This window comes from Cynocephalus volans, chromosome 10, assembly GCF_027409185.1.
Source record: "Cynocephalus volans isolate mCynVol1 chromosome 10, mCynVol1.pri, whole genome shotgun sequence".
Lineage (NCBI taxonomy): Eukaryota > Metazoa > Chordata > Mammalia > Dermoptera > Cynocephalidae > Cynocephalus > Cynocephalus volans.
In genome coordinates this window covers 75,785,159-75,857,247 of record NC_084469.1, presented here as the reverse complement: position 1 = coordinate 75,857,247, position 72,089 = coordinate 75,785,159, and the positions used below count along the sequence as shown (strand labels likewise).

At 45.0% G+C, this 72,089-nt stretch overlaps 1 protein-coding gene across 1 annotated transcript; it reads right to left on the bottom strand.

Moving 5' to 3' along the window:
• Positions 1-11,958: 11,958 nt before the first annotated feature.
• LOC134387046 (liver carboxylesterase 1-like) lies at positions 11,959-42,019 on the bottom strand. Its single transcript, XM_063109267.1, has 14 exons — positions 41,948-42,019; positions 38,038-38,242; positions 35,253-35,397; positions 33,902-34,035; positions 31,440-31,593; positions 29,754-29,858; positions 26,780-26,884; positions 23,943-23,981; positions 19,690-19,830; positions 17,945-18,025; positions 17,535-17,682; positions 13,745-13,876; positions 12,615-12,687; positions 11,959-12,318 (listed from the first exon to the last, which is right to left on the bottom strand). The coding sequence occupies exons 1-14, from the start codon at positions 41,997-41,999 to the stop codon at positions 12,135-12,137; spliced, it is 1,698 nt and encodes a 565-aa protein (XP_062965337.1). The 5' UTR covers positions 42,000-42,019; the 3' UTR covers positions 11,959-12,134.
• Positions 42,020-72,089: the final 30,070 nt, after the last annotated feature.

The following is a 72,089-nucleotide window of genomic DNA, read 5'->3' as shown; positions in this document are numbered from 1 at the left end:
AGGAACTAGATAATACAAAGAATGAAAAACCCTGTTCTCAAGGAACTCTCAGTCTGATAGGGAGACAGAAGGTATGCTGATAAGGGAACATTTATTGAACACCTATTGCGTATTCATTTAAAGCTCTCTAGTGGTTCCCCATTGCTTTTAAGGTAAACCCAAGCTCCTCAGCCTCCCTCTCCTCACCTCACCGACCTCTCTGCTCCAATCATCCTACACTAGCTGCAGTTCCCCAAGAACACTCCATCCCCATGGATCTCACTCCTGGCCTTTCCTGCTCTCCCTGAATGTGGCTCACTGCTATCTGTCTCTCAAGGTGTCACCCGTAAAAAAAGTCTTTGCTAACCTATTCCCTCACTGTACTTACCACAATTTATTGAAATGATTTTTCAGGGGACCAGCAACTTTTGGGATAAGAGGTGGCAACTGATTACTTATATTTATATGCCCAGCACCTAGACGAGTGGATGGTTGCATTTACAGACGTACATGAGACAAGGCCATCTCATTACCTGGCAGAGAAATCATGCACAGAGCCACATCTGGGGATATCAAGGAGGGCTCCCCATAACAGGTGAACTGACTCTTGAGGGAAATTCCACATTATGAAAATAGCGAAAGTGACAGCACAGAAGCATGAAGCAGTTCAGGGAATACATGAGCCTGTAGAAATTTGCAGGTCCTAGTGGGGGGTGCTGAAGAAGAAAGTAAAATCCAGAATACGAGGGGCCTCCTATGCTGAGATAAGGAGATGAAATTTTTCCAGAAGCCAGTAGGGAGCCATTGAAGAGCTTTAGATTGCAGAGTGATGTGATCAACTTGTGTGTTAGATAGTGTATCAGTCAGCAATTGCTGTGTAACAAACCACCCCCAAACTTAAAACAACCACAACATATTTAACTCATAAATGTGTGGGCCACCGAGGAAGTTCTGCTGATCTAGACTAGGCTCACTCATGTGTCTGTAGCTGGTGGGTCAGCTGGGACATTTGCACACAATATGATGGAGGGCTGGACTAATTATTCACGACTGAATGGGATTCTAGTAATGTGCCAGTACTACTGTGAACAGAGTGACACAGAGGAGTGGACTGTGACATAATGAAAATATAGATTTGGTTTCTGCCTCCCCAGACCCCCTTCCTGGCACACAGCTGCTAAAACCCTTGGAATCTCCAAAGTGATAAGTGCCTTTTCATATGCTAATGAGATAACTGGTAGCTGGGGGCTCCTGGAGAGCCTCAGGGTGGGGGCTGGTTGCCAGGGGACCCACCATGAACTTTTAGCTGCACCCACAGACCTCCAGGGAGGGGAGAAGGCCTGAAGGTTGAGCAGATCATCAATAGCCAAGGGTTCAATCAAGCATGCCTACGTAAGGAAGCCTCCGTAGAAACCCAAGAGGACTGGGTTTGGAGAGTTTCCAGGGTGCTGAACACATGGAGGTGGCGGGAGGGTGGAGCTCCCCAGAGAGGGCATGGAAGCACTGTGCCTCTCCCACACACCCTGCTCTATGCATCTCTTCTATCTGGTTGTTCAACTGAATCCTCTGTAATATGCTTCACAATAAACTGGGAAACAAAAATAACTCCCTGAGTTCTGTGAGCCATTCTAACAAAGGATTGAACCTGAGGAGGGGGTCCTGGGAATCCTTGGTTTATAGCTGGTTGGTGAGAAAGACAGGTTACTTCAGTATGGTTTCCAGGTGGCCTTGGACCAATCCATTTCCCCCCACCCCTTTTTCCATGTATAGCTCTCCAGGAGGACTGTAGAATGTGCCAGGAATGTAGCACCTTGAGAGAGGGAGGACAGGCAGCAAGGAGCCTGGCTGTATTCCAGTTCCCGCTGACCCCCACCACCAGGATGACCTGCAACAATCTAGCCCTAGAGTATAAATCCCAGGCGGCTTCCTGCTGGGGTCCCTCCACAGTGTTGCAATGGGACACATGCGGATAAGTCTCCATCCACCCTGGCAGCTTTCCTGAGCCTTGGGGGACTGGCTCACAATGGATCCTAGGCTTCTGTTGTCCCTTGATGCCTATCTGTAAGTAATCACCTTGCTTCATGTAACTTGTTGCGGGTGGGGGCTGTTCTGTCTCACCAGGCTCAGGCCAGTTGGTAACCAGTGCACAGCGAACCTGCTTCCCAGTTACAACCTGAGCCATGCGATGGCATCTGACATGGGGGTCAGTCTTGTTGGACAGAGCCCTCAACCTGTGGGATCTGATGCTATGTTCAGGTAGATAGTGTTGGAATTGAACTGAATTGTAGGACACCCAGTTGGTGTCTGCTGGAGAACTGAAGTGTGAGGAAAAAGCCCACACGTCTAGTGTCAGAAGTGAGGTATTGAGATGAGTGTGAGTACAGAGAGGAAAACCAGTTGGTTCTTTTCTCATTTGGGAGTTTTAGACCAGACCAGGTGACAGGCAAACGACAGGCTCTTTGCAGAAAAAAGCTCAGAGGGTGGAGTTTTCTGAGCACTTCCGAACTGGAAGGAACTGGATTCCTTCTGTCTTGGAAACTGAGGAGGTTCCCTGAGCCAGGCATTTACTCTCAGTTTGGAGGAATGAGATTTGGGAAGCTCCCACACGAACAGCCCCTTCATCATTAGGACTCTATAGGCTGAAAGAGCCGAGACACCAGTCTGAATGCTGTCCCTGGGTGTGTCAGCACAGGCATAGTCACCACTTGGGGATGTTGCTGGGAGCCTTGGCCTGGGGTTGTCCTGGCTCTGTCCCTGAAGTGGGTGTGGCTATACTGACACATCCCACAAGAGGGCAGCAGGGGATCACCAGCCAAACGGGAGCCTTCACCAGAATCAGGCTATTGATATTAGAGATCAGAACAGGCTCAGACAAAGATTTTCTTTTTTATTTATTTATTTACTTTAATTTTATTTTGTCTATATGCAATGTGGTTGATTATTGTGGCCCATTACAAAGACAAAGATTTTCAAACAGTGTCCTGGGTAGGAAGGCAGGATTGCCTGGCACGTAAGAACTCAGCCTGTAGATCCAGACTGCCCCGGGTCATATCTCAGCTCTGTTGTCAGCGGTGGTTTCACGGCATAAGTGGTGCAGTCACGGGCCCCTGCTGTCAGAAAGGCCCTGTGGTTGTTTTAATGCTGTGCTCTTATTGTCTTAAAATTCCTAATCATGTTTAAAATGAGGGGTCCCACGTTTTTATTTTGTACAGCAAATTATGTAATTGGTTCTGTTTGTCACTTACTAGCTGAGTTGTCCTGGGCCTTGTGTTGATTTTCATGGGGTTGATATTAAGTATTTACCTCACAGCGTTTCTGTGAAGATTATTTGAAGTAATATAAAAAGCACCTTATAATGAAAACACATAGTAAACACTCAATAACTTTTAGCTACTATCATTATTATTTTAGGGTTCAAAGGTATAGTCAACAGATCTCCAAAGGCAGATGTCCACTTCTTCATGTAAAGATCCATCTGGCTGGCCATCTGTCAGTCAATCCATCTAGTCCCATTGCCAAGCACTACATAAGAGAGCACAAAAACAAATTGGACGTTGTTCCCTACTCCAAGGAGCCCACAGTCTAACAGGAAAGCCTCCGGTCACTAGCTAACTTGCCTTTGTTTTTATTCCTGGTGTCATTGTACAGATGAACACAAATGAGCTTATGGCCACAGGACTGAATTGCTACAGTTACCAGGATCTAAAAACAGAGACCTGTGACTGACTTTGCTAGGTCACACCTGCTGGATGACCTTGGATGGGACATTCCTCCCTGTCCCAAAGTTTTATGGAATGTGGAATTTAAGAGTTATGAACGAGGATATTTGGCAGAAGAAATTTCTAAGCAGCAAAGCATTCAGGCTGCTACATGGATACTTGTAACACCCTACACTGAGATATGGTAGAAAAGGCATAATGTAAAGCCAGAATTTATAATTAAAAGGGAAGCAGAGGATAAATAATTAGAAAACTCTCAGCCTGGCCTCATAAAGAGTGAAAAGATATCTTTGGGAGAGGAAACCCAGGGTATAGCCCAGCAACTCTTTGCTAAGGAGATCAGACAGAAAGAAGGAATCATCAAGAGAATGGAAGCAAGACCTTGAAGGCATCTCAGAGCTCTTCGAGGCTGCCTGTCCCATCACAGGCCCAGAGGCCTAGGGAGACAGAGCGGTTTTGAGGAATAGGGGCCAAGACACCCTCCATGGCTCGCTACCCAGGGCCACCTTAGGATGCTGCTCCAGCCATGGCTAAATCAGCCCCAGGTGCTGCTGGACCCACCGCTTTGGAAGACACAAGCTGGAAACCTTGGAATATGTGCCCTATGCTGGTCCCACAATTGTATCTTGGAAGTAGATAATTTGTTTTATTTCACAGATGAGATTTTGGACTTTGAGCTGACACAAGTTAAGACTTTGGGGATGGAATGAATGCATTTAAATGTGAGAAAGACATGAATTTGGGGAGCCAGGGTAGAATGCTATGGGTTCAATGTGTCCCCCAAAAGTTCATGTGCTGGAAGCTTAATCCCTGTTGTAACAATATTATGAGGGTGTGAAATTCAATTATGGTATTTCAGAGGTGGGGCCTTTGAGAGGTGATTGGATCATGAGGACTCTGTCCTCAATGAAGAGATTAATCTATTCATGGATTAATGGGTTAATGGTTGGTTTACTAGGTTATCATGGATGTGGAGTGGTGGCTTTCTAAGGAGAAAACATGAAAGGGCTCTTGCCATTCTTGTCATGGTTACTGCAGCAATCTGCAGAGACTCCTTACTGAGAAGGCCCTCATCAGATGTGTTGCCTGGACCCTGGACTTCCTAGCCTCCGAAACTGTAAGAAATACATTTTATTGTTTATAAATTATCCAGTTTCAGGTATTCTGTTATAAGTGACAGAAGTGGACTAATACAGATGGTGAGAGGAAGGCAGTGCTTAAGGGAAGATGTGGCATTGCTGGAGTTCCTAAGAATAGAAGTCCGTATATTTCCTTCAACCTCCCAAGCCACATCTAGGAGGGCACCGTGGACACCCAGAGAGATTTTAGAAGCATCTGAAAGCAGAGGAGACCTGAATCTCCACTGTGGAGAAAACTCAGAAAGAACCCAAAGCTCCAATCAAACAGTTTCTTAAGGTTTCCAGACGGACAGATTTAAGTCACGGCTGCCACATATAGTTGTGCAGGTTGGGTACTGCACAAGTCTAGGGTTACTATTCGCATTCCCCAGTGCAGAATCTTCTGCACACCCAGTGCAGACTTGATTGTCCTGTCTGAGACAGCCTCAGAGAGCTCTCTGAGCTTCAGTGTGGTGAAGAAACAGCATTTTTTTCCTTTTGGTCTGGAATGAGGGGGTGACACTGTAAGGCAGGGTCAATAAACTACTGCCCACAGGCCAAATCTAACCCACTGACTGTTTATGTAGATAAAGTTTTATTGAAACACAGTCACATTCATTTGTTTACAGTTGTAAACAAATTTACAATTTACTATGTAAATGTACAAATGTACAATTTACCGTGGTTGCTTTCTTGCAAAATAGACAGAGTTGAGCTGTTGCAACAGAGACCATATGGCCCACAAACCTGGAAGTATTTACCATCTGGCCCTTTACAGAAAAAGTTTGCCTTCCCCTACCAAGCCCAGACCTGTATCTAAGGACCAGATGGGGATATACAAACCTCAGGAGATACCAATGTGGCCAGACAATAATACTGAGAACCTGTGGTTTCCTCCCCCACCAACACCGCAATGAATCAACACTAGTAAGACCCTCTAACTTAGACACAAACCCAAGAAAGTGGGTGAAAGATCCTCAGATATCACCAGCACAATGAGGGCTTAAAATGCATATTAAGTTTAATTATTTAAAAAAAATAAAGTTACCATTTTGCACAGCTGTGTGAACTGGGATGTCATTTCTCATAAACAGCCATGTTTCTTATTCTGGGTTAACTGTCCCCCCTCTGTTAGTTACTCACCTTCTGTACTGACCAGGTGAAGGGTGCCAGTTTCAGAAGGCTGCCATTCCTCCAGTGCCCTTTTGAAGATGTTGCTTGTACCATGGGCCTGGTCGCCCTTGAGTCCAGGGCAGGCACCCAGGCCAAGAAGGACTAGTAGGCAGGAGTCATACCCTGATTAGTGATGATCTGTACTGAAGAGTGGCAGAGACAACTCATTAGACCTTCTCTCTCAGGAAGTTTCTACTAAAACCGAGCAGGGAAAGCCAGAGGTCAGGAGAGGGCACAGAGTTGAGTGCGAGGTAACAGCGAGCAGACGCCTGGTGTAAACAGACCCATAGGGGACTGGCAGTAGCTGTGGAAGCAGAGGCTGGGAGGAGCTGAGCGGCCACAGATGGGATCTCCAGGTCAGAGATGGGGCGCGCCACGTGCGCCACTGCAGGGGAACTGACATAATGACCCAGTTGCTGCAGCTTCCTGGGGTCCATCTTCTGGACAACATTGCTGTCTCCAGAAGGCCTGGTCAATTAACTGCTTTTCTTCTTGCTTCTCGCATTCTTATCACAAGCCCCTGATCACCAGAGAAATCCAGGGTGGACCTACATTTTTGCAATCTCCAGGAGCCTGGCAAGCAATCCCTTTACTCGCTCACTCATGCACTAGGCCATCCTTTGTTCATTCAGCACACGGTATGTGGGGCCCTGGAGATACACCAGGCCATAGAAAGGGTCCCTGCCTCAGGAACTCACTGACCAGGTCGGTGGTTCCCAACCGTGGCTGCACACCAGCTTCGCATAGGGAAACAAACAAACAAACAAACAAAAAACCCCAATGCTCAGGTTCCTCCCTGGGCCAAAGGAATTAACAGCACTAGTTAAAAGCTGCCCAGGTGATTCTAATGGACAGAGCCAGGAGGGGGGACCTCTAATCCAAGGGGTTTCTTTCAGCCTCTGCTGGTTTTTGCTTTCTAAATCCTTCCTTCATTTTCTCATCTTCTCTTTCAAGTGTTTCCTTTTCTTTCTTTCTTTACCTGCTTGGCCTGTCTCTATTTTAAGTCTCAACTTAGTTTAGAAGAGGCACCAGCTCATGCCAATATTTTCCCCAAATTTGGTTAGTCATCATTCCAAGGGGACTTGATGGAACTTTCAAAGCTTCAGGCCTCTCACAGCTGCCCTAATGGGGGAATGTGTCTGTGTCAGACCCTGCAGCTGTGCAGGAAGGGCCTCGGCAGTGGGGTGGCCAAGAGGGAAAGTGCCATTCCTGCATGGAATGGGTCAGTCTGGGGGGTGGGCAGGTAGTGTGGTTGAAAGAACCCCAACACAGGGGCGAGAACCCCAGCACAACTCACTTTTGCTCCCGTGAATTTATTAATGACTTCTGGGTGACTTTGAGCCAGTTCCTTCCCCTCTCTGGGCCTCACTTTGTTCATATCTAGAGACAGCCCAGTGCTCTTCCTGGTGCCCTTCTAGCTTCAGTATGGTCACAGACACTGTCAGTGCCCTGCCTGTGTCTCCTTTATGCTTGCTGTCTCTGCCCGCCCCTCCACCCCTGCAGCTAGCTTCTCTCTACAAGCACCTGGGATATCTGCCTGAGGTCTCCCTCCATGAGACAGGTCACACTGCTGAGGAGGAGCAGCCCTCATCCAGTGACAGGTGGGAGCTGGTCTGCACATATTCCAGCTTCCTCGCTCCTCTGCCATTGGTTTTATACCATCTCCTATTAGTCCCCAGTGGGACCGAACCCCAATTGTCCACTAGGAAACCTGCTTACAGGACACCCCATATGAGCTGCCTTCCCTTCCTTGTCTCTCTTCTCCACCCCTTTCCCAGTGCTTCTGGGATCACCTCCCAAGAAAACAAGTGTAATCAAATCCTTGTCCCAGGCCTGCTCTCGGGGATACCAAGCCCAAAACCTCTTGCCGGGCCTCTGTGATTCTGTTATGAGGTTCACACACATTGAGGATTGTGTCTTCTTGGTGAGTTGACCCCTTTGTCATTACATAATGCCCCTTCTTTTTCCCTCGTAATATTCCTCCCTCTGATTTAATGCAGCCACCAACATTCCTTCTGAGTGTTTGTATGGTGTTTCTTCTTCCTTCCTTTTACTTTTAACCTATGTCCTTATATTTAAAGTGTATTTCCACCTAAAGCTTGGTTTGGATATCGAGACTGATAATGTCATATGCACACACCAAGAAAGTATGACAAGTTTTATTACATACATAATTGAGTTCTCTCGGAGAGCGGGGCAGGCCTCTCAAGCAGGTCCAAGTGGCTCAGGGTATTTATGGTGGTTAGGGCATGGGACCGTGGTAAGCTTTCTCCTGGTTCGAATCTGCCACAGGTACCAAAGCTTTTCCAGATGGATGAAAGGGAATGAGGGAGGCAAAGCCTCCTCATTATACAGCATCTAGTTGGGTTTTGTCTATTCAACTTGACAACTTCTTTTAATGGGTGTGTTTAAATCATTTTTATTTAATGTTATTATTGATATGGCTGGATCATTTTAGCAGTACTTTTCTGTTTGTTCATGTGCTCTTCGTTCCTTTTTCCTGTCTGCTTGCTTTGGGATTGAGTCTTTTTTATGATTCCATTTTATCTCTACTATTGGATTATTATTCATAGTTTTCTTAAAAAATCTTTAAGGGTTGTCCTGGGAATACAATATGCATCTCGGGGCTGACCGGTTAGCTCAGTCAGAGTGTGGTGCTGATAACACCAAGGCCCAGGGTTCAATCCCTATACTGCCCAGCCACCCAAAACAAACAAGAACAAAAACAAAACGCATCAAATCAAATCAAATCTATATATCTTTGATTAATCACATTGTAATTTCAAACAATATACAGATGCTCCTCCACTTACAATGGGGTTACATCCTGATAAACTCATCATAAGTTGAAAATAAGAAGTTAAAGATGCATTTAACATACTTAACCTACTGTGAGCATCATAGCTTAGCCTAGCCTACCTTAAACATGCTCAGAAACTTGCATTACTCTACAGTTGAGCAAAATAATCCAGCACCACGGCCATTTTATAATAAAATGTTGAATATTTCATGTAATTTGTTGACTGTTTTACTGAAAGTGAAAAACAGAATGGTCGTATGGGTAACTCAAAGTATGGTTTGTACTGAATGTGTATTGCTTTCACACCATTGTAAAGTTGAAAAATTGTAAATTGACCCATCATAAGTTGAAGTTTTCTGTAATATCAATTACAGGAAGTAGAACCTTACAACAGTGCACTCTAAATTCCTATCTCTCATCTTTTGTGCTATTTTAGTCATATATTTTCCTCTTACAAATGCTCTAAACTCACAGTTCATTGGTACTAGTTTTGCTTTAGATGGTGATTTAAAATAAGAAAAAAATATCTAACATTTATGTTTACTTTAAATTCTTTCAATTGTTTTCCTGAGAGATCTTCTTATCTTTATTTTTGAAAAATGTTTTTGTTGGATATAGAGTTCTGGGTTGAAAGTTTTTTCTGTCAGCCCTTCAAAGATGTCACTCCCTCATTTTCTGGCTTGCATAATTTCCAGTGAGAAGTCTGCCGTGATTCTTGGTTTCTCTGCATGTTCTCCCCCACCCCACCCTGCACCCCCAGGTGCCTTCACTATTTTGATGTCTAGACATGGATGTTGCTGTTATTGTTTAATTCTTTTTGGGGTTCTCTGAGTTTCTTTAATCTGTGCTTTGATGTCTTTCATTATTTTTGGAAAATTATCAGCCATTACGTTTTGAAATACTTTTTCTGCCTGTTCTTTTTCTCTTCTCCTTCTAGGATTCCAGATATACATATGTTGGACCATTAGATATTATCCCTCAGCTCTTGGATCCTCTAGTTGTTTTTCTGTTTTTGTTTTTGTTTTTCCCCACTCCTTTTTCCTTTTTTTCCCTTTCCACTGAAGTTGGGTAATCTTTATTGACCTACCTTCAAGTTCACACATTTGTTTTTTTTCAGCTGTGTCAAATCTACTGATGAACCAATTGGTGGAGGAATTCTTCATTTCTGTTTCCGTTTTTTAAATTGTTCTAACATTTCCATTTGCTTCTTAACGTAAGTTTTCCATATAGTTATTTCAAATTCCTAGTCTGTTAGTTCTAACACTCAAGTTGTCTCTGAATCTGGTTCTTTGATTGCTTTGTCTCTTTTTAATGGGTTGTGTTTTTTTCTTGCCTTTTTTGTGTGTTTGCAATTTTGGATTCAATGTTTGACATCATATGTAGGAAAGTAGAAACTGAAATAAATAGTATTTATGACTGGAAATGCGCATGCCTTTTCTTCTACTGGGCTGATCGTGTGTGTGCATGTGTATGTGTGTGTGTGTGTGTGTGTTTTGGGTGAGTGAATCAATCTGGTCAGGAGGTGAGCAGGCCTGGGTTTTGTAGTTGCTATTGTTATCTTAAGTGCTCCACCTACCTCAAATTCTTCTAGTGTTACGTTTTGCCTATGTGAGGGCTAGTTTTCTGTAGGGTTTTCTTAAAGTCTTGTTCCACCCTCAGCTGTAGTCCTGCCCCATGCACTTGCCCTTCAAAGAGGGTCTCTCTCCACACTTTCATCCTCCCCCAGCAGTAGATTTCTGGTACTTGATACTCCATACTTGATAACTTTGTGGTGGTAGCCAGGAGTTGTTTCTCTTGTCCTGGTTTGGCCTCAACCTTAGGCGGGCTGTGTGTTCCTCATTTTTGAAGATGGGGCTTTGCCAGTGATCTTGTCCTTCCCAGTAGTGAAAGACCTTTAATGATCTGGACCCAGGATGGTTTCCTGTCCCTCTCCCACCAGTAAAGAGTTTTACAATTTTCCTTTTCCTCATCCTCAATAAGTCCTCACCAGTGTCCTGAGATAGACAAAGTTTGTTTCTCTTTCCCCAGTGGCTGAAGAAACTTTTTTCTTAGGGGAGAAGGGTCTGAGCAGGGCTTCATGCCTACACTCCTGGAGGCAGTTTTCTCCAGTCTTACTCCTTGCCCTCAGTCTTTCTCATGAGCACCTGAAAGAAGTCCAAGAAGAAGAGACTGTGTTGTGTGTAAACTCCCCCTGGGTCTGTGGTTCCCTGGGATTTTATAGTCTCACACTAGCCCATGCTTGGCCTTCGGCACTTGATTAAACTTCTTAGAGTAATTCTACTAACCAGGGGGTGGTAAGCCAATGTTCTCATTCCACCTCTCTCCAAAGTACCTGTGTTCCCTTAGATTTCAGGGTAATCATTTGCCTTGCAACTTCAGCCCTGTGGTACAGAGAGAGTTATGATTTTGAGGATAATCCAGCTCTTTCTTGCAGTAGGAAGGCACCTCTGCTGGGAATGCCTTGGCCTAGAGCTAGACAAGCAGAATCCAGCAGGCTGGACCCGGAAGGTACTAAGGGGGACTCTGGACCTTCTGCATAAGGGTGGGAGTGGCACTCTCAGAGATTTCTACATCCTAGCAGAATCCAGAAATCACCCCTGAGATTGTGAGAGAGACAGTTTTAGGATGACAATTTGTGGACTTACTCCACAGTGGTCACTGCCTGGACCTGAAGTGGTCCAGGCTACAGAAGGGGTTCAGAACAGTCACTGGAAGAGATGGCCTCATGGAGGGGCCTGGAAGGCTACTGTATGTGTTGAGGAAGGTGTTGCACCCCTGTGGAAGGGTCAGTAATGGCCATGCAACAGTGCCACAGAGTCAACATGGCACCCCTCTCTCTTCCCCTGCTCCAAGTACATTTTCAACCTGTGTTGCCTCCTTCTCCACAGCTATCTCCAAATCAAGGAGAGAAATCCTGCACTCTGGCTATCCCAAATTCTATTGTCAGAAGTTGTTGGGGGTCCAGGGACATGCAGAAGGTCCAGAGTCCCCATTAGCACCTCCCAGGTCTAGCCTGCTGGATTCTGCTTGTCTAGCTCTAGGCCAAGGTATCCAGAGGAGAGGTGCTTTCCTGCTGGTGGCACCTCTCTCTTCACCCTTTCCCTAAGGAGGATGAATTAATCTCCAACCCAAGACACGTACACAGATTTGGTCTCCAGAAAAACATTTATTCCCAAAATTAAAACCACGAGTGCAAAAATCCCTCCTCCTTGGCCTCTGCCCACCCTCACCAGACAATTCTCCAGCCTCCATGATAAGATGCCTCTTCGGCCTATGAACACCTTCTGTAGAATCTCCCTCCCTCTCTTAGCTCCTACAGCCTCACAGGCTGGCTGGGCCTCCCATTCACAGCTCAGTATGTTCTGTCTGGCGTGGCTTCTCCACTGCCTCCCTGGACAGGAGCTCGGTCCAGAAAGCCACTTCCTTATCCTTCAGCTTCTGGGCTGCCTGGGTGGTGGCGCCAATCTGTAGGTACCCTTCCTTCTGGTCGTACTCTGGCCAATGGGGCAGCCCCTCCCCATTGGGGTTCCTGAGAACAGAATCAAATAGAAATTCCCCAAAGCTGCTGTGTGGTCCCAACAACCCTCTAGGATTTGCAGGGATCCCTTGGCTTATCTCTGCCTAGAGACTTGTACACTGCCCGAGAAGGGGAGCTCGCCATCTCCTGGGGCAGCCTGTCCATTTTTAGAGAGCTCTCATGGTGAAGTGCTACGGTCACAGAATTGGGAGTCTGATCTCAGACTTTGGGAGCTAACCCCTCCCAATAGGTATTCCCTGCTCCCCCCACCCCCGCCAACCCTGCTCCACCTTTGCCAGCAGCCTTACCCATTCCGAGCAAAGTTGGCCCAGAATTTCATCACCATCTTGCTGAGTTTGATCTCCTCTTCTGAGGCACCCTCTGTGGGGAAGAAGAAGAAAGCCTTTGCTACTCAGAGTGTGGTTCATGGACCAGCAGCATCAGCACCACTTGGAAGCTTGTCAGAAATGCAGTGTCTTGGCCCTTCCTCCATATCTATTGCATCAACATCCGCATTTTAAGAAGATCTTGCTTAATTTGCATGCACTTGAAGTTCAAGAATGACTGACCTAGGACTCAGCAATGGGCCCGCAGTCAATCCACAAGCTGGCTGCTTTTGTCTCTGTGCCCACCCTGCCTCCTTTAGGGTCACCATGCCACACCCCAGGGTTCCCTCTACAGCAATTCCTCCTCCCAGGGTTGCTGTCTCTCAGGTCTCTTCTCAATCTCTTACACCCACCCACATCTTCAGAGGGTCTGAAAATAACACAGCTGCACAGTCCTAAGGGAGTCACCAGCTCGGAGATGCCCAGAGGCACTGGTGTGTTGGGCAGTGTGAGGTGGGTCCCAAGTTATCTCTGCTGAGAATTAAGGTAATGATGACATTTGTGAAAAATTTTCTTTAAAATAGTGTATTATTAAATATATTAAATTTAAAGATATATGTTTTCAATAGATAGACAGAAGGACAAAGATACACATTAGACCAGATTCAAGGTTAACACCAATTCTGACCTTACCCTCACTCTTATTCTGATATGCTCTGGTGAGTGAGAAACAGAATGGAAGCATTCTCACCTTGCAGGAGGACCTTGCAGGTGACCCTCCCCCCACCTGTCTTATAATGTCACAGGCTGGGATCCTGAGAGTGACTATGGCTGAGGGCACATGAATACACAGCCTCCTTCATGCATGTTATGGCTGAGGGCACATGAATACACAGCCTCCTTCATGCATGTTATGGCTGAGGGCACATGAATACACAGCCTCCTTCATGCTCACGGGAAGAGTTGGAAGCTGCCCAATGTAGTTGCACGCTGTTATAGTAAACTGGGAAACTGAGACCAGGAGAGAAGGGGAAACTTGCTGAAGACCACCAAACCAAGACTGGAACCCAGATCCCCTAACCCGAAGCTCATAGGCATCAAAGAACATTTACCTTTTAAAAACGGGGCCCCAAAGACAGAGAAGAGCTCGTCCCCATGGTCTCCTATCACTGTCTTGGGTTTCATTGCTGATGAGAAGCTTGGGCGATACAGAAACTCATACATGTAGGTGGGGGCCCCGGCATCTGAGAAGACATGATTCATGCACAGCTCATGTTACCAGGCACACACTTGGATGGTATCAAGGTCTCCGGCCCTGCAGGAAACCCTGGTTATCGGTACAGTGCGGCCGTGCAGCAACCCCCTTGTTAAGAGCACATAGAGAAATAGAGTTTCAGGAAAGCTCAGTGACTTGCTTAGGGCTACATAGCTGGTTGAGTTGGAACTGGGATTTGAGCCAAATATTCATATATATAAATAAATGAATACTGAATGAATGACTATTGAAACCCTGCGTCAATCCATTTAAAATAACTATCATTACAGGGACACCGGGTCAGTGCACATCAACCCCTTTGCCTCCTGATGCATCCACACACAAGAAAACCTACATACACCCTGGATGTATTTCACTGATAACAGACTAGTGTTCGCTCACTTGGAGAATATCAACATTCTGAGAGGCGTCTTCCATTCAGCCTAGTTTTGAGCATTTCCAGTGTTTCCCATCCATTCTGAGAAGAGTAAGGCAAATCCGAGTTGCGCGTCTGAAAGCAAGAATGTTGAAATACAAACGTATGCAGAGAGGGAACAATCTGTCTTCTGTGTCTCAGGAAGTCACAGAACTCAGCGCTTCATATTTCACTGTCACGTCACATTTTTGCTTCCTGCTTGGCCCGGGGAGTGTTAAGGCATCAAGGCAGGGGTGGAAAAGAAAAGAGATCGTGGAAGGGGAACTTGCTTCTCTCCTAACCTCTCTCTTCCTCTCTTCTGCCCACCTCGCTTATCCCTGAGGCCCTCCTGTCCAGTCCCCAAGACGATGCCAATTTTTCTGTTGATTGGGTCATCGAAGCTGCCAATTCCTGCTCCTTCAGGGCTAACTCATGGGCCACCCAGCCTGGGGAGCTCAGCTCTTTGCATTGGTCATAACCCCACAGAGGAGAGATTCTGAGAAGGGAAGGGCCAGACCCCAAGTCAGGCTGGTGGGGAAACTTTACAACTTTTCCCCCTTAGGCATAGTAAAAAATTTGAAAAGTGCAGAAAAAAGAAAATGAACAAAACATTACTCATAATTCCAGTGGTCAGAGAAAGTCTCTTTCAATATTTTAGCACATATCCCTTTTATGTATATAAAATTGGGATAATATTATATATGTTCATTTAGAACATAGTGTAATAATTTCTTCAGATTATTAAATATTCATCCCCAAAGGATATAAATATATGTTATTGCAACATGAGCATGTAGAATAATCGCCTCCCTCTGCTTCTATCACTGCACCCTTGTGTAGCAAGAAGTGTTGTTTGGAACAAGCAATCCTTCTGCGGCTTTGTAATCCACTTGTTAGACAGCTGTGTCAAGGTCAAGCAGAACTTGCTGAAAGGAGGGTTTAACCTTGCCTCTGCCACTCAGACGTTTTAGAAAGGAACTCAGAACCCAACCATAGGAAAGACCTTTCGTGAATGAGATAACTTCTTTTAGGCAGCATGATGCCCAAAGGAGTTTTTTTTTTTTTTTTTTTTAACGTTTTGCCTAAAACCGCTGAGATTTAAAAAATTTCTATAATTACCATGAAAGTCCTCAAAGGAAAGTAGAGCACATGTTCGAGTAATGACAATTACGAACAAGAGGCAGAGACAAGAAGAGAGTTAGTAATCGGATAGATGCAAATTAAAACATAGTGTGATTTTTATCTTTGGTGGAGGGAGGGCTCATGAAATTAGCAGTATTATTTTTATTTTTTAATCTTAATATTCCAAGTGAGAGAGAGTTAAGAAATCCACACACTCTTATGCACTGTTGCAATATGTATCAAGAGCTTTAAAATGTTCCTATGGTCTAGCCTAACTTCACTTTTAAAAAACAATCTTAAGAAAATGATTAGAGATATGGTTAAAGATTTATGCACATAAAGCGGAGCATAATGTTATTTCTGCCTATTGGATATTTAGGCTGGCTGCTCATATTTTGGTGCTATAGTCTTTTATTAACAGTCTTTTACTGACATTAAGAAAATTCCCACATATAGTGTTCTATGAACAAAATCATAATATAAAATTGATTTTTAAATTGCATGTAAGATATAGAAAAATTATAAGAAGAAAATACAGAAAAAAATTGTAGTAGATACCTCTGGGTGGAGGAAATATAAGTGATATCTGGTTTCTCCTTTATGTGTTCCCATATTTTCAAAACTTCCTACAATTGTAACATATACATTTTATAATCATTAAAGTTCTTTTTATCAAAAAGAGTGAGATAAATACAAACAATGAAACTTGATAAAACCTGTGTATTCCTGGCAAATAGTCCCTGAACTCAAAGTCATGAAATATCAGATAAAAAAGCAAGTACAGTATGGCCGGGACCAGCAGAAGATGCAGAAGGGGACACTATAGAGGAGACGTGTTAGCGGTAGGGAAAACCAAGTACACGAAAGAACAGATTCAAGCCCAGGCAATGCCTGCCTAAAGGGTTTCATCAGGACCCTCAGGCAGAGGAAGCAGTCTTGAGCACCGGTACGTTACAGTACTGAGGGGTGCTTGGTCACACAGTAGGCCAGCTATAGCTAGTTTTTATCGTGCTTATAAAGTCCTGAATTTTAAAACTCTTTTAGCACAGTTAGAGAGAGATCTGGACGAAAAAACCATTTCCTGGCTTGCAGAACAGGCAAATGAGGGCTGATAGAGAAAGAAAGGTTCTCTGAGGCCCCCCAAATGGCACCCAGAACAGGACCCCTCTAGGTGAGCTCATCATCCCTAACCTCACATCCGACCCACACAACCTTGGGTCAATGCTGGAAGATCCCATGGTGGATCCCATCCCGGCTGTCAGCTTGTGCCTCCCAGTACACAGTGAAATGGACAAAGCTGGACACTGACATTCTCCAGACCACGTCCCCCACACCTCCTACTGCTTCCTCCTTTTGGTCTTCTTGGTCCTGGACAAACCTCTAGATCCTGTGCTTGACTTCCACTCTTCCTCCAGCTCCGTTAGTTAACAAACTAACCTGCAGCTAATTCTGACCTTGGAAACCTTCCAAGACCCATCTTTCAATATTTGCCTTTTAGCCCCACGTACCACCATGACCTCAGGTAAGAAGCCCCTGTTAGGAGATGCTGTTGGTGCCTCACTCACATCCCCTATTTCTGAACATACCAGCCTGACTTCCACCTCCAGCATCTGTATCTCTTTGCCTGAGGTCTTTGGCCACCAGAGACTACTCTGCCCATGCATGCAGCAGGTAAAAGTGCCAGGGATTAACAACCCTTGGGAGCAACCTTCAACCAACGACTTGTGGGAGTTGGTGGATCAATACCCCAGCTCCCTTGCTCAAACGGGATAACCCTGAGCTGTGTCTTCTGCTTGTTCTCAGCTCCAGTTGCCCACAATGGACATGCATCATGAACTGGCTTCCATCTCTTTCCTGTGTCACTTCCGCACCTCACTATTGGTGCTTTCTGGGATCACCTCCCAAGTAAATAACTTGCATTTGGATCTTTTTCTCAGAGTCTGCTACAGGCAGAAACCAAAATGTAACCTCACTCCATGACATATGGGATCAACCTCTGAGGCGTGACCCTTGGGAGTTTCCACATCTGTCTATGCTGGGAGGTAGGCAGGTCAGACACTGAAGCAGGTGGGGGTCAGTGTTCCTCTGCTGTCCAACCTCTGGGAATTACCTCTGTGGGAACGGGCCACATTCACAGATGGGACACCAAATACCACATCTCCAAGCAAGTCCAGGAACAGGTCTTTCTTTTTGACGGGGTCATCTGTCCCTCCTAAATACTTCTCAGTGGCCACCGGAGTCAGTTCCTCAGAGATGTTCTGAAATGGATCAAGATAGGGACGACCACCCCCTGTGAGTGAAACAGCTTCTCCAGCCAGTAAGGACAGCTTGCGTTAATGGTGACCCTCTTGAGCCCTGTGCAACTGTCCCCGAGAGTGGTGAAATGGAAAAGATAGAAGAATGGGGGCAGGACCCTCAAGTCCAAGTCTCCATTCTGCCATTTAATTAGTCTGTAATTTGGGACAAGCCTCTGCCCCTCTTTGGGTCTCAGCCAAGTCCCATGATTCCCTAGACTCTTACAAAAATGGGGTAGAATTTCCACAAGAGTGACGTGGCCGTCTGCTGGTCCAGTTTGCTTTCAGGGAGTGGAAAGTTCATCATCTGTTAAAAAAAAAAAATGGTTAAGCATTTGTGAATCTTCAGGAATTCGCAGGAAGAACCAAACTGACCAACCAACCAAACCAATGCAGTCTGAAGGGCCTCTAATTTTGTCAGGCCTTGAAGGGCATGGTTCTTTGATAAACTCAGCAAAATCAATGGATCAAATGGACATATATCCAGAAACTCAAAGATTGCAAAGGGGATAAAAAAAAGTTGAGTAGAAGCAGTGCCACGTTTTTGTGTGTGAGTGTGTGTGTGCATGTGCATGTGTCATGCTAGAATCCACACAATGGTCAATGAGGCAGAGGGGGAAGGTTTAAGTCAGGCTGGTGTTGAAGCAGAGGACTCTGGGGCAAACAAGACAGACCTCAGAAATATCCCCACCTTTTATAGATGATTTAGGAAGCTCCAAATCCTGCCATCATGGCTTTGGTCCTTTGGCATAACGTCTGATAACCTTCTGAAGTGAGAACTGCAGAACTCTTGACACATGATTTGTTGAAACCTCTGTAGTCAGAGACTTGGCCAAACTCTAGCATGGCTTCTAGCCGATCAAGGCCATGTCCCTAAAGTGACCCCAGCCACCCTTAAAATGCCTGTCTGAGAAAGCTCGATCCTGCCAGGAGAACATACCGTCTGCTCCAGTCAAAACCTTGTGATAGGCAGACCAGGCCCTGAACTCCCTCTTAGAGCAGTTACTTTAGAAAGCTTGCAGCTTTACATCCTTTCTCTTCCCTTTGAGATGTCAGTCTACCACCCACAGCTGTTCCTCAAGCACCTGAGAGCCCTTTCCCTGAAACACAAACATTCAAGGAGATGACTCTCGATCTCCCTCCCAGTCCTACGGAGGTTCAAGTCCCAACCGCAGTGGGGCCCACTTCAGCTTACAACGCCACTTCCAATCCTAAAGCTGACAACGGTTTGCTTCTCCTCCACATGAGCAAGGATTGACAAATCCAGGTGGTCCAGCCACATGGACTAAGTGCCTTCCCATACACAGCCAGCCTCTAAAACACCTCCAGCATTCTGTTTCAGGGATTTGAGTCCAGTTCAAGTTGGATTCTTTCCCTGCCGCAGTAATATTACTGAATAAAACCTGTCCTACTGCTTTAACTAGTGTTGGCTTTCTGTACCTTTGACGGGAAGGAAAGCCCTTCTTTACCTTCAGAAGTTCATTTTAACTCAGAAAGAAGCAGCTTTCTCTGGATCTTTCTGGTGAGGTGACTAAGGGCATGTGTGGAGATTTAGGGGGAAACCATGAGTCCAAGTCCAAGGTGAGAAGCTGCTGCGGCCCTAGGCTTAATAACTCTCCTTAACTCCCGACCTCCTCCCCCTGTCTAGGCCTCCTCTGTATTCCCATCTGCACAATTATTATCTCTAAACACAATGATTATCTTTAAAGGCCCTCCCAGCATGGGCATTTCAGGATTCTCTAATGGGAAGACAATTAAAGGGTATTTGGGGAGAGGTGTTCCCCAGGCCATGCCCCCTAGGTAACAGCTGGGCTATCCCAGAGAAGGTTTCCATGGAAATGTCAGCTCCTGCTGAAGGGGACAGCTGCCCTGGACTCAGAGGGGGGCGTGGAGAAGGAAGAGCTCCTGCTACCAGAGAGGGAGGGGCGGCAAGTGGGGGGAGGGGCGAGTCTAAGGCCTGCACGTTCTCACCATTGGAAGAAGCCAACCGAACTCTTGCTTGTTGATGCCGATGATGTAGGGGACAGTGTTGAATTTCTTTTCAGCCTGAATCTCTTCAGGTGTCTTGGGCAGCAGCACACCATCAATCACAGTGGGCATGAAGGAATAGACCTGCAGAAGAGGGCAGAGACTTGTCTGTGCTTCCCCTCCCCAGGGAGCACCACGTCCCCCTCTCTGCCTGTCTGAGGCCACGGCCAGCACCATAGACCTGTGTGGCCATGGGCGGTGCTGCAGAAGCTCAAGGTCCTAACAAAGGGGACTAAGGCTGTGTGACCCAAGAGGGCAGAACTTCAACCAGGGATGGCAGTGGTAAGGTGGCGGGGAGAGGGGGACTAATCTTCACTCAAATTAACATATATGTGTATGTTTACTTGTCAATATAAATATCTATCACTTATATGGAATATATAATTCCACTTCAAGCACGTGTACATCTCTCTATAGTCAATTCGCGTTATTCACAGTTTTACAGAGTTGCTGCGAACACTGAATTAGCGAACACTGAGCCAGGGCTCCAAAGGGCAATGCAGGTTAGGATCCTGCGAGCTTCTGGTCACAACACCTCATCAGCCTTGTCTTAGGTGTGGGTTTCCCCTTAAAGACATTTTATGTCATATGTATTTCTTACAAAGAACTAGTTATATGTAGTAGTTATTTATAATAAAACACCAGCTGGGAAGGGCTTAACATCTCCTGACCCCGGGTAATGTGACTGTAAATTCTTTTGGCATTCAGCCTCAAAGCAGTGCTCTGCAATATGCTCCCCCCCCCATCTTTCATTAGCTCATGAATCCAAAAATTTAACTGCTTCTCCATCTTCCACAGCTTCATCACACACTGTAGATGATACTTTCGCAGTTTCCAGAATGGCTTCGTGTCTGGATTGGGAAGTTTCTAGATCCTTTTTCTGGATGTACTGTCTTGTTGACTCATGAACACTGAACTCATGGCCAACAGCCCTGTAACTCATGCCTGGACGAAGCATTCCTAACGCACGTATTTTCTCTGTAAGGCACATGGCAGCCTTCTCACACTTAGGAACAATAAATGGCACTTCAGCACTACTCTTGAGAGCCATTTTAAACAGTGAAATTGCTAACAAAAAGTACAAAAATGCAAAAACCATGGCATTAACTAGACTGTGAGAAGGACATTTGTTAGTATGAGACATGAAACAAGACAGAGCATTGCCTCATCTGATCTCAGATGGGAACACGCACATCATATGACTCAAACTTTTCCCACCTCTGCGCATGTCTGCAAATGACCATAAAAGTGCACGAGTATTGATTTGGGGGTCACAAATAAATTTAGTAAGTAGGTGAATTCAGAAATACAGAATCAATGATTAATGAGGAACAGCTCTATTTATTAATTTAAACATGAGCTCTTATTGATAAATGGTTTATTTTGAGGAGGTATTGAGCCCCGAATCACTCATGATGACTAAACTGAGACTTGATTCCCTTTCAGGAATACCATGAATAAAAGAATCAGGGATGGCCTAATATTATATTGATAAATGTCTTAATTTTACCTTTGATGAAAAATATTTATGTGGTCCCAGATTAAGTGGAGCCTGACACAAGTGTCACCCTCTGGGAAGCTGGTTCTGGGTATCGTTACATTTCATATTTAGTCACAATGGTGTAGTTATGAAGAGCATGCATTTTGGAGCCAGGATGTCTGGATGTGAATCCTGGCTCTGCTACTTCCTAGCCGGTAACTTGGGAAAGTGACTTCCCCTGTTTGTGCCTTTGTTTTCTTAGTTTGTTTTAGGGATTTAATGACTGAACCCATGCAAATGCTCAGCACAGTGCCTGGTACCTGGAAAGGACTCAGTAAATGTTAGATATTATTCATTAGCAGAGTTATTACAGATACCCACGTAGACATCAGCCTAATGCACCATATTTCCAGCTCCATGCTCCATGGGCTATATTTCCCTCCCTGGATAGCAAAAGGAACTGGACAATTCCTACACTTTGAGACCCTGTAGCTTCCGGGTCTGTTTTTGCTCCACAAAGACAAATAAATGACAGGCCACTTCTGGCTGCCTGCAGAAGTTCTGTAAAGTGAACCAGACCCAGCAGGACAGGGCCCAGCTCCTAATCCAACATGGCGACAATAGAGAACAGGATCTGGGTGCAACTGCTGCTGCCTTAGAAAGGCTGCGCCATTCAGGAAGCAGCAAGAGGAACAATTTATCTGGAAGGAAGATCCAGGGCAGGCCACGTGCAGGAGTTGCTGACAAGGGTGGTCGATTCTGGAGAATGTACTGACAGGTGAAGAAAGGGGTGAGAATTTCCAAACAGTGGGGATGCCATGTGCAAAGGGACAGAGGTGTCATGGTGCAGGGCTAATCCCAGGAACTTCAGGGTTCTGGGCTTGGAGGAATGCAGGGTCTAGAGAGAGAATCAGATGGTAGAGAACATATCTGCATCATATCTGGCACACAGCAGCCACTCAGATGTCACATAAGAAAGGTCAGGCCTTTAAGAAGGGTGGGGGAGATGACATGCTCTGACTGTGTTTAGGAGGGTAAGTCTAGCAGGACATGAGGCATGGGAGATGGGAGGGAAGGTGGAGGGAGAAGATAGTAAATGTCCAGAGGGAGACAATGAGGGCCCGAGTGGGGGCAGCATCCATGTGGGGAAGACCGACATCAGCAGCACTGAGGAGGACATTATTGCCGCTGTCGCTCGGTGGCTGCCAGTGTCATGAAGCTGCAGCAGGTGATGAAGTTGTGCAGGCCGTGCGCTTTAACTCGGTTGGGTCGGGAAACTCAGGGGCATCCTTCACTCCTGTCTTTTTCTCATGCCTCACAGCCCATCCATCAGCAAATCCTGTCAGCTATTCCTTCAAAATATCCACACTCCAAACACTTCTCACCACCCCTGCTGCTACGGTCTTAGCCTAAGCTGCCAGAAACCCTTGCCAGGATCATTGCAGCAAAGTGATCTTCCTGTATCAGCCCTGTGCCTTCCCTACAGTCAATTTTCAAGATAGCAGTCAAAGAGACCTTTGTAAAGTTGAAGATCATGACACTCCTCTTTTCAAAACCCTCCGAAGGCTTCAGAATCCAAGTCCTTCAAATGACCACCTCCCACCTCCCATTAGCTCGTTAGCCTCAAGCCTGTTCTGCCCCTCACTTCCTCCATTCTAGCCACATGAGCTGCCTGCCCCAGGGCCTTTGCAGCTGCCATTCCCTCTGCCCGGAATATGCTTCCTCCAGCTTTCCTGACAGCTGGCTTCCTCCCCTCCTCCAGAGTTTGGTTCACATGCCACCTTTTGGTCGAGCCATTCCCTGACCCTGATCCTGACTCTGAACCTGCTATCTAAGTTCAAACCACTGGCAACTCTATCCCCATTTCTTTTTCTCTGTAATGCTGAGCATCACCAAACATGCTAAATATTTTATTTTATTTTATTTTATTTTGATTGTACTCTTCACCCACTGAAATGAGAGGTTCCAAGTGGGCAGGGAACCTTGTCTGTTTCACTGCCATATCCCCAGCTCTTAGGTCAGGTCCTGGCACATAGTAAGTGCTTATTAAATCTTTTCCGAATGGCTGGTGACTCTCATTTAATCCTCACAAGACCTTTTCAGGGAGGTGCTGTGATCTCCAGGGAGGGAGCAGAGAGGACAGGATTGTAAGATGCTGCACAGGTGATGTCACCAAACCCTGGCACCCCTGTGGAGGTGGGAGTGGAGGAAGAAATGGGGAGGACACTGCTGGAGTTCCTTGGGTGCCGGGAAGAGGATGGTGTCCTCAGACCTGAAAGTCTAGGCTCCCGCCCTGCACAGCTAATCAACCCTGTGCCTTCCCAGAAGAACGGTACTCCTCAGTAAAGGCTCCTGAAGAAATCCTGATCTACTTATCTCTGTTTCCTGACAGTGAAAGGGTCTAGTCCAGCCTCTACCCACAGGGCCATTTTGGGGAACAGGAAATAGAAATAAGAAGCGGGTAGGCTGGGCCCAGGGGACTCAGAGTTGCTGGCTGGGAGCACTGGACTGGGAGTCAGGGGAACAGGTTCAAGGTCTGCCTATGGTCCTCCTGGCTGTGTTACCCAGGCAAGTCACTGCCCCTCTCTGGGTGTCAGCAATATACACATAAGGAGTTACCAGGATTCCCCAAGGGAGGATTCTTTCATTCATCGTTCATTGGAGCTTAAAGGTATTAAGACTCAAAACCTATAGTCAAGAAACCAAAGGTCCTTACCTCTCTGGGATCTCCATGTAAATCGAGAGCAAAAAAGTTCTGTTAAGACAAAGGCAGAGGATGTGGGTGAGAAGGCTTCCTGGCAGGAAAGCTGATCTTTGTGAGCTCTGTCCCAGAGGTGTCAGGTTCTCCCTCCCGGTGCCACCCCGGCCACCACTAGAGGAAGTGGGCATGACACTGGCTCTGCCGGGCTTGAGCACAGGGTGTAGGTGGGATGGGAGAGGGGCAGCCACTAGCAAGGGAAGGACAGGCCCTGGGGACACTGAGCCAGGACGTCTCTGCCATCCGCTGTTTGTGCCTGCCCCATCCTCCACCCATCGCCCCTTCTTGTTCCTGGTGACAACACCCCAACATTCCCTTAGGAGACCCCACTCTTCCCCATTCTCACTCAATGAATTCATGTATCTATATGTGACCGGGGTGCTCCATCTCCGTGAACACAGATATTAGTTCAGAGATGGGCCCATACGCATGTCAGTCCAACAGAGTTTATCCTAAAACTTTTACAAGAATTATTGAGAAAGAGGGTTTCTAAGCAGATAAGATGTAAGTGCACAGTGGTGTTGTCTTTAGTGTTCTCAGGGGCAAACGTGCCTTACAGGGAAGTCAACACAGAGAAGTTGAAAAGCTGAGGGACAGAGACAGGTACATTCTCAATAATATCATATGAGCATCTGGATCCAGCCACGCCTGAAGCCATCAACTCCTGGATTTTTCAGTTACCTGAAGATTCTGTTACAACACATTGCTCTTTCTACTCAAGGCAACTTGAGATGAGTTTTCTCATCTTGTGTTAGAAAGTTCTGACTCCTACAGGCTCAGTGAAACTCATCCCACCCCATGCTTCTCTTTGGTGTGTGTTCACCAAGACCGCAGTGACTGCAATGTGACGCTATAGCTAACAGGTCTGACCTGTATGCACGAAGTGACCAGGAAGAGTCTCTCCTTCATGGGTTGTAGCCCCACCACCCAGGGGTGTTTGCGTGTTTGTGTGTGTGTGTGTGTTATGAATGTGTCTGTATGTGTGTATATGTGTATGTGTGTATGAGTGTGTGTGTATGTGTGTGTATGAAAGTATGTGTGTATGATCATGTATGTGCATGTGTGTGTGTGTATGAAAGTGTGTGTATGAGTGTGTGTGTGTATGTGTGCGTGTGTGAGTGTGTGTTTGTGTGTATGAGAGTGTGTGTGTATGTGTGCATGTGTGAGTGTGTGTGTATGAGAGTGTGTGTGTGTATGTATGTATGTGTGCGTGTGTGTGTGTATGAGAGTGTGTGTGTGTATGTATGTATGTGTGCGTGTCTGAGTGTGTGTTTGTGTGTATGAGAGTGTGTGTGTGTATGTGTGTGTGTATGAGAGTGTGTGTGTCAGGGGGGCAGTGGATAATCATGGAAGCACTTCCACAAAATTTCAGAAAATCTCAGAAGGATGTCCTGGGTTCTTAGGTCGTCTGGGTTTTCCCAAAGTCACCAACTCTTCCCTTACAAGCAGGGTCCTCTTGTGCCACATGGAAAACTGCTGAAATATTTGCCTCTCTCTAGGCTTCAGAAAAGTTGTGTTTTAATTCCTTGAACATGTTGGTCACCTTATTTGAGTCTGATGAACCAAGCCTCCAGGCCACATTGGACTCAACCCATGTCAATACAGGCAGAGGCAGAGTCCAGTGCTAGAGGCCAACCCCTCGGCTCCCAGGTGATCAGGTCCAGATAGAGAATCCAGGGGCTCTGGCTACTCCTCAGCTCACATTCACACCCTTCCCCACAAAGGGAATGGTTCCCATTGGCCCTAGTCACTGTATTCTCTGGGTCTTTATCCTGAGCTTCCCTGTGATGACACAGCCATCCATCAATCCTCAAATGTCACTTTCTCTGTGAAGCATCCCTGCTGGCTATAAAGAACGCTTCCCCTCGCTGTACACCCACCATACTTAACCCACTAAGTATACGGGTGTGTTTCCCCTTGGATGGTTCCTTGTGAACAGAGAAGATGTCCAATTCATGTCTGTATCACCTCCCCTGACCTCCGCCATATGTTTAGCATGGATGGGTGGATACACGGGTGGATGAAGTCGGTCAGTACACAGAGTGTGGGTGAGTTGGGTAGATATACGGACAGATGGATGATAACTAGCATATAGGGGAGGGCTAGATCATTGTTTTGTGGAAATGGATGATAGAGTGAAAATATATGGTGTCTGGATGATGCATAGACAATGGATGGATTGAAAATAGGTGAGTGAAAAGTTACGGATGAACTGATACTAGATTGATGAAAGGATATCAATGAATTGGGTGGATTAGTGGATGGATAGACGGATAATAAAATGGAAGGGTGGATGGATGGACAGATGACACATGAACAAATGGTAGATAGATGGCTATCCTACAACCACGACTGAGGCAGTCTCAGAAAATTGGGCCACTACTGGGTTACAATCTACATAGTTTCTAAATCATCCAAGATAAATTTCAGACACCTTTCTGAAGATCCTTGTGCTTAATATCCCCATCCCCAAAATTCAGGATGGTGGTTACCCCTGGGAACACATAATGTTTAATTTCTTTAAAATATATCTAAAATAAGAATGGCAAAATATTAAGTTTTGATAGAGCTGGTGAATTATTACGTAATTTTTTATCATGTTATTTTTGGACTCTTTTGGACATTTGAGGCATTTCACAAAAAAAAAAAAAAATTGCACATTCAGATTCAGAGGTTCCTGAGAGGTGAGAGACTGTCCCAGGTAGTTTTCCTAGGATGAGAGAACAGCTGAAATCATGAAGCCTGGGGCCAAGTTTAGAGGGTTGGGGGTAGGGACACTAGAGTGATGTACCTACCATTTTCAGTGTCACATCCAAGAGCTCATCCTCTGTCTTCTGGCGCAGGCAGTGAACCATGACAGCTGAGGTGGTGGTCTCACACCCAGCAGTGACAGCAATTTGCTGCAGAGATCACAGGCAACAGCAGAGTTCAGCAGTGATGGCCCTTCCCTCCATCAATATGGAAAGGGGTTCTACCCAAGTCCAATCTCTGAAGGCAGCATGGGTAGCAGAAAATCCTCCAGACCAGCAGGTATGGCTTCTGAGTCCCACAGAGTGCTGCCTCTGTTACTAATTTGAATTGTGACATGATCCAGTTTCACAATCTGTGTCTCTGGTACCTTCTCTCTGCTAAAATGGGCATAATGATCTCAGAGTTGAATGTCTCAAGAGAGGCAGTGTGGAGTGGGGTTAAGAGTATGGAATCCCGAATTCCATTGTCTGGTTTCAAATCCTGGCTCCTCCACTTACTAGCCATTTGGCCTCAGGCAAGCAATTCTTTTGTGCCTTGGTTTCTCCACCCCTAGGTGGGGATAATGATTGCACCTCCTTATGAGTTAACACATGTGAGGTGCTTAGGGGAGTACCATGGGTCCCCACCACTAAAACTCACGCAGAATTGCAGGAGGTCTGGCTAACAGGATTCCCACAAAGGCACTTCAGAAAGTACAGAATGTGATCTAAATGGGAGCCCTAAAGGAAAGCAGCGTGTCATCCATTGCAACGCACAGATGTCGCTTCACAGGTGAGTGAGGTGTTTGGGAACTGCTAGAGCTTCCACCTGCAAAGGCGTGTGTTAGAGTTTGACATAATAATCAAACATGACTCTCCAGGGCAGGGCCCAGCAAAGATTTGGTCAAAGGGTGAATAGTGAGTATTCGAGGCTTTGTGGGCTACCTGGTCCTTTTCTAGTTATCCAGCTCTGATGCTGTATTGAAAAGTCACTGTGTTACAATAAAACTTAGTTATGGATGCTGAAATTTGAATTTCATGTAGTTTTCATAGGTCATGAAATATTATTTTTCTTTTGATTTTTTTTCAAACATTTAGAAATGAAAAAAAAAGTTATTATTAGCTCAAGAGCCACACAAAAACAGGCCCAGATTTGGCGAGGGGCCCCAAGGCAAGCCACTGAGGAGCCCAGATTAATTCATGAAGAACTCCTGGCCCAAGTCCAGAACCTCTTTTCCTCGTAAAAAAAAAAAAAAAATGTAAAAAGAAAACCCCACTGAAGGGGAGGCTCACGGTAGCCAGTCTCGGATTCCGGGGCTTGGTCTAACTGGCACTCCATCACCCTCGCTGTTCTAAGAGGCCGTATTGGTGCACCAAGGGGTGGGGGTTGAAACCAAGAAGGGACAGGGAGCCTCTTTCACGCTTGATCTGGACGTGGGGTGCAGAGATGCTAACATGAAAATGCTCGATTTCTAAAACAGAGAAGAAAAACTGACTCCTTTCTGGAACCAAAGGGGCAAATGTGATGGGGTAGGGGAGGGGATGGGGGGTCATATGGATGGGAAGCAAAGTTTGGCCAGAAAGAAGGCACAGATGGACAGAAGGCAGAATCCGTGCCAGGGGGCCAGGGTGAGTGTGCGCTGCCCAGAGCAGGATGGTGAGTGTTGCAGAATAATGCTCGGTATGTGTTTGCTGGATAAATAAACTGGAACAGGGAGAAGGAGCGAGGTGGGAGGTGGAGGAGAGAGGTGAGAGAGTGTTGGATACCCTTCATTTTGCAATTTCTGGTTCCTGTTTATTCATGAAGCCAGCCTCACCCCTCCCATATCTATTTCCTTGCAAACTAAATTCTACATTCTTGACGTCAGCCCTGATCCAGTGGGCATCTGTTGCTTATATCCAAAGAATTCTGGGGGGAAAAAATCTCAAAAATTCTAAAAATTCTTGGTGTCTCCATTTCCTCCTCTCCGGCTTACCAGCCCCTTCAAGCCTGGACGCTGCCCCCACCACTCCACCAAAACCAGCCCCGCAGCCCTACCAAAACCCTCCATGTCACTGGCTGCAGTGGGCACTCCTCAGCAGAGCCAACCCTGTTGATCGTCCCTTCCCTTGGTGTCCCACGGCTTTCCAGATAAAGACAAAACCTTCACCAGGTCCTATGCAGCATGGCCCCTGCCAATGTCCCCACCCTCAGCTCAGTCCAAGTTGTCGCTGCTCTCTCTTCTCCGGCCACATCAGCCTTATCTCACTCTCACTCTCAAGATACTTCCTTCTACCACAGGACATGTGCACGTGCTGTTCCCCCTCCCCAGAATCTTCTCTGCTCACCAAGAAAACTGGTACACATCTTTCTGATCCTGGCTCATACATCACTTTTTCAGGAAGCCTTTCCTGATAACCTCCCCTACATCTAGACCGAATGATCCTTTTGGGTTCTGTTATTACAGCAGGTACCTCTTGTCTTAGTTGACATTTTATACTTGGCATGATTACATAACTACTAATCTATCTCTCGTATTAGAGTGGAGCTTCATGAGGTTGCTAGGTGTCTGGCTATGTCAAAACTATGTGTTGAGTGAATGAATGAATCAATGAATGAATTCTCCAGCATCCAACCACAGTCCCAAGGCCCTCCACGAGGAACCACTCCAAGTCTGCGTCCTGCAAGTGATCCACCACAACTCAGGGCTTGAGTGACACCATCCACTGCCCGCTGTCCAGCTCGGCACCCTGCCTCGACAGCCCTGGAGGAGTGTGGTCGGTGGACAGTGCCCTGTGCTAGCAGCCCAGAGGCACAAGCTGGAGTCCTTGTTCTGCCCTGATCATTTGCTGACCTTGGCAAATCGCTTCCACGCTCTGCCCCCGTTTGCTTGACTGTAAGCTTGGGAGGTTGACAAGGTGTCTCCTTGCCCTTCCTGCTTAGCTATTCTCAATTAGTGATTCTTTGAGTATGTCACCTGGATCCCACAGCAAGCAAGACCCCTGAGGATTCCAGGAGAACAGAGGAAAGCGTGCGGGAGCTGTCTAGTGTGAGACCTACCTTAGCCCTGGGATTTACATTCTTCTGGACCAGAACAGAAGTGAGAGCCACGCCACTCTCAGAAATGGCCCGGTGGAAGAGGTTCTTGGCCAAGGGAGATAAAACCTGGGAGGCAAGTGGAGAGGAGGAGAGTTTATGCTCACGGCGAGGGGTCAGTGACACGTTTGCTCTTCAAGGCTACCTCCTTCCCCAGCCCTGTCCCGGCCCGTTCCCCTGCAGACTCTGCAGCTCAGTCTGTTTCCCAGGCTCACCCCAGGGCGCGGCTCCTCCAGGAGAACCGCAGTGGGTGGAGCCACAGCACAGAGCCAGGGATGGAGCAGAAAGTGTGTGACAGAATCGGAAAGACAGCTTGGCGATTCCTAGCCACAAGTTCTGATTCATCATTTCCATCACTCAGAATTTATCCTAAGAAAAATGATCACGGAGGCACAGAAAGGCTTCTAAAGGTGCTCATGTTGTTTCCAACAGCAGAAATTGGAAACAGCTCAATAGTATAAGGTTGGATAAATAAGCAAACTTTTCATTCTTAGCATGGAATAGCATGCAAGTATAAAAGATAATATTATGGGAGAGTGTTTGATGTTTAGGGAAATAATTATGTTATACCATAATATTAAGGAGATTTTTAATTAAAAATTAAGATACATAGATGATAGAGAGATAATTATAGATAGAAATAGGGGGGGAGGGAAGGAAAGAAGGAAGGTCAGAAGGGAAGATGGAAGGAAGGAAGGAAGGATGGAAGGGAAGATGGAAGGAAGGAAGGAAGAGTCATAGAAAAAAGACTAGAAAAATACATGTCAAAATGTGCACAGTGACTCTCCTCGGGTAGTGGAGTGTGAATGACATTTTCTTCTTTGGGCTTATCTGTATTTTTCCTTTGTCTCTCCTTTAAAAAATATAAAACATTTTCCTCTGAGTATCCAAGTATAAAAGCAACACATGTCTGAAAAATACAGTAAAAGGGCTGACTCTGAGGCAGCTGGAGGGTTTCTTACAGCTTCCAGACCTTTCTAATCTGGTTTTCCATCTTAGCTTCCTTCAGTGTCTCCCCCAGCCTCGTTCCCCAAACCAACAAGACATCTCACATCCCCACACTGTGTCTGTGCCCCACACCCCCTGTCCCAACCCTTCCCACCGCCTTCCATCCCTACTCCCTCTCTCCCACCTCCCCCAAACCACCCTGACCCTCAGTGGGTATGGACATGCCATCAGACCACCTCAGAGGAAGCCCTGCCCGCTCCTAGTGCTCATGTGTCCTTGACATGTAGATCTGGCTTCAAGCCAAGCAGTGACCCTCTGTCCAACTCCTGTCCTCACCTCTACTTATCTGTAATTTATACCCACCCCAACTTCCCAAGTGAGGTGAATCCTATTGTTAAAATGTTTAGGAAGGAGAGAGAAAACTCCACCAAGTTAGGAGAGGAGAAACGTCACTGTTATAGGCTGTGGCTATGGCTGTACATTCTTATGGCCCCAGGACATTAAGCTGAGCTCTGAGCTTCCTGGGGGCAATGGGAGTTTGTCCTTAGCTCTCCACCACCTGATTCTGTGCAGTGAGTAGGCTCAGCCCTGAATCCAGATCTTGTAAGCAAAGGTGCCCATGGCTAGATTGGCTGGTCTCCAAGAGGTCCCACCAGCAGCCACATCAAGACTGGGATGGGGCCTGGTGACAGGAGCACTTACAAGAACAGAGACACTTTCACCTCCCGCTGACTCTCCAAAGATGGTCACAGAGCCTGGGTTCCCTCCGAAGTTGGCAATGTTCTCCTGGACCCAGCGCAGTGCAGCCAACTGGTCCAAGTGACCCCAGTTCCCCCGGCTGTGTTCGTCCCCTGTGCTGTGAGTAAGAGAACAGGGTAGAGGAGGGGAGCACAGGCATCATGACAGGGCACTGGGATCACAGAGGGGCCAGGGGCTCTCAGTGAGCCTGCCAGAAGAAGGCTGGGCTTGCACATCCCTGACACGGAGGTCTCCGTCTGCCTTCCGTTCCCACAGCACAGTTGTCATAGGGCTCTATATTCATTGTCAGGCAACTACTCACTGAGCAGCTACTATGTGCCCAACACTGTTGTAAGAGCTAGAGCACACCTGAGAACCAAACAGGCCAAACTTCTGTCCACACTGAGCTCACACTACAGACCACAAACAAACAGATATATGAAATATGAAATATGAAAAACAAACAAATATAGAAGCAGAAATATGGCATATAATGTCAAAACACTTTCACAAGTGTCTTGAGGAAAAATAAAACAGGATAAGGAAAAAGGCTGAGGGGTGGGCAGTGGGTTGCTATTGCAGTTCACATAGCCAGGGAAGGCTTCTTTGAGGCTGGGCCATTTGGGTAGAAACCTGAATGAACTGAGCACATGAGCCTTGTAAATATCTAAAGAAGGGAATTCCAGGCAGAAGAAACAGCATGTGCAAAGGCTCTGGGACCCGAGAAACAAAAGTGTGAATGTAGGAGATGCTGCTACACAGCCCCTGTGGACCATGGTAGGGACATCAGATGTCATTGTAAGTAACATGGGAAGCCACTGCAAGATTATGTGCTGAGGCATGACATGACTCAGTCTGTCTTAAATGATCATTGTGTGGATCAGTCACAGAATAAAAGTAGCAGGGTTATAAAAGTAGGTGGTTCTTACAAGAATCCTGGTGAGAGAGAGAGAGAGAGAGCTTTGATTAGGGTGGAAGCAAGGGACAAAGTGAGAAGTAGTTGGATTCTGAATATATTTTAAAGGGGGAGCCAAGGGGATTTGCTGGATGACTGGACACGGTGTGCAAGAAAAAGAGGAGGGTCCAGGCTGCCCACAACCCAAAGAATGAGCTTCCAGCAGCAGACAAGGAGGTGCTGGGGAAAACAGCATCCTCTTGGCTGGGGGAGGGGCAGCTGAGGTCAAGGGCTCAGTTTATTCACGTGAAGTGTGAGGTACCTTTCAGACTCCAATGGAGATGGGAGGAGCCAGTTAACATGGGCATCTGGGTTTCAAAGGAGAGGTGGGGGCTAAAACCAGGGGGCTCAGCCAGAGCCCTCTGGGATCATCACCCAGGGAATCAGCAGTGAGGGAGATCGGGACAGGCAGAGGCCTGAGAATGTGAGGTGGGAGGTGGCCAGGTGCCAAGAGAAGGATGCATTTCAAAGAGGGGTGGGTGGTCACCTGTGGCTGCTGCTGAGAGGTCACAGAAGGTCAGAGGAGAGCAGGTGCAGGTCACTGGTGACCTCAATAAGAACAGCCTGCTGGCATGGTCAGGTGAAAATCAGACTGACGTGGGTATGGAGACGGGGAGGAAGAAGAGGGAGAGATCATGTGGCAGTTTTACTGCAGCAGGGGGCAGGGATATGAGCATGGGTGAAAGGGACAGAGCCTCAGTGAAGGGGATACATGTGGGACATGACTGGCCTGGGGTAACCCACTGTCAGGTAGACCAGAACCCCCTCTGGCTCCGAGGTCTTCCCGGTGGTGAGCGGTGCACTCCCCCTGCCCACCCACCAGCCCTCTCACGGTCAGATGTTCTGGGTCAGGCGCACTCTGAAAAGGCCTAGAGTAACTGTGTCCTTCAGGGAACCTGGTTCCTGTCCCCATATACACTTCACAGAGAAGACTCTAGCTTTGACTCCTGGGTATGTGGATTCCAAAGAGAAATGAGGTGAGTGGGCCCTGACACACCTCCAGGGAGAGTTGTTCACTGGGGTCGGATGGTGACAACCTCCCATCTCCAGCCCCCATCCTCCAGCCATAAACATTTACTGAGCTCCCTCCATGAGTCTGCCCCTTCCTTCCTTTCCCATGAGATGTGTAGACGATTAACTGCCATGCTACCTCTAACTGCCATGACAGCAGAGTGCAATGTGCTGGGCAGCACAGGTCAAAAGCAGGTGAGCATTTCTGAGGGGGTAGCCTGTGGCTGGGCCATGCAGGATGAATAGGAGTTTGTCAGATGGACTAGGCTCTCCAGGCAGAGGGAACAGCGCATGCAAAAGCTCAGAGTGGACGGCTGTAGCTGGGGAATGAGGAGCAAGGAGTAAGATGCTTCATTAAAGAACTTAGCAAATGTCTCTTGAGGGCTGACATAAGAAGAGCCGGGGTCCTGGCACCCTTGCTTTGGGGGTCAGTGTGTGTGAGGAGAGTTCAACATCTTACCTGAAGAAGCCCCAGATGCCCAGGCGGTACTGAATGGTCACCACCACCACATTTTCATGGGCAGAGAGGGCCAGCCCATCATAGGTTGATGCCCCGCCCACCATCAGACCACCTCCGTGAATCCACACCATCACCTGCACAGGGAGGGGCAGCCACACTGGTTACAGGAAGCAGAGCTAGGAAGGACTAGGGGTTGTCTGGTTTGGTCGCCTACCTCTTGGCCATGACTGAGTTTACAGCCATCTCTGAGTGAACGGTGAGCCCCAGGGCTGGTCTGCAGTAACATGCTGAAGAAGTTAGCATGTGTCCCTGCAGCCCAGATGGCAAGATCCCTGAAGGTGGGGGCTGCGTGGGAATGGTTCTGTGTTCCTCCTTTCCCCTAACGCCCAAGTCTAACTGTGTATATGGGGGCACTGAGTACATAACAGAAGAATGAATGAATGAATAAATGGACCTTTGTCCCCACCTCCTTGTGCCTTACAAAGCACATGTAGGGTCAATTTCTAGTCACAGTTCACAGACACCCTCCCCCACTCCTGGGCACCATGCCAGCAGCATTCCTGGGAGGCTAGCTGGCCTTAACACCCCTCTCTCTTCTACCCCAGGCAACTCCTCTGCCAGCAGACCCTCCCCACCATCAGTCTGCATTTGGCAGCCTCTCCCATCTTGGGCCCTTCCTTTATTTGGGAAATGCTGACTCCCTGGGTCACCAGCCCCTACCAAAGACAATTAGGGAGGGAAATTAGCTACAATCAAATCCCAGACAGTTGGCCAAAGGCAAAGGAAAGTGCTTGGATTGTCCCAGACACAGACAGGTGTCACAAATGGAATTTATGTGCTGGGGAAAGGCCACACATAGTTCAATTTCCTAGTCCATGTCAAAGTGCACTGGGTTGAAGATCAGAAGACTCCAAGCTCTCGTCCTGCCAACCCTATTGTGTGACCTTCCCATCCCCCATCTGGCCTCAGTTTCTCTACCTGTTAAAGGAAGGATTGGGTTGTTGGCTTTTCTCTAAGATTCTTTGCAGCTCTTACTTTATTGGGAATTATGTCTTAGCTGCTCCATGTATCAGATTATTAACTAGCAACTAAGAATAAGCACTCTTGTCCTTCTATTTGCATGAAAGAACTTGGAAAATATAAGATGTGAATCGAAGATGTACAGCAAACTCCCCCAGAGGCCCTATGTCACTAGGGGAAACTACGGTATGAAAAATACATGTTTCCGGTGGTCAAAGGAAGCCCTGGGGCCCCAAAACAGTCCTAGCCCATGATGCCCCCTCTGGTCTGCACTGGAAGATCCCAGAAGGCTGGGACTCTCACATCTTGGCCAGCGGTTCCCACTGCTTACCGGCAGCCTGCTTTTCTTTGTCAAGTCGGCAGGAGTGTAAATATTTAGGTAAAGACAGTCTTCAGAAAACTTGAGTGGAATGTTCTCCTTTCTGTTGGTAAAAAGTTCTGAGAGCACCTGTCCCACCAATGTATCTTGGGAGCACCTGGGAAGGCCAGAAAGAAGGACCCCTGACGTTCAACCAGATCTAAGCGAGGTGTGTCCTGGAGCTGGCCAGCCCTTGACTGGGAGGCTTAAGTCAGAAAATGGAGTTGCTATTACCAGCCTTGAGACACTGGAATGGATAGGAGGACATCTGGGCAGCCAGGTGGGGCCCCGGGACTCACTAAGAGCTCCCAAGATCATGCAGAGTGAAAAGGCCTTGATTCCTCTCCTCTTCCTGGAGCCTTTGGGATGCCCTGGGTCAAGGACCCGACTGTGACATGACCCAGCTCTCTGCTGGGCTCCACATGGTGGGCTGCAGGGTGATCACCATCAGGGAAATGTGTTCTGGTCCACAGGAGATTTCCACAGACCGTGAGAAGTCACTCAAATGGCAGACATTTAGGGCTGCACAGGTCAGGGGTGAAATCTTTGTGGGACACCACCGACAACTGTATTCTAGTGCTGCCTCAGCACTGATTTGCTGTGTGACCTTGAGTGAATTCCTTTCCTGCTCTGCGCCCCAATTTGCCAAGCCTAAGTGAGAGGCGTCATTTCTGTAAGGGTCTTACAGTCCTGACATGCTAAGATTCTACCATCAACCCATCCGAGACATGTGCTGTTAGTTGCCCTGGTAGAGATCTCAAAGATTGAACATAGATTAAAACTGGTAATATTTATTGAGTTCTCCCAGTGTGCTGGGCACCGTTTTAAGTACTTCTTATGTACTAACTCATTTAAGCCTCAGATCAGCCCCATGACATAGGTTCTATTATCATCCCCATTTTACCTATGAGAAAACTGAGGCTAGAGAACCTGTCCAAGGTCACACAGCCAGGAAGATCCATGCTATGTAGTGCTTATATTTCCAAGTATATTATAAGCAACATTCCCATATCTCAATGTGTAGAAGGCAGGCACCACTGCCCCCATATGTAGATAAGGTTACTGAGGTGCTCAGGTGCCAGGAAGACACAGCTGTCAAGTGGCAGAATCAGAGCCAGCAAAGATGACTTCCTGATTTCCATGCTGGGAAATTATGCCCAGCAAGGGGCATAGAATTCATACAAAAGAAATGCAATTGTCAAAAAAGGGAAAACGTGTTCAACTTCACTAGTATTCAGCTAAATGCAAAGTAAAAAGCAAAATAATAATTATTATTTTTTTGCCTATCTAATAGCCGAAAAACTTCTTTTAATAACCCCATGCATTGGCAAGGGTCCACTCAATGGAGATTCTTATATATCAATGCAAGAAGTGTAATTGGAACAGTTCTGGAGGAAAATTTAACAAAAAGTGGATGCTCTCTGACTTAGAAATGTCATTTCTTGGGACTTATCCTAAAATATCCATAAATGTGCATAAACATTTAGCTAAAAAATGTTCATCACAGTGCTATTTATATGATCAAAAACATAGGGCTGGCCAGTTAGCTCACTTGGTTAGAGTGCAGTTCTGATAACACCAAGGTCAAGGTTTGGATCCCTGTACTGGCCAGCCACCAAAAACAAAATGAAACAAACAAACAAATATCAAAAACAATTTAATGACCCCAGCATGAGATTGGGTAAACAAATTATGCTTCGATATCCAATGTAATGCAGCTAATAAATGGCAGTCTATGATATTTAATGGCATAGAATGATGTTCATGATATACTTATAAATGAACAAAGTAAGTATCCAAACTATTTGTGTATATGATTTCATTTTCAAGAAGAAAGAATGTAACAGATAAAAGACTGAAACACATGATCTAAAATATTAACAGCAATTCTCTCTGGTTGGTAGAATTGTAGATGACTTTAATTTTCTTACGTTTTCTTCTCTGTATTTCCTAAATTTTCTGTAAGAAGTATGTATTACATCTGCAATCAGGAAGCAAAAACAGTAAGTATTATTTTTGAAAGAAAGGAAAAGAAAGAAGTCAGCCAGAGGCAGGATCTTGGAAGTCCTCAGAAATGCCTTGCTGAGGAGATAAATAATGTCCAGTGGACACATATAGGTGTCTAAGGTGCTCTAGGTGGCAGGTGTGAGGCTGATTGGAGCACCTGGACTTTTTCGCGCAGCTTGGCCAGGGTGACTGGGACACACCAATGTTGCTCTACTCGTGAATAGGTATCTAGACACACCTGAGAGCTGAAAACCTGCCAAGTCAACACCTCCGTCCACTCCCCACACATGCACCTCCTTACCCACCCCACTCCCCAACTACGTCAAGGCTGAAGACAGGAGAGGAAATAGGACATTACTTCCAATCTAACCCACCTGCTCAATTGCTTTTTTCCCGAAGCACTTATATTTTAACATATTACATCATTTGTTTCTTAACTTGCATATTGTTTATTGCTTGTCTTCCCCAGCTAGAATGCAAGCTCCATGAAGATAGTGATTTTGGTTTTTTTCACTAATAAATCCCAAGAACCTAGAACATGCCTGGCACACAGTAGCTGCAAAATAAATACGTGGTGAATAAAAGACTCTAGAATGCTGTGAGAGTTCTGGAATATTGTCAAGTTTCTATGATGTTCTTAAGGATTCCAGAATAAAGTGTAAGCCAATCAGGGGGTTACCTTCACTCCTTCCTGTATCATTTGGAGGCAAAAAACCATGGAAAGGTGCCAAAGCCAGCCCCACCAGCTTACATAGGAGGGTAAGACGTGGTGTTCTTTACGAAGCTCCATGGTTCTGCAGGCTGCGGTGGAGTGAACCTCAGGGGTCCAAGAGGCGGCTTGGCAAAAGGGATTCCCAGGAAGACGGCCACAGGCTGTGCAAATCCTTCTAAGCTGACATGCTTCCCCAAGACTTTGCCATGAACAGTGTCCACCACAGGCGGTGAGGATGGATGACCTGATGGACATTGAGAGGGAATAAGGACACATCAGAGGTGAAAGGTTTGACCTGGATTCCAGGTGGGTTTACCCACTTTCTAGGCATGTGACCTCAAATAAGTCACCTAAACTCTCTAGACCTCAGTTTATAGAAGATATAAAAAAGGGATGAGTTTTACTGTCCTTTCTAACTCACAGGGCTGTTTTAAGGAGCAAATTGGAGTTGAAGGCATAAAAGCATCCAGTCAAAAGTAACAAAAGAACTGCTAGGAACGAACAAGACATTTAGCTTCCCTCTTAGAAGCCTCTGGAAACATGTTCATTAGGATTCTGGCACTGAGCTGCTGGATGAGAAGATGACCAAGAGGTGGCCCCTGTTCTCATGGCACTGAACCTCGTCGGGAGAATGAGCCACATGCATACTTGACCCTAATGTGGGAAGAAAGTGGCCATGTCCTGGGAGAGGTACCAGTAAGGTGCTACAAGAGTTAGAAGAGGGAGAGAGGCCTTCTGAGTGGTGGCATCGTGGAGGAGCTGGGGCTTGCAGGGGGAGGGGGATTGAATAAGGGGAGATGGAAGAGGCAGGTATAAAGCAGAGAGAAGAGAATGTGCCGAGGCTCGGAGACAGCTGCACCACGGTATTAAACACAAATTCTATTTTCTGTATTCTGATGCTTTGACATTGGAGGCCTCGCCGACCCTGCAGGGCCTGCCTGGGGAAGGGCGAGTGGCCTGTGTGCACCAGATGGAGTCTATGGACAGAGGAAATTAATCCTAGAATGAGAGGATGCCGGGCGGGGTGGGACTCAAATGCCAGGCTAAGTGCTTGGGTTTGAGTTAGTAGACAAATAAGCAGCCAGAACAGTTGTGCAGCAAGGGACAGGGTAAACTTGAGGAATATTCTTCTGTTTGGCTCTGAGCAGGGTCATCCAGAGAAGAGAAGGAAAAACTGGGAGTCAGATCCCTGTCTGCTCCATTCTTGTGGAGCTGACAATTCTTCCTCACTGAGCTGAAATTCATATCTCCGCAGCTTCTGCACCAGTCCTGGTTCTACCTGCCATGGGACCATGCTGAGCTAATCTGATCTCCTCTGACGCGGCAGGTCACCTTCAGACCCTTGATCATGCCCAACTCTCAAGTCTCTTGTCTGGCCTCAGTAACCTCCATTTGCCAAGCATCCCCCATAAGAAATAATTGCTAGCCTCATCCTTCCAATTGCTTCCCTTTGGATACAAACAAAATGTGAACATCTCCCTCAAAATGTGTGGCCAAAACAGAAAAGAATAATCAGGATTTGGTCTCATAGAAGAATATTCAATGATATTGGATATTATGCAAAACCAGGTTACAAAACAGTATTCCTGTCTCATGTTGAGTAGCCAGTCCCATACTGCAGACATTCATATTGTATGCTTTTGTTGTTGTTGCTAACTTTTACAAATAATACCAAAATGAACTTCCTTGGAAGCATGTATACTGAGATGTCAGTGGGCAGTGACATTGCACGTGACTTTTTTTCTTTGTTTTTTCCAAGTTTTCTGCACTGAACATCCGTTTTAATAATTAGAAGAAAATTTTTATGAATATGGTGAAGTTTATATGGAATTTTGAATGAGGATTCGGTCCCTGCCTGGATGTGAAGGATATGGAAGGGAAAGACCAAAGAGCTGGCGTGTGATGCTGGGTTCCAGTGTACACAGGTTCAGTTGAGAAATCACCAAGATGTCCTGGTAAGAAGATGCCACAGGATGTGGGCACTTCAGGACTGGAAGGAGGTTGGGTGAGGGGGCAGGGTGGACTCACCTACCTGAAAGTGAGGGTGCCCACCATGGATGTGTGTGACTTCACTGAAGAGACCAGCGTGCGAGAGAAGAGAAAGAGCTGAAGACCAAACAAAGGGACAGCTACAGCGAGACTGAGCATGTCCGTCAGAGCAGTGGCAGGAGACCGTCACGGTGTCATGGGAGCCCAGGGAGGAGGAGGAGGCGCTGGCCGAGAGTGCTGAGTGCTTCAAAGAGGTGAAGGAGGGTAAAGTCCAAGAAGAAACCACTGGGCTTGGCCTTAATTGGGTCAGTGATATCCTTCAGCAGAGATGAAGTGCATAGAAGCCAAATTGCCAAGGGAGAAAAAGCAGGTGGGTGGGGTGGGAGGCGTAAACAACAGTGGTATGAGGAGTTACCACCTATATCACATGTAATGGACACATACTGAGCACTTACTGAGCCAGACGTGCATTCCACTTTCTTTAACATAATGCTCGAAAAAGCTTAGCTAGGTAGGTGTTAATATGCCCATTTTGCAGATGAGAAAACTGAGGAAATGTAAGCAGCCCATATCAACTTCCTAAAGATGGATATGGGATGGCATTGTCATGGGGGAACCAACGGTAAAGGAATGTTCCACTCCAGATTTGGTTCCTTTCCTTTCTTACTCCGCCCTTGCACTCAGTTCCTGGCCTCTAACAGCCTCACACAGCCAGAAAGAAGACAAAATCCAGACGGGGTATGGGCTTTCAGGCATTGGTAGAATGTCAGGCAGGGCACTGGCTCTGGATTCAGAAGCCAGAGATAAACCAGGGCATGATTTTCCACTTGACCTTTGGCAAGTACATATCCCTCTCTGAGTCTCAGTTTCTCCGTCTGTAAAATGGCACAGATGCATTCTGAGGTCCCTCGCTCTACCCCTGTATTAACCATTTATTTTATTTTCTGTATTCTCACACTTTGGCATCTGAGGCCTTTCTGACCCTGGAGGAACTGTCTTTCCCAGGGTCCAATCAATCCAGAGCCCACACCCCAGCCACCTCCTTTATCAGGTCTCACACCCTGGGCCACTATCCACCTGCCCTGATCACCTCAGAGACAGATACTAGACAACTAGGGACAGCCCTTGTGCTCCAAAGACCCTGAAATTATTCAAACCAGCCAATCCCCAGCCTGCTTACCCTGCCTTGCCTCTTCTGTCCAGTGGAAACCACAGTAAAGGCTCTTGCCCACAGCACCGCCCCTGCCCGCCTCCTGACTGACGCTGGTGCTTTCCCTCCCGCTTCTTCCCCACCCCGGTGGCGCGCCCCTCCTCTGGGAATATAAATAACACTTTTGTCCCAATTGCAGCTGGCTCCTGATATGTTGGCCTGGCCACACCTCAAAATGTCTATTAATACACTACATTTTAATACAATCCCTTTATTTATCTGTCCCTTTTCTGTACCTTCTCAATACCAGGCACTATCCTAAGTGCTTTAGAAACAACCGCCCAGGTAGGTCATCCCTAAATTAAAGACGTGGTGACCGAGGCACAGAAAAGTTAAGTATCTTGCCTAAGGACACAGGGCTAGGAAGTGCTGAACTGAGATTCAAACCCGCGCACTCTGGCTTCAGAGTCGATGCTTTTAATACCCTGCTAAGCCACTCCCCGTGACTGGCCCTATCTGGACTAACAGTCACGGGGGAGATGAACCGAGCTCCCTAAATTCCTCAGGTGTCGCCCTCCCGCGCCCGGCGCGTGCCGCTGCAGGCTGAGCGTTTGTCTCTGCGCGTCTGCGCGGGGCCGGGGCTGCCTGGGCTCCGCGGCTCCAGGTTCGAGTCCAACTGCAGAGGGCGCGCGCCGCTGCGGAACAGGACCTGCCATATTTTTGTCCTATCGCATCTCCATCCACCTCGACCCAGGACAAGGATTTCTAAATGTGCGCCCCGACATTTGCTGTTTGTATTTCAGGACTCACCCCAAGCCGTGCAAGCGGCGAGAGAGGTCAGGACCAGAGCACGGAGCCACATCGTGGACGGGCAGCAGCGCGCGGGGCCTGCGAGGTCTCGGTGCAGCTCAGCGGCCTGCGCAGGTGTCGCCCCAGAGCCCGGACTCCGCCCCCGACCTCCCGTCCCCGCAGCCCGATTGCCTAATCCGTGGTAACAGAAAAGCCGGGCCCCTTCTGAAATCTGTCTGGTTGCCTGTTGGGCCTCCGAGCCACGCCCGCCAGGAGTTCACCCTCTTATCTAAACAGTTCGGCCTAAACGCTTGGATTACACATTGCCAGAAATGGTCAGACAACTCGTTATGTGAGGGCTTCTCCTGGGTAGGACAGGACCCTAGCCTCGGTGTGCTGCGAGCTTCCCAAAGGCAGGTGCAGCAGATGCCTTCAGGCAAAGGGCAGCTTTGGTCTGGGGTCCTCAAAGCAAGACTGAAAGTTTCCAGAGTCACTCACGGTCCAGCAACTGCCCAAACGGGTAACTGAGGACACATCTCTTAGCTCCCTGGGCTTGTAGTTTATAGAGTTCTAGGCTCTGAGTTTGGAAGCGGCCTTAAATTCCAGCTGTTGTCCTTTCTGATGCTTACATTAGCTTTACAGTATTCCTGCCAAATGGCCCAGCCTCCTGTCACACACCTCCAGGGTCAGGGAACTCACTACCTTTCAAAGCAGGGCTTTTTGAGCAGAATGTGAAAATGAACTCCATCTCTCCACAGTGCCCGGCTCTGATCACCTATCCCGCCATTTATCCATTCATACTTCAAGCATTTACCCAAATGCCTGGCACTTGGCGAGGTGTTATGGATACAAAGGTGAATCCAAGACATAGTCCATTGTCTCAAGGAGTTCCCCACGTAGTAGACAAGACAGGTTGGCGCGGGGGGGGGGGGGGGCGGTGCTGTGTAACATGGAATCACCAAATTAGAGGGATTCAAAACTCTCTGGGTACACCCCGAAAAGTGTATTTTACAAACTGCTGGGGACACAAGGAAGATGATCAAAGGCTCTTCAATGATCTTATTACATGTCCAAGGACAGAGAATTGGTTAAATTCACTCTGGTACAGCCGACTAAAGAAATACTATGTACTCACTCAAAGTAGTCATGCACATCTCTATTTATTGACAAAGTCATGATGTATTGTGAAGGGAAAAACAGGTTATAAATTGTTAGACTGCTTTGGGAAACAGACTGGCAATTCCTCAAAATGTTAAACATGGAGATACCATATGACCCAGCAATTCCACCCCTAGGAATATAGTCAGGATAACTGAAAACATTTCCATACAGAAACATGTACACAAATAGTATGTTCATAGTAGCCAAAAAGTGGAAACCACCAAAGAAAGTGTCCATGTAATGACGAATGGCTAAATAAAATTGTGGTCTACCCATACAGTGGAATAGTATTCAGCCATGAGTAGAATATGCTCTAATACAGATGAAACTTTAAAACATTACCCTAAATGAAAGAAGCCAGCCATGAAATTCCACATTGTATGATTCCATTTGTATGAAATTTCCAGAATAGGCAAATCCATAGAGACAAAGTTGGTGGTTGCCTGAGGCTGAGAAAGGAGGCAATAAAGAATGACTGCCAATACATATGATGTTTCGTTGAGGGATGATGAAATGTCCTGGGAATAGACAGTGGTGATATTTGTGAACATACTAAAAACCACTGAACTGTACACTTTAAAAAGGTAAATGTTATGATATGTGAACTATATTTCAATAAAATAAATATATGTTTTAAAAATCCCTTTATGTACAGTTGACTTTTGAACAACATGGGGGTTGGGACACCTACGTTCCCTAACAGTCGAAATTCGTATATAACTTTCGACTTGTTGGGTTCACACTAAGCGCCCTGGCAGGGAGAAGTGGTGGTGGGGGGGCAGGTGCTGCTTCATTACTTAACTACTAGTAGCCTACGCTTAGGTAGGCTACTTAACTGCTTAGGTATGTCATGAATTCATTTTTTCCAAAATTTTTCCAAGATATCTATTGAAATAAATCCACATATAAGTGGACCTACGCATCTCAAACTGTGTTGTTCAAGGGTTTGCTGTATAATCTGATCATGTTTTAATAAGAATAATATATTTGCATAAGAAAAATTCTGGAAGGTTATACATCTAATTAGTATTACGACAGCCATTTCCTGGCTGTAAGATTGAGAATGATTTTACTTATTTGTATTTTCCACTTGTATTCATCCATAAAAATTATTTGAGAAGTATTGATTGAGCGCTTACTGTGCAGCAAGCATTGTGCAGAGTGGTTTGTATGCAGGCTCTCAGTTTTCAGACAACCCTGTGAGACTGACACTCATTGCCTGAGGCTCAGTGTGGTTAAAGAACTGGCCCAAGGTAAGAGGAAGGGCTGGGGACTATAAAACCTGCCTGACTTTATAGGCTGTAGTCTGAGCCGCTCTGCTGAATGTCAGAAGGTTTTTGAAAAACCAGCCTGGTTGGTGCCCTAAGCATGTGCTTGATTGGCCTGTGCATGGTCTCATGCAGCCTCTCTCTTCTGGGATCTCCCTGCCTCCACCCCTTCAAAGTGCCCATGTCTTTCTGCTGATCCATTTTGAATCCTCCAGGCTGCCAGGAAGGATGGGGAGCTGGGGGCTATGTGAGGCTATTCAGAGGAGACCAGTGGCTGGAAACAGAGCTCTGGGGTTATTGGGAGAAGCAGTGGCTGGGTGCCAGAGGCATTTTCTGACTGTTCAGACTTTGTGATGCCCCTTCCCCAGGGGAGACTTGTCGCTGGGAAGGCATTGCCCAGCCAAGAATCCATGAGCCAGTCCCCCTCACATTTACTTGCAGTCATAAGATCAGTCCTTGCCAATGGAGTCAGAGGGGACATGAGGCAGAGTCGGGTGCAGGACAGCACGGTAAAGAGGAAGCTGGGTCCTCCATGCCCCCTGTGGCCCCTACAACCAGCTAGAGGAGGGGATGGTGAAGTGACAAGGTGGCAGGAGCCTGTGTCGCTGAACTGCATTTGGACGACAGCTGCTGTCTGATCTACAATAGTGTTTTAGACTTTATGTGAGGGAGAATAAAGACCTATCACGTTTGAGCCACTATACAAAGTTTCGGTGTAGCCTACCCTGACAAATACAGGCAGATCGCAAGTAAGTGGTAATCAGTGACACAGAGGACTTTGTCGCTTTGGTCTCTCCTGCCTCCCCCGAACAGGTGTGCACACACTCACAGCCTCTTTCCTGGAAGTCAGGGCCAGAATGGATGCTGTGGGTGGCCGGCCATTCCTGTTGGGCCTTACAGCTTTACTGCTCTCATGACTTCCAACTGCCGGGGGCTCTTCTCTGCTTGAGGGATTTCCTGCAAGTCAACCAAGCCATTCTGTGCACTGCAGGCCAGAAATTCGAGGGATAACAGTCCTCCCACCCCCTGGAGGAGCCCTCAATCAAGACTGATGGGAGTATAAATACCTCAGCTCCCTCCCTCATCTGGTGGAATAACATTGAAATACATACCCTTTTCCTACAGTTTCTCTTGAGATTAAGCTCCAGTCACCCCAATAGTAACCAGCTTCATAGTAGACCTTTATAGGCTGTGTTCCCTTCCCTACCTCACGATCCTACTCCCGCCACTGTTTCCTGCACCTCCCAGATAAACAATTTGCACTTGAATCCTTGAGTTAAGTCTGCTTCTGGGGAAACTCAAAGCAAGGCTTTGACCAAATGAGCCATACAGCCTGCTGTGGGTCGAATTGTGTACACCCAAAGTTCTTGTGTTGATACCCAAACCTCCGGTACCTCAGAATGTGACTGTATTGAAGACAGGGCCTTTAAAGAGGTGATTACATTAAAATGAGGCCATTGTTGTGGGCCCAAGTCTAATCTGACTACTATCCTCACAAGTAGAGGAAATTTGGACAGAGAGACACCAGGGGTGTGTACATGCAGAGGGACAAGCATGTGAAGAGGCAGCAAGGACACAGCCTTCTGCAGGCCAAGGCGGATGGCCTCAGAGCAAACCAGCCCTGCCAGCAGCTTGATCTTGAACTGTGAGGAAATAAATGTGTAAACCACCCAGTCTGTGGTGTTCTGTTAAGGCAGCCTAAGCAAACTAACACGTAGTCCCAACCCAGTTTCTTTCTTCATGCCCTGAGGAAACTAAGGCCCAGAGATGGGGAGGGGTTGACTAAGGTCACGCAACAAATCAATTGGCAAAGTTGGGACCAGAGCTTGAGGCTTTTGACTTCACCATATTCTCTATGTTTCAGGGGGCAGCCGTCTCACTGGCTTTAATGGATCAGGGAGGTGTTCTAACTGCCAGCCTTATCATAAGGCAAAATATCTTGATTTTGTACACGATCGCATTGTCAGCTCATGGGTCCAGGATGAGGGGCTAGGGCCGAGGGGTTACAAAAGGCCAGAGAAAGAAGCATCTACCTGGGAGATTTGTTCTGTTTTTCCAGTGTCACTTGGCAGCCAGACCAATATTGACAGCAGGGAGGATTGGGCAACCAGCAGCCATAAAGTACAAGACAACCCCAGAGATGGGCATGGGTTCTTGCCCAAGGCCACAGGTTTTGGCTGAAACAAAGCTTCTGGTGACCCAAATTCAACAGGGGTGCTCATTAGCACCCATTCTATCCACTGCAGCAGGCTGGTGAGGGGGAGCCCTGTGTCGAGGGTGAGGACATTGAGACAGCACTAGAATCAGTCTGCAGAGGTGACTGACTCTAGAAAGGAACCTGGGCTGGGGTTCCTGCCTTACTTTTATTCAGGAGAGAAACACGGGTCATAAAAAGCACCCTTATAAAAAGCACCTCTGTCTCTACCCACATGGGACAATCTGGGTGGTCTTGCTAAGTAGACAATGCCGTTGCCAATCACTTACACAACACACATACACACACACACACACACACGTACGTTACCATCCTTTTGCCCTAGCCAGCTGGCCTTTGAAACCTGGGCACCAGCCCAGGCTCTCAGCCTATGAAGATTGTATGGTGCTGTCTCAGCAAAATATAAAAGGTAGGGATGAATTATTCTCCTGATTCACTGTTCAACCACATGCCCACTGGTGACACCAGCCAATTCTGCAAACAGAGGCAGCCACTCCTAGACCTTTCCTGCACCTGACTGCAGCCTCTGAAGCACATTCCTGGGTCACGATGACTCTGCAAAAGTAATGGGTAAGGCTGTAGTCTATCAAGCCTCATGCCAGATCTTATTTTTTCTTAACATGTGAAATTTCCCTGCATCACTTTAGCTATTATTGATACATCTCTTTAGGTGGCAGTTGATTGGGATTATTGCTTTTCCCCCGGGGAACTACCTAAGGTTTCCCATGTGATTATAGAATCCGGAGAGTAAAATCCTGAGAACTGGCCTTAACTCCTAAGCAGTTGGGCAGGATTTGGAAGAGTAGGTGCCCCTAGGAGTTTCAAATTAATCCCCCCCAAACCTCTCTACATCCATCGATTTACTCAACAGATATATGAAGAGCACATATTTGATGAGGCATTGGACAAGAGCAAGCCCGTGTCCTATTGGGCTGCTCACGCAGCTTGGCCTGTTAATCATGGGATAACTCAGGTATGGATTGAGTGCTAGAGAATGTGGCACTGGGTGACCAGAAGTCTGGGAACCAACTGGGTGGCATTTGGGGATTCTTTCTGGGAAGAGAGGTGGTAAGAGGCAGGAGTGGCTCTGGAAGAGGTGCCCTCTCGTGCACCATTCACCATGGCTCGACACTCTATGAATCTAGAATTCTATGACATTTTCCAATGCAGCCTAGACATATGCAGTGTTTCTGGAACCTCAGTTATGGTCATACTAATATCATATTTTTGTCATACCAGTGTATCATCTGTAGTATTATTATCAGGTTTTTTAAAATGGATTAACTCTTTTTATTTTATCAGACTCATTAGAAAAGGAGATTTTACATCATTTTCATAAGTGGAAGACCGGTATAACGTGCCATAAATTAAAGGTAAGCATGGAAAAAGTGCCACCATATTTTTAAAAAATTAAAACGATAGTAAAAACAAAAAGTAAATAAGGACATGGAAGTAATAACACATCCAGTCGACAAAAGCCTGTACCTGAAAATAAGTCACTGAATGGGAAATGTTCATGACTGATGCTTATTTAGAAATATAAAGGCAGTGGGCCGGCCCCGTGGCACACTTGGGAGAGTGCAGCGCTGGGAGCGCAGCAGTGCTCCCGCTGCAGGTTCGGATCGTATATAAGGATGGCCGGTGCACTCACTGGCTGAGCGTGGTGCGGCCGGTCACAAAAAAACAAAAAAAAAAGAGACAAAAAAAAAGAAATATAAAGGCAGTGACAGACTTGACCACAATGGTCATGATTGTTAGGTGAGAAGGCTTTGGCTTTGTTGAGGATTATTGTGACTATAGCCCATTTCCTTGTGCTTCAGGGAGCTTCTTTTTCTTTTTGACATTAGGATTATTGGGCAAAATTTGCATTATATTTACACCTCTCAAGGCCCTTGATGCTGTCTTGTAATTAGGGGGTCAGATTTCCTGGGGCCAATTCAGTCCTAGGACTGTCTGAGTCAGAGAGTCTGAGGGAAATTTTGGCCTGGAGGTGGGTCACAGAGGGGAACACTGCACTCCCCCAGGGCATGTGTGGTCATCCTGAATGGCACAAGCAACTGGCATTCAGGCCACCTGCATCAGGCAATCACCCTGGGACTGCTGAGTAAGAAAGCACTAGTGAAAGCAGCATAAAGGCCCAGAGTGATTTATTTTTCTCTTATATAAAGAACTACAGGGTTGTTCAGGTCAACAAGGTATCTGTCCTCCATGTGGACATTCAGGGATCTAGGCCAGGCTTTCAGCAAACTTTCTTTAAAGGACCAGATAGTAAATAGTCTTTGCAGTCCCTATGGTCCCTGTGGCAACTCCTCAACTCTGCTGTTGTAGTGGCAGGGGCCACAGACAATACATAAGCAAATGGGCGTGGCTATGTTTCAATAAAACTTTAATTTTAAAAGTAGTCTGCAGGCCACATTTGGCCCTTGGGCAGTAGTTTGCTGAGCCCTGATATAGACTATGGTGGCTTTGCTGTGGTTAACTTATGGTTTCTGAAGTTGCCCTGGGTGTTGGTTCTAGTCACCTGGAAGGGGAATGAGCATGGAGGAGTGACCGTGGGGAGTTACACGCCAGGCCTGGAGGTGGCCTCCTCGTTTCCACTCATGTTGCATTGGAGACGATTTAGTCACATGATCAATCGCATTGCGAAGAAGACTGAGAAAGAGGTCTGGTGTGTGCCAAAGAAGGTAGGGCAGATTTCAATGAACTGCCAGAAATCCTTGCCACAAATAACACTCACTAAATCATGAATTTGATATTAGGACGTTTTTTCCTAATACACAGCAAAATAAACACATAACCATTATATAAATGCCTTAAAGATTGTATGCCATCTGAAATGATCTTGCATAACTCCAGGAATAAGTGCACTACGCTCTGATAAACACTGTGTTTTTATATTTCTTTTATTCAAATCACAAGAGCCTGATTAAAACCAGTCCCTATTTGTTAGGGCTTTTCCATAAAGCTTTCCGTCCGCTGTTCAAGAATAAAAAAAAGAAAAAGGGTGATTCAGAAAAACATGTAAAAAAAGAAACCCAGAAAAGTTAAAATCTAATTGTAATCTGAAAAAGGTTCTCAAAACCCAAACTAGATTATATTATAAACATCTGGGTGGATAGGGTGGCCTTAATATAGAGAAGTGTTTGTGTATTTTCTTGCCCTGAGAATTGTCACTGTTTATACATGTTAATGCCCAAGACCGTGATGCCTCCTGAGAGTACTGAGTGTTAAGAGACGGGCAGGATTTGGAGGAGCAGAGAGGACATCAGCAGTGGTACGAGGCAGATTTGGGGACCGTCTGGGAAGGCCAGTTGGACTGGAAGGGTGATGTGACGACAGAGGGCTTGCATACCAGGCTAAAGAGAACAGACTTTATCCTCAGATAATGGGGAGCCTGTGAAAAGCCTTTAATCCTGGGAACAACAAGATGAAAAGGGCTTTTCTGAAAGTAGAATCTGGCAGAAGCAGGCAAGCCATTTGGAGGGACCGGCAAGTTTACTTTGAAAGGAAATCTCCAGAACAGTCATTAGAGAGGGTGAAAAGCGAGCTCCCCTTTCCAGAGACGGTTAAGTCCCCTGCGTGTGAAAGCTTGGTCTTTTGGGCTCACACAGGGCTCAGCAAGAGTAAATGACATAAGCTTCTCCAAAAACCTGGGCTGTACAAAGCCTTGGCCAAATCCAGCATCTACTGATGCTGTTCCTCAGTTCTCACTTTAGAAGGTCCTGGGGGGATGAAATCTCTAGAATGCCTTGTGGGCTGCTTGGCAGCTCAGGGGGTGGCGGAGAATTGTAGCCCTTCTGAGACTCCCAAAGTCATTGTCTATTCTGTCCCTGCTTGTCCTTTTATGGAAGCAAGTCGGGAGCACATCAGGGGTCATATGGGTGTGGATGTGGGGAAGGATGAGAACGTCCACAGTTCCCCTCCATCCCATCAGCCAGGTCCAAAGACGTCTTCAAGCTACACACATACAAAATGTCCTTTTAAGAGAAAACAGGTTGTCCACCAAGACATGCAAATTCTAACCAGACACCCCAATTGCACCTATTGAATTGGCAAATATTGTTGCCACTAGTGTTAGTGGTACTGCCAAGTATTGGCAAGAGTATTGAAAAACAGAAACTTCCACCGCTGATGCAAGCAATAAATTAGTACAAGCTTTCCTAGGGGCAATTTGGCTAAATCTATCCTAACACTTAAAAGAGGCATCTTCTCTGCCATAATAATTTGTAGTAACCATATTCTTTATTTTCCCTATTCTGGTGCTTTGACATCTGGGGCCTTGCTAGCCCTGGAGGGACTGCCCCTCCCAGGGCTAGCTAATTCCTAGAGATAGTAAACCACTCTCTTGTGAGCAGTCTTTTCATATACATACTAACCAATCTAGAACCCACACTCCCAACAAACTTCTTTATCAGGCTCTCATACTGTGGACCACTAACTGCCTGCCCGAATCACCCAAAAGGCAGGTACCAGACAGAACAGCCCCTGTGCGCCAAGCCCACTGAAATTACTCAAACTGGCCAATCCTAAATCTGCTTACCCTGCCGTACCACTTCCTTCCCGTGGAAACCACAATAAAGGCTCTTGCCCACATTCTCACCACGACCTCCTCCTGAATGACCACAGTGCTTTCCCCAAGTGGACTCCCACTCCCGGTGATGTCTTGGGATCTGTGAGTAACAAACTCTCTTTTCACTGGCAGTCATCTCCTGATCTGTCAGCCTTGCCATACCTAAATAATAATAAAACCTATACTTCAAAACTCTGTTCTCTAGGAATAACTCTGTAGGAGCCTAAAGACATATGTGTCAGATGTTCACCTCGGTGAAGTTTAGAAAGTAAAATACAAGAAAAAATCTGAATGGTCAACAATAGTAAAGAGTTCAATAATTTATTGAGTATTTATCCTGTGGGATAAAATGTAGCTGTCAAAAATGTGGGAAAATGTTGTTTTTAAGTGTTTATGAAAAAAAATCAGTTCACTACCTCTTATGAAAGAAGGTAGATCTGAAAACTTCCACTCTCTCAATTTTTCTAAAGGGACAGTAAAATTAAGTTTTCAAAGCACAAACCCACATAGACAAACAGAGGGGGAGAGGAGACAACATTTCAGGAGCTGTAAGGTCACAGCGATGAGAACTGCTTTAGAGCAGAGAAAGTGGGAGTCAACGCATAGGGAGGAGGATGTTGCCAAGCAGATATGAATGAAAAATGCAGACAGCAGAAGACTGGATTTAGAAGTACTTATGCCCACGGGGAGTGCAGCTCTCCCTGTTGAGATCCACCCCAGGCCAAAGTTTCCCACAGGCTCTCTGCCTCTGTCAGCCCTAGAACTGGACTGACCCTGTGGACTCTGACCGCCTAATCACAACAGATATCAGAAGATCCTCAGCGGGGGTCAATAATGTGATCTCTATCCAGAGGTCTGAGTGTCAGAAGAAAGGAGTTTCCTGAAGCTCAAGGAAATGGCTGTAGAGACAATGACTTTTGATGAAGTCAATGCCTGGTCACCAATTAGTGGTCACAATGATGGACAAGGTTTTCCCTGCCCTTATATTACTAGCTGACCATCAACGGTCCCCTTTACCCACTGAGTAACTTATTTTCAGGAATGTACATCTGTAAATCAACTGCTGCATACAGAAAAACTAATCAAGAAATTAGACAGTAAAGAATAAGAACCAGGATTGGCCAGTGAGGTCAGTTGGTTAGAGCACAGCCTTGTAAGACCAAGGTCAAGGGTTCAGTTCCCCATACCAGCTAGCTGCCAAAAAAAAAAAGACGAATTAGAATCAAAGTGTACCAGTCCTTCTGAAAATATCAAGTATCAACAGCAACATGGAATAACTCCTACTGTGCTGCTACAATTGCAAATCGGTACAACTACTTTGGAAAATTTTTTGGAGTGAATACTAAAGTTAACATGTGCAATCCCTACAACCCAGCAAAGCCACTCTTCAGTATATATCCAATAGAAATGCATGCATGTAGTCATTAAAAGACATGTTCTAGAATATTCATGACTACTCTATTTATAATAACCTAAAACAATTTATAAACCTAAAACTAAAGACTGTATATTAGGAACTGAATTATGTCCCCACAAAAATTCCTATGTTGAGGCCCCAACCCCCAGTGTGACTGTGTTTGGAGATAGGGCCTTTATGGAGATGATTCAGGTTAAATAGATCATAAGGATAGGGTCCTGGTCAAGCAGAATTTGCATCCTTAGAAGCAGAAGAGACACCAGAGTGCTCTCCCTGTACATGCACAGAAGAAAGGCCATGTGATGACACAGTGAGAAGGCTGATGTCTGCAAGCCAGGAAGAGAGCCCTCATCAGGAATCAAATTGTCCAGCACCTTGATCTGGAAGTGCTAGGCTCCAGAACTGTGTGAAAATAAACTTCTGTTGTTTAAGCCACGCACTCTATAGTAATTTGTTATGGCAGCCTGAGCTACCTAAGACACTATCCAAATGCCCAACGACAGCACGTCATGGCATATTCACACAATGCATGACTATATAGCAATAACGATGAACAAACTACAACCACACACAACCATACAGATGAATCTCACAAACACAATGTTGAAAGAAAGAAGCCAGATGCAAGAGTACATGATTCTGTTTATACAAAGCACAGAACCTGGAAAAACTGATATAAGGGCACTTCAAAAAGTTCCTGGAAAGATCTATATTATCTTTTAATTCTATTTTTCCACAAACTTTTTGAAGTACTCTCATATATACTACTAGAAGTAAGGACAGTGGCTACCACTACACACTGATGGGCAGGGAGGGCGTGGTGGACAGAGCCTGGAATTGAGCTCAAGATGGCTTCTGGCTTGCTGATAATATTCTGTTTCTTTATCTGGGTGCTGATTACACAAGTGTGATCAGTTAGTAAAATTCATCCAGACATAATATGTATATTTCATCTGTGAGTGTATGTATATATACACAAATATATTATACACACACATATACCTACATACATACACACATATACTTTCTTGTATGTGTGTTATATTTAATTTAAAAACTTAACAGTTTGTACCAGGCCTTAAGAACTTAATATATAACAGAGGCTGGCTGGTATGGGGAACTGAACCCTTGACCTTGGTCTTACAAGGCTGTGCTCTAACCAACTGACCTCACTGGCCAATCCTGGTTCTTATTCTTTACTGTCTAATTTCTTGATTAGTTTTACTGTGTGCAACAGTTGATTTACAGATGTACATTCCTGAAAATAAGTTACTCAGTGGGTAGAGGGGACCATTGATGGTCAGTTAGTAATACGAGGGCAGGGACAAACTTGTCCATCATTGTGACCACTAATTGGTGACCAGGCATTGACTTCATCAAAAGTCATTGTCTCTACAGCCATTTCCTTGAGCTTCAGGAAACTCCTTTCTTCTGACACTCAGACCTCTGGATAGAAATCACATTACTGACCCCCCGCTGAGGATCTTCTGATATCTGTTGTGATTAGGCGGTCAGAGTCCACAGGGTCAGTCCAGTTCTAGGGCTGGCAGAGGCAGAGAGCCTGTGGGAAACTTTGGCCTGGGTGGATCTCAACGGGGAGAGCTGCTGGCCGTTCCTCTTCCTACCCATTCTGTGTCTTTTTTTTTTTTTTTAATGCATTGTTGGCTTCTTTATTCCAAATATAATAATAATAATAGTAAATGAAGAATAAAATTATCTTTACCAGGAAGTTTGTTAGCAGGTATTTCATTGTGCTTTATTTATTTATTATTGGAACATAGTTGATTGTACATATCTGTGGGGTATGGCATTGAATATCAATACCCATGTGCAATATGTCATGATCAAACCAGGATAATTAGTATATTCTTCTTTGTGCAATGTAATTGATTTTCGTGACCCTTTACCAAGTCCTCTTCTTCTCCCATCTCTCCTCCCCTTTCCCACCTCTGGGTAACCTCAGTTCTGTTTTCTTCTCTTAAAAGTTCAATGTACTATTGTGATTGTTGTATCTTTTTTTATTTGTTTGTTTTTTATTAGCTCCCCCATACAAGCAAGTACATGTGGTATTTCTCTGTGTGTCTGGCTTATTTCACTTAACACGATTTTCTCTATGTTCATCCATGTTGCTGCAAGTGGCAGTATTTCATTCTTTTTAATGGTAGAGTAGTATTCCATTGCATAATTATACCACATTTTCCTTCTCCAGCCATCCAACGATGGACATTTAGGTTGGTTCCAACTCTTGGCTATTGTAAAGAGACTTGCAATAAACATGGGAGTACAGGTGTCCCTTCAGCAAGATTATTTCCATTTCTGTGCAGTGGGATTGCTGAATCATATGGCAGTTCTATCTGTAGTGGTTTGAGGAACCTCCATGTCATTTTCCATAATGGCAGCACCATTTTACAGTCCCACCAACAGTATAGGAGGGTTTCCTTTTCTCCACATCCTCACCAGCCTTTGTTACTCTTTCTCTTTTTGATTACAGCCAGTCTAGATAGTGTGAGATGGTATCTCAGTGTGGTTTTGACTTGCATTTCCTGGAGGCTGAGTGATGCTGAGCATTTTTTCATGTGTCTGTTGGCCATTCGTATATCTTCCTTTGAGAAATGCCTGTTCAGCTCCTTTGCCCATTTTTTAATTGGGTTACTTGTTTTTTAACTGTTTCGTTGTTTATGTTTCTTGTATATTCTAGATATTAATCCTTTGTTGGATACATAGTTTGCAAATATTTTCTCCTACTCTGTAGGTTGTATTATCACTCTGCTAATTGTTTCTTTTGCTGTGCAGAAGCTTTTTAGTTTGATATAATTCCATTTGTTTATTTTTCCTGTTATTGCCTGTGCTTTTCAGGTCATATTCATAAAGTCTTTGCTCAGTGCTACTTCCTGAAGTGTCTCCCCTATGTATTCTTTTAGGAGTTTTATAGTTTCAGGACATATATTCAATTCTTTAATCTATTTTGAGTTAATTCTAGTATATGGTAAGAGGTACAGGTCTAGTTTTATTCTTCTGCATATGGATGTCCAGTTTTCCCAGCACCATTTATTGAAGAGGCAAGGCAGTCTTTTCCCCAACGTATGCTCTTGGTGCCTTTATCAAAGATCAGTTGGCTGTAGGTATATGGGTTGATTTCTGGGTTCTCTATTCTGTTCCACTGGTCTGAGTGTCTGTTTTTATGCCCGTACCATGCTGTTTTGGCTAATGAGCTCCAACCCACCGTGGACCACAGCAAGCTCTTCGCCAATGAATCTCCTTGCACTGTGACACAATCAAGTGGCAGATGAGTTTTTTCTCTCCTGCCCTTCCCTTCCCAGGGAACACTCTTAACACAAGGTTTTAGGAGAGCACAAGGGCTATGAGCTAATGGGATCTGTCTCAGCTGTGGGAAGGGAGGTTTGCTTTGTGAATGGGTCACCTGCAGCAGCACCAGGTAGGGCAGCTTCCCAGGTGCAGGGCCTGAGCGTTCCTCCCACTGTCTCCCTCACCTCTGCCCAGGGGGAAACTGAATGGAATTGTGTGACTCAAAGCCAGGGCCAGAGAGAGAGGAGAACTGGGCTTTGAGACTGGGCAAATGGTGTAGAGTCCAAAGGTCTCATGGGGAGAAGAAGGAGGAACAGGGAGCCATAGGGGTGGGGCTCCTTTATGCCCACCAGAGGCAGGCTCCAAGGACTTGAGGGAAAAGAACAAAAATTGGACAAGAAAAGAACTGCTGGCTCCACTTCTGTTCTGCTAGCGAGTTGGGTCCCTCCAGTCACACTCTTCAGGGAGTGGATTGTACCTCTTCCTCTTTCCAAATGTTACACGGAAAAAGGACAACAAATTGTGGTATTGGTTTGTCACTTAACTATTCTGAGCGGGTTTCTTTTCTGTTCAAGTTCTACAGTATCACATGACCAGCAGCACAGAAGCCACAGACTAGAGGGAAGCATTTTTCCTCTATTACAATGCTGCCTCCTGCTGGACACTAGGAAATTCACATGAGAAGACGGGCTTGGTTTATCCCTAAAGTTTTGCTTTGGTTTCATTTAGTGAATTGTGTTCAACATTGTTTGAAAAATAAAGAGAAAGGATTTCTGGAAAAAGTAAATTATTTTACAATTTAAAAGTGATCAAATATTTTATGTTTTTGCAATGATAGCAAAGCAGAGGTGATTGTGAAATAAGATATGGACTCACATTGCTGATAAGTCTAAAGTGATGTGACTTCAGAAAAGTGAATTTGCAGAACATAAGAAGAACAATTTAAAAAGGGCCTAGCCTTTGACCCAGTCCATCTTCTGCAAATCTGGATTCCATAAATAGTATTTAAATATAAAAGTACTAATTCGCAAAGTTGCTAATCAAGTTATGATAATAAATGTCCAGAATGAGACTAATGACTGAACAGATTATGACACTGCTACTCAGCCTTTTGGCGAAGATCAAATGCAAAGAGATTGTGACATATCCACACTGGAAAGATATTAAAGCCGATTTTTTCAGAGAGCTTCTAGGAACTTGGAAAATATGTACGCCCCACTATGAAGACTCAGTGGTTCTTAATCAGGGGTGTGACTCAGAATGCCTGGAAACTGAAAATATAGATTTCCAGGTCCCGTCCAAGAAGATTCTACTTCACTTGGGCTGGCACGTGGCCTGGACAATAGAATTCTGGAAAATCCCTGCAACTGATTCTTCTACTTATATCCCTGATAGAATACCCTGAATTAAATGAAAAAGTTAAAATTAACATTAAAAAAAGGATGCCAAGTAGCATTTATATGTAATCCTTAACACTATAAAAGATCTGATTACATGTGGACAGGAAGAAAGAGAAAAGAGGATCCTATATCTGCTTACCTTGGAAATATGCTCCCCCAAGTAATACACCTGCCAAAATTAGAAACTTATTGGGGGATGAGTGGTGTTTTCTAGTTATTAGTTTTTCCAGATATCAATGTACAAAATAGCCTTCTGCAGCTGTAGAGGCTATTGAGTTTGCAGCTTGCTTGCTTGCATGTGGCTTGGTCCCTCTTCCTAGAGCTATAAAGTGGCCCAAGCATTTTGATCCACCCCTTCCACCACCACATAAGTCAGAGACAACACAACAGCCTTGGACTGTCTGCCAAGGGAGGTGGGCAGCATGGCAGAAAGAGTCCTGCTCTGGAGAGACAAGAGACGTAAGGCCCGGTTTTGACTTGCTGCTAATTCACTGAGTGATCTTGGGTGAATCCCTTTTCCTCTCTGTGGCTCCCTATAAAATAAGAGGCCATGGGCTCAAACTGAAACTCCTTTAGGAATTGGGTACTATCAGTGAGTGAAATGGGCCAGTCACAAGACAAAGGGGAATGGTGAGGACTGTGGAAAGCTGAGAGCTCATGTCTTTGAAAAAGTAAAGGGTAGCCACTACTCAGTTCATGCAAATTATTCCATCAGAGTTGCTGAGAACAGTCGTGCAGGTTGTGCACTGCAGAAGGTAACACTTCAGAGGTGTCGTTCACATCATAGAAATAGGTATTTATTAATGACAGTTTCCTGGAAGATGTCTGCAGAGGGTGTGGAGGAAGGAGTAACTTCTAATTTGCACAAAGGTGCTTTATGGGCTGTCAGAAGTCCTGATTATCATGTGGGAATGCAGCCCTATTGTTGCCAGAGCTTCTGTCTTCGTTTGTTCTGGAAAAGGTGGAAATATGGCTTTTAATGTGAAATTCACCCAGTTTAAAATTATGTGGCAACTAATTCCAAAGCACTTTTATCATTGTGTGGGCTAAACAAAACACTTCTGGGAGTGAGATTCAGTCTGAGCTGGTGATCTCTGACCCAGATGAACTCTAAGTTACTGGCATCTCAGAAGCCCTCCTATTCTATGTACCTCAAGTGTAATCTTGAGGCAATCACAAAGAAAACTGAATTACCCTATTATATGGATATACTATGGATTGTATGGATATAATGAGTAAGAGTGCATCCTTTGAATAAGGGCATATATACATTCTCGCTACCTATCATACGGCTAACTTTATTTCATCCTTTCTTAATATAGAGATGATTTCTCTAGAGAGAGCGTCCTAAGACTTCGATCTAAATTAGGTTCCCTCTGTTACACTTTCCTGAGTCACCTTACTTTTCCTGAGTAGCACTTACCAAACTTACATTATAAGATATTCACTGTGTGAATGTTTATTTAATGTCTGATTCCCAGTATTTGGTAGTGTAGCAAACAGTTTTTTGTTTACTACTATATCCCCAGTGGGGATATGTCTGGTACATATCAGGGACCCAATGTAGATTTATTGAGTGATGGATTAGTCTCATCAAGGAAGCCTCTTTCCTCCTTGGTGTCCCTGACCAAACCCTTGCTGCCTGGCGTTTGACTTCTGGGTTCTTGACCTTGGATGGTGTCTGGTTTCCATTGCTCTCCAGCATGTTTTCCTCCCCCACACATCTCACTGAGCCAGAGAAGAGACCACACTCAAGCCTGGTCATATCCAGGACATTCATACTTGGCTTGTGGGTGAAGCCCCCCTTGGATTCGGGTTGAGAAACTCACCTTTTAGGCAACACACAATCACCTTCTCTGAAGCTGGGGGCAAACGGAGAGTTATCAGCACAGAATTAAGTTCTGTTTCCTGTACACATTTTACATTTTGATTTTATTTCATATGGATAACAACATTATTATGACAACTAATAAACCAGCCCTCCTCCAGATTTATTGAAAAAATCTTGTTGCCATCCAAGACAAATTGCATTTTTTTATATTTAAAAAAAAGATTCCCTGGGGATCATCCCGAAATCCGTCAAACATCAGCAACAGCAGCTTTTCCCACAAACATCCCCATAGAAAGCAGCCACACTCGGAATGAAGCTAACGCAGGAGAAACTGCAGAAGGAGAGGGAAACCGAAATCCCATGAAGATAATTTCTTCAGGAGCAGAAGAGAAAGAAAGGCAAGAGCGCAGAAAGGAAGGTGTAGGAAGGAAGGGGGCTGAGGACAGCTGCAGACGTGGACATTATCAGGGGAAGCCTTTGGGTCCAAAAGGCCACTCTCTGCTCTTTCAGTTTCCACCCGAGGCTCATGTTCAAATCCAGCTTCAGGTACTGCTCGGACAGGTCGTAGGCCGGCCACACAGGCAGACTGCCCGCGTTAGGACTCCTGGAAGTGACAGCAGGACCACGGCTGAGAGTCCCATCCTCAAGCTGCCTGGCGTGGGGGTGGCCGGAGGCTCCCTTACCCGGTGCGAGCGACGTTAGCCCAGCATTTCAGCATCTTCCGGCTCAGCACTTTCTCCTCCTCCGTGGCTCCAACTGAAGGACACAGTCACAAAATCCAGCTGCTCACAGTGGTTTGCCAGAAGTCCAAGGGACCTCACGTTTGATTCATCCCTTCACACCTCTCTTCCTGCTGGGTCCTTACAAGCCTTGCAAGTCATCACCGTTTTGTTTCCCTCCCCTCCCCTCCCTCCAGATACCCAGTTATCACCTCTGGGGCAACCGTTGTTACCAGCTTCTTGAGCATCCTCCCGGGGACAGGTGGAGCATGTACAAGGGTGTACGTGGACACCTTTCTGCACATCTGATAGGATATTGCACACATATTCTGCATCTTGCTTTTTTAATTGAAATTGTGTCCAGGAGATAGTTCCACATCGTCGCCTATAAAGTTGCCATTTACTGTTCCATAAACACATAATATATAAATATAAATACGTATTAATATGCATTGCACATAAATATATAATTCATGTTTCCAGTATTTTATTGATGGATCTTTACGTCGCTTCCAATCTTTTGCTGGTAAAAGCAATGCTTTAGTGTGCGCATATATTTTTGTGCTTGTCAAGTATAATTAGACTAAAAATCCTAAAATTAAAATTGTCATGTACATACATTTTAAATATTGGGACAGTTTTTTTTAATTAATGTATAATATTGTCTGTTTTTGTCACCTACTCAAATACATTGTTTAAAATACGTTGTTCTTCCCTACCTCGATTGATGAAAAATGCATCCTCGGCCAACGTTAGTCTGCAATTGTCTTGTTACAAGCAAGGTCGAGTAGATTTTCACATATATAAAAGCCACTCATGTTTCCTTTTCCATAAACTGTCTATAAACGTTACCTAGTTTTAGATCAGGTTGTTCTTTTCTCATTGATTTTAGGAGCTCTTTAGATATCAAGGAATTTATCCCTTTGACACATACATTGTCTGTTCTGTTCAGTTTGGAGAGTCCATGTGCCATCGCACAGTACAGGCTTAGTAATGGTTCCTTAGTAATAATGGTAACATTTATTAAGTGCTCACTATGTGCTTTACGAGAATTGTTTTATTTAACCCTTATGTCAGCCCAGAAGGTAGCTCCGTTATTACTTGTGTTATAAGATGAGGATGAATAAATGAAATAATGAATACACCACAGTGCATAAACACACTGTACATGAAAACCTCTGCTGTCATTGTTGAGAGGCCACCATGAGTTAGTTAAGAGCCTGCACCGTGTAATGTTTTTAACTATTTTAGTGACAGCTCCTGTGTGCAACTTTCCTGTAATTTTTTCTATTGATAACTTCATCTGATTGCTTTGTTATTTTAAGCACTGAACATGTTATACATTCAAAAATAAATGAGCTAACATCTCTAGCAATAGTTCACAAGCATTCACGTGAGCTCATCTGTATCCAGACCACTTGAGCTGGAATTATGAAAAGTGGGGTCCCTGCCTTTTAAAGCCCTGGGTGGTAGCCTCATGGGACTTCTGGGAAGAGCAGGGATGGTAAGACCACTGGTCAGAGAGAGAGAAGAAAATGGTTCTTTTCTTTTCTTTTTAATTAAACTGCTTGAGGGCCCTAAAGTGCCCATCCCTGTAGCTTTAGTACAAAGAGAAACACTTAGCGAGCAAATGTTGGCAGCTCTTTTTCATCTTGGTTTCTAAAACTACAGTGGAGGAATGTTCCAGAGAAAGGCTGTATTTGTCTATAAACCATAGACGTGATTAAATCCCCGTGCCCCAGTCCTCCAGGCTCTTGCACAGTGGTGGGGCGAGCGGAGAGCTTCTTGTTAACAGCAGGGAGTTGAGTCTTCTCCCCTCCTCATCCCAAGTTTCCTGTTCCCGCAAGAGCACATGCCCCTGAGCCCAGTTTCTTACCAAATATGACAATGTCACCCTTCAGGAAGGCACCTCCGAAGACAAAGCAGATTTCATCAGAGTGGTCAGCTTTTACATAATCTGGCTTCGTGTCTTCAAAACTCTGAGGCCGGTGCTGAAACTCATAGAACTAGACAGGTGCACCAGCATCTGACAAAAGGTCAGGAAAGGTCAGGCACGCATGCAGGGGGAGCAGGGGGCTGGCCCTGCGTCTCCGCCTATCAAGTTTTAGATTCCTCGATCCATGGGTAGGACAATTCAGAGACAGGAAGAGACCTAAACCAGCCCAACTTTCCCCTTCCTCATTTGAGGGTGGAATTTCTTGCTAGAGCAGCCCTCATACTCCTAGTGACAAGGAGCTCAGTACCCCTCAGGGCGGCCTGAGAAGGCAATAGCTCTCCTCTTCAAAAACGTCCTTCTTGCTGAACCAAGATCTACCTTGTTGTGACTTCCACTCCTCAACCCCGGTTCAACTGTCTGGAGACAAACCAAACGAGGCCAATTCCCTGCTTCCGAGACAACTGTGCACGTGCATCCCATATCCCTTCACCGCTCTTCTATGAAGGTGTGTGCTCTGTGGTTTCCAACACTCACGCGCACACACGTGCACGCAGACATATATGGCACACGTGCACGAGCACACGGGTGCACGCATGCGCACACAAATGCACACGCTCTCAGTTTCAATTTTCCCTCCAGTTACTAGCTCATTTCTCTGCATTCCTTCCAGCAAGACCCCAAAACACAGTTGTTTACACTTACTGTCCCCACTTCCTCTCCTTTCATTCGCTCTCTTTTAACCGAACTATCACTTACAGACTATAAAAAGCAAAGGCTGTAAGTGTAGAGTATGATGAGTTTTTACAAACGTATACATATTCGTGTAAGCCCCACCTCAGTCAGGAAATGGAACATTTCCATCACTCCAGAGAGGGCTCTTCTCATCTCTGTCCCAAGAGACAATCAATGTCCTTATTCCTATCACCCTGTATTAGTTCCACCTGCTCTTGAACTCCACATAGTGGAATACAACATGTGTTCTATGGCTTCTTTGTTCAGTGTATTGTTTTTGAGATTCACCCGTGCTGTTGCAGGCATCAACAGTTGGTTCCTTTTTGTCCCCAAGTAGTACGCTGCTGCACGAGTATACCAGCATTTGTGTGTGCAGTCATCTGGTCACAGACATTTGGGTTGTTCCCAGTTGGGCTATTCTTCTATTCTTTCACTTTCAACCTATTTATGTCTTTGATTCTAAAGTAATTCTCTTGTAGAAAGCATATGTCATGTATTCTTTAGTTCATTCTGCAATCTCTGTCTTTTGACAGTTTAATCCATTTCCATTTAATGTAATTACTGATAAGAAAGAACTTATTTCTGCCATTTTGTTATTTGTTTTCTATATATCTATCATTTTTCTTTTTCGATTCTTCCATTACTTCCTTCCTTTGTGTTAAATACATATTTGCCAGGATGCCATTTTGATTATCCTCTTGTTTCTTTTACCATATATTTTAAAATTATTTTCTAAGTGGCTGTTGTGTGAATTACAATTACTGTCTTAATTTATAATCTAGTTCAAATTAATATCAGCTTAGTTTCAGTAGTATACAAAAACTTATCTCCTATATAGCTCTACCCCCTTTATGTTGTTAACATCACAAATTACATCTTTATACAGAAATATGTGTGTCAATAACAGATTTATAATGATTGTTTTATGCAGTGGTATTTTAAATCATATAAGAAAAAAAGAGGAGTTATAAACAAAAAAATGCATTAATACTGACTTCAATATTTACTTATGTAGTTACCTTTACTGGTGTTTTCTATTTCTTCATATAGATTTGAGATACTGTCTCATATCCTTTTGTTTCAGGCTGAAGAGCTCCCATCAGCCTTTCTTGTCAGGTAGGTTTAATACTGACAATCTCTATCAATTTTGGTTTACCTGGAATGTCATAATTTTTCCTTCACTTGTAAAAAATAATTTTGCCAGATATAGAATTCTTGGTTGACAGGTTTTGGGGTGTTTCTTTTTTTCTTTCAGCCCTTTAATATGTCATCCCACTGCCTCTGGCCTCCATGGTTCCTGATTAGAAATCAACTGTTGTTCTTATTGAAGATACTTTGTACACACAAGTCTCTTGTCTCTTACTGCTTTCAGGAATTTGTCTTTGTCTTTGTCTTTTGATTGTTCGATTATAATGTGTCTCTGAATGGATCTATTTGAAGTTTTCCTTTGTCAGGTTTGTTGAGAATTCTGGATGTGCACATTCATATCTTTCATCAAATTTGGGACATTTGGGACCTGCATAGATATTTTTCAAAAGAAGATATACAAATGGCCAACAGGTATATAAAAAATACTCAGCATCGCTAATCATCAGGGAAATGCAAATTAAAACCACAATATTATGGTTGAAATATTAACTCACTCTAGTTTGAATGGCTATTATCAAAAAGACAAAACATAACAAATGCTGGCAAGGATGCAGAGAAAATGGAACTCATATACTTTTGGTGGGAATGTAAATTAGTAGAGCCATTATGGAAAACAGTAGAGAGGTTCCACAAAAACAAAGAGTAGAACTACCATATGATCCAGCAATCCCACTACTGGGTATTTATTGAAAGGAAATTAAATCAGTACATCAAAGATATCTGCACCCCATGTATATTGTAGCACTACTCACAGTAGCCAAGATATGAAATCAACCTGTGTCCATCAACAGATAAACGGACAAAGGAAATGTGGTATATATATACACAATGGAATACTACTCAACCATAAAGAAGAATAAAATCCTGTCATTCACAACAATACAGATCAGCCTGGAACATAGCAGCATTAGCCTCCCACATTATGTTAAGTAAAATATGTCAGGCACAGAAAGACAAATACTGCATATTCTCATGTGTGGGAGGTAAAAAAGTTGAGCTCATAGAAGTAGAGAGTAGAATTGTGCTTACTAGAGGCTGGGAAGGGTAGTAGGGAGGGAGGGAATAGAGAGAGGTTGATTAATAAATACAAACTTACAGCTATATAGGAAGAATAAATTCTAGTGTTCTATAGTAGTGGAAGGTGTCTATAACTAATAATAATTTATTGTATATTTTCAGCACCATGCTCTAACCAACTGAGCTAACCAGTCAGTCCAATATATCTTCAAATGGCTAGAAGAGAGGAGTTCAAATGTTCTTAACTCAAAAAAATGATAAATATTTATGGTGATGGATATGCTAATTATCCTGATTTGAACATCACACTTTGTACATGTGAATCGAAATAACACTGTGTACCTTATAAATAGGTACAATTATTATGTGTCAATTTAAAATAACAATTAAAAATAAAAAATAAGAAAATAAAATTTAAACTAAAAATTTTGGGACATTTTAATGATTGAATTTTTTCTACCCCTTCTCTCTATACTCTCCTGCAGCTCCTATTATGCATATGTTGAAAGTCTTGATGGTATCCCACAGGTCTCTTAGGCTCTGAACGTGTTTCTTTATTCTTTTTTCTTTCTGACTCTCAGATTGGATGATCTCAAATTATTTATCTGCAAAGTTTCTGGTTCTTCTGAATGCTCAAAACAGCCTATGATTCCCTCTAGACATTTTTTTGTTTTTGTTATTGTACTTTCCAACTCGAGAATTTCTATTTGGTTCCTTTTTATAATTTCATAAATTCTATATTTTTATTGATATTCTCTGTTTGGTGAGACATGTTCTCATATTTCCCTTTAGTTTTCATACATGGTTTCCTTTAGCAATTTGAGAATATTTGAAATAGTTTATTGAAAGCTTTTGTCTAGTAAGTTTGACATCTGGGCTTCCTCAAAGACAGTTTCTATTAATTTCTTCTTTTCCTGTGTATGGGTCATACTCTCTGGTTTCTTTGCATATCTACCAATTTTTTGTTGAAGTCAGGAGAATTTTAATATTATAACTTGGCAACTCTGAACATCAGATTCCAGCCCCTCCCTAGGCTTTGTTGTTACTGCTTGTTGTGTTTGCTGTTGTCTGTTTGTTTTGTGATGTCTCCACACTAATTTTGCAATGCCTGTATTTTTTGTCATGTGTGGCCACTGAAGCCTCTCTTCTGTTAGTTTAGTGGTCTTCTAGTGATTTTATAGGTCAGCTGATATTTCCATAAATGCCTGGAACCAACCGACCAAACATACAAACAAACAAAGAAAAACAAAAAAGCCCAGTGTTTGCAGTGGGGCTTGGTGTGTGTGTGTTGTGGCGCTCCTTTGACACTCAGAGAGGCAGTTTATAATTCTACCTTTAGCCTTCACTTTCTGCTTGAGCAGAGCCTGAAGGTCAGCTCTGATGTGACAGCCTAGGGCACTCTGAGTATTTTTCTGAGCACACTCCCCATGTTGGACATGCACAAGGCCTTCTAGATTCTCAGGAATATGTGGGAGTTTTTCAAGCCCTTATTCCCCAGTGAGTCTCATTGCCCAGCCTTTCCTCCCAAACTTTTCAGCTTGTTTATTGTTTGCTCCAACTGCTATCCCTTGCCTCTGGTGGCAACAACTAAAACATTTATCTTTAAATGTTTATGACAGATGCCTTCCAGGTAGGTGCCTCGGCCCTAGGAGAGCTCTGACTTAGGTGCAGTAAAGGCAAGCCTTTGAGCCAGCCACTTAGGGATCCTCCAGACAGGTCAAAACAAACCACAACTTTTTGAGAATGAGGTCGATTTTTCTCCCTCCAATACTAGGATTCAATACCATATATGTGGGTTGTTGCTGTTCAAGGCAACTTCCTACAGGTAGCAGGAGATGCTGCAAGAGTAAGTGGAATGCCACAAAGCTCTATCACTAAGACGCAGGGGCCTATGTCCTGATTAAGTGTTCACCTGCTGTCTGTAAACCCTTGACTGGCTTCCAGAGTTCTGATAAAATTGATCCTCACATAACTTGCCAGTTTTTTCATTGCTTTTGTGGTAGGATGGGCTTCTGAAGTCCCTTACCCCATCATTTTTGCTGGTATCATTAACAGCACCTTTTCATGAGTTAAAAAAAAATTTAATTTTGCTGAAGTATGATTTTAGCTTATGTATTTGGATCTACAACTCATTTCAAAGTAATTTTGTATATGGTGTGAACTAGGCGTTGAGGTTCATTTTTTCCACATAGATGTCCAGATATTCCAGTTCCATTTGTTAAGTGTACATGTGTGGGTCTGTTTTCTGGACTCTCCATTCTGTTCTATGGTTGTTTCTCTATCTTTCAGCCAGTACCAGACTTTCTTAATTACTATAGCTTAGTGATAAGTCCTGAAATCAGGTGAATTGTATGTCCTCCCACTTTGTTATTCTTTTTCAAGATTTTTTTGGTTATCCTTGCATTTCCATATAAATTTTAGAATTAGGTTGCTCATTTCTCCAAAACCACGGCTAAGATTTTGATTGAGATCGGTATTGCATTGAGTCTAAAGATCACTTTGCCCGTTTCTCTTGAACCCATTTAATTAAGCTTTTACTCCCCTATCATTTCATCAAAATAGTTCTTGTCAAGGTCACCAGTGACTTCCATATTGCCAAATTCAATAGTCAATTCTCAGCCCTCATCTTACCTGTCAACTTAACTGAACTTATAAAGCAGTGACCTCCCACAGCAATCTGTAACTACTAATCCCTATCCTGCTTTATTTTACTCCATAGCACTTAATATCATCTAACACAGTCTAAATTGACTTGTTTGTTACTAGTCTTCTCCTCTAGAATGCGAGTTTCATGGTGGCAGGGTCTTTGTTTTGTTCACTGCTGTATCGCCAGGATCTAGAACAGTACCAGGTGCACAGTAGTCCCTTAATAAATATTTGTTAAAAGGGGAGGAAACGGAGGAAAAAAGGAAGGAAAGAAAGAAGGAAGGGAGGAAGCAAGCAAGCAAGGAAGTAAGGAAGGAAGGAGGGAAGGAAAGATTTGTGTTCCCACAAGTCATCTCTTTCTGATTGTTCCGCTACTCCTTATAGCTAAGATATTTGGGAAGATATCTCCAGAGAGAAAAGAACATGGGGGGCAGGCCCCAGAAAATTATGGGGTGGGAATTTTCTACATGGTCCTGAAGAAGAGGAAGAAGCAGAAACAGCATAACTGACCAATGTTCCCAAACTGTGAAAGCAGGGAAATTGCAAAGGTCAGCACAGCACGGTTTCATCCCAGACATCCCTAAGACCTCCATCTCAGTGAAGGAACAGAGGGGCATGGGTCCCTGTGGCTGCCACCCTCATGGGTCTGTGACGTTGGGAGGGATGCTCAGAGACTCACCTCTGTGATATCGAGCTGTGACCAGCCCAGGAACCACAAAGAACACATCTCCGAACAAGTCCAGTAAACTATCTCGGATTGCAACCATGGAGTGCTTGCCGTGGAAGTATTCATTAGCCACAAGGTGCATATATGGGGTGGGGATGTGCTGTAAAAAATCATGGCCACAGGAGACTCAAGTCAGCAACAATGGCCAACATGTTAAGCCCTTGCTTGCGCATGCATGATTCTGCATGCTTTACATGCATTGGCTCATTTAATCCACATAGCAGTCCTAAGATGCAAGTATCAAAACTATCCCCATTTCACAGATCAGGAAATTGAGGCTTAGAGAGGTGAAGTGGTTGGTCCAAACTAGTGAAGTCATGATCCTTTCCCAAGACTATCTACATCCAAATCCCACGTCCTAGACACAGTACATATGCCTCTCTTCTGTTTCAGAAAGAGTCACTTCTGGGCAGAGCTGGCTACATCATTTGTGGTGCTTAGTGCATTTTAAAATTGTGGGCCACCTTATTCACAGTTATTCAAAGTTCGGGTTATTTTATTTTTTCAGACTGTCTTGGGATGCTATCTTAAGCTTTCTATCTCTCCTTTGCCATCCTTTACCTTCTCATACCTTTTTTCCCCCTTCTCAGCCTGATGGAAAAGGTAGAGGTGCTTGCAGGATCCCCACAGACTCAGCTTATGCCATCACCAGAGGCACTCAAATAAAATTCCTTTCAGGGAGTGTGACACTGATCCACTCTTGTCTGGAAGGTTGCTACGATTTGGTTCTGAAATCCAATTGAAAGTCTATAAGGAGCTTCTATTTTAAGACTAGCCAATGGTGACATTGTGAAATATTTGGGGTCATCCCCCTTTTCTTGATATACAACTCCAAAACCCTTGGAATCCCCTGAGTGAAGAGTGTCTTTTGTATGATAATGAGATGACTGGTGTCGGGGGGCTCCTGAGTAGCCCCAGCGTAGGGGCTGGTTGCCAGGGGAGCCAATCCTGTGATTAGAGGGTTGGAACTTTCAGTCCCCCACCACTCACCTCCAGGAAGAGGAAAGGTACTGAAGGCTTAGCTGATCACCAGTGATCAATGATTTAATTAGCCCTGCCTATGCAATGAAGCCTCCATAAAAACCCAGAAGGACTGGGTTGGAAGAACTTCTGGATAGCTCAACACATGCAGGTTCTTGAGGGTGGTGCACCTGTAGAGGACATGATGGCTCTGGGCTTCTTCCCACATACCTTGCTCTATACATCCTTTGTAATATCCTGTATCCTTTGTAATATCCTTTCTAATAAATGAGTAAACCTAAGTAACATGTTTCCCAGAGTTCTGTGAGCTGCTTTAGCAAATTAATTGAACCCAAGGAGGGGTCATGGGAACCCTGACATATAGCTAGTCAGTCAGAAGTACAGGTCACATCTTATTATTTGAGACTGGCATCTGAAGTCAGGGTCCTACAATCTGTGGGGTCTGACGCCATCTCCAGGTAGATAGTGTCAGAATTAAATTGAATTAGAGCACACCCAGTAGGTGTCTGTTGAAGAATTGCTTTGTGGGTGGGGAAATGCTCTCACACATCGGGTGTCAGAATTTTTGTGTTGAATCACGTATGAGGGTAGAGAGGGAAAAAAAAAAAGATCTTGATTTTTTTTTCTATCTCTTAGACCACTCAATATCCATGTCAGTCCCTTTAGAGTTCTAGTAGGTGTCAGGACTGAATATTTTCATGGGTTTCAATTATTCCACACTATCTTTGAGTAAAGCTCCCCTTTAAATATCAAACTGGAGAGAGAAGCACATTCATAATTTTACCTTAATATTTATTAATGTCCTGCTGAGTCAGGCTCTGAGCTGGTCACTGAGGATGCAAGGTAAACCCAAAATGTCCTTGTCCTCATGCAGCCCATACTTTGGTGGGAGAGTCAGAATAGCATAATGGTTAAAACTAGAGTTAGATGGATCCAGATTTGAAGACCAGCTCTACCAATGGTTAGCTGTGTGACCTTCATTTAACCTTACTGTGTCTTAGTCTCATCTACAAATAGAATAACAATAGATCAACTCCATGGCATTTTGTGAAGATTCAGTGTGACAATACTTGCATAATGTAAGTGACTAACACAACCAGTAAGTTGAAACAAAAATCTTAGTTTGGGTTCCCCTAAAAGCAGAGCCTGAAACAAACACTTAGATTCATATAGTTTGTTTTGGAGGCAAACCCAGGAATAAGGGAATAAGGCAGCATGAGAAAGGACAAAGGATGAAAAGTGAATACAAGGGTATTTTGTTTGATTTCTGCTGTTGTTCATGAGGGTCTTGATTCCACCGGGACCTATCGAACAATTGACAGAATGCCTGCTAGAATCGTTCACTTGAGTGACAGGAAGCCGAAGCCTTTATCCACTGGCTCCATGTCCCATTGGTTAAAGATTGCCCCTAGGTATGTTAACTGCTTCTGGGCTACACTTCTGCATGGGACAGATAGACTTTCACAACATCAGAGAAAGGCCTGGGACAGTAAATGGAGAGCTGCGTGGCACTTGATTGAGGTGGAACTTGTCAACATGAAGTGGGTCTGTATTCCCATGAAACAGTTAGCACAACTGCAGCTGAAATCAGAGGTGAGCTGAGGGGCTATGAGGTGGAACACCAGAGGCATCTGCTGCAGTTCACCCCTTGCTACACTTAGATGTGCTCATACTGCACATTAAGTTTACACTGTCACAAAGTCTTCCCAGTGGTGCCAGCTAAAATCTCCATAAAAGAGCTAATGCAGGAAAATTAGAAGAACAAGTCCAGTATCCACTGCTGCAACAGTCCTGTGTCCAAGTTTACATGGTGAAATGACCTAGACCCTCATCCCCGATGGATCTAAGCCCTTGGTTTACTTGACTTGCCATGCTGAATTTGCTGTAACTGAGAATGGAAGTGCCAAGAGTACTGTCATTCTATAGCACCAGCCCTATTTCTTCATGATATTCAGTGTAGTAACTCCTCTCTTTGTCTTCTGGTCCACTGGAATTAGGAGCCCAAAGTAATCAGGCAGCAGTTTAAGTTTCCAGTTGCATGGAATCTGCTGTATTGACTAGTAAACTGCGTTGACTGATGAGACATCTCTCCACTTCCAGAAAACAGAACCTAATATTCCACAGAGACTAGGCTTTGGACAATATGAAGCACAAATTCTACAAGCGAGTCACTGGGAGTGATGCTGACAGGTGTCAATATTCCTTCTACCTCTTGAACCTCAGACTGGTCTATTCTAGCTGCCAGGGCACAACACCACACCGTGAGCATTGTGGAGCATATACTGCATCCTGTAGTACAACATTCCAACCCTGCAGCATGTTGCTACAAAGCTGATACCTTAGCTGATCTCTCTCCCTTTCTCTCTCTCTCTCTTTTTTTTTTCATATAAAGATGACCGGTAAGTGGATCTTAATCCTTGATTTGGTGTTGTCAGCACCACCCTCTCCCAAGTCAGCTAATCGGCCATCCCTATATAGGGATCCAAACCCATGGCCTTGGTGTTATCAGTACTCCACTCTCCCAAGTAAGCCACGGGCTGGCCCTACTTAGCTGATCTCTTCATAGACCATTCCATTCTTCTACTAGACTGACTGCTTCCAGCTGATGCAGCATATGGTAGGACAAGTGGATCCTGTGACCATTTGTTCAGTGTCTCATCCTTCACCAGAAAATAGGTCCCCTTTTCCTGAGGGGATGTTATGTGGGATCTCATGTTAGCAAATTAGGCAAGAGCCTTCAGATAGGAGTGCTGGCAAAGGCAATGTGGGCAGGGAAGGTAAACTCATAAAGCCATATCCTAAGTAGATGCCAATTACGGCAAGAATAAAAACACTCTCCCTCCGCGATCATAGAGTAGAAAGAGTCTGACATAAGCTATTCGCCGCCAAATAGTTTTTGATACCATACTTTGAAATAGTACCATATCGAAGGCTCACGTTAGTCTCTGCTGCTGGCTGTTGGGCATTTAACCCCAGTGTTGCCTGGATCAGCCATGGTGAGTCAGAGCCCATGCAGAGGTTCTGTCTGCCAACGTAGCCGTTCTGCTCATGGGCTCGTCGTGCAAGCACTACATGGTTGAGGAAAGAG

Excerpts from the sequence above, each read along its gene's own strand:
- LOC134387046 (XM_063109267.1), bottom strand. The coding sequence starts at position 41,999 with ATGTGGCTCCGTGCTCTGGTCCTGACCTCTCTCGCCGCTTGCACGGCT. Across the intron at positions 34,036-35,252 it reads CAAAGAAAAGCAGGCTGCCG|GTGATGGTGTGGATTCACGG; the intron begins GTAAGCAGTGGG and ends CTCCCTGTGCAG. Across the intron at positions 18,026-19,689 it reads TCGGTTGGCTTCTTCCAATG|ATGATGAACTTTCCACTCCC; the intron begins GTGAGAACGTGC and ends TTTTTTTAACAG.